We start from the raw sequence: 63,272 nt of genomic DNA, 5'->3' as shown, positions 1-63,272 counted from the left end.
CATATAAAATTGAGTAAATGCATTCTCTGAACTGTCCATGTACATATATACATAAATATATAAATTCATTGTCTTACAGCAACTAATAACTGCACAATGGGAGGACTTCTTTCCATGCATTTCCTTGCATGCATGTGCACTAGGCACAAAATACAGAATAAAAGTGTAAACTGAGTTTTTCTGTCCTGCAACCACTCTCAAATAGACACACCGAGGCTTATATTAATTACAAATGCCCTGACAATAGCTCAGGCTTATTACTAACTAGCTCTTCCATTTTAACTTAACCCATATTCCTTATTTACCCTCTGCCACATGGAGGTCCCTTTATTAACATGGCACATTCATCTCCTGCTCCCTCTGCATCTGTCTGGCAACTCCAGACTCCACCCTTCTTCCTCCCAGCATTCTGGTCTGGTTCTCCTGCCTAACATCTTTCTGCTAATACTGCCTGAAAGAAATTAAATGGTTTCACCCCTATGAAATCCAGACATAAAAAGCAGATCTCTACCTCACTTCCGTATTTTAAATTCTGTGTTTGATTGGCTGAATCTAAAACACATCAAGAAGTATAGCTGCAAGTGAGTCCAGGCAGTGTACATTTTCAGTCTTAAAGCTTCTGCAATGCAAGGAGAATAGTGTATTTCCAATAGGGTTACAACTTATTAATGCACCATGAAATTGACTCATGTCACAAATGACAAAACAATGAAACAAACTATTGATGAATTATCTTTTATAAAAGCTATTTGAACATTTTTCTATTTTATGCATATTTATATATCTTTAAGGAGAGAGGAGAGAATATATAAAAGCATTTCTTGGGCTGGGCCAATAGCTCAATATGTAAAGTGCCCAGTATGCAAATATGAGGACCTGAATTAGGATCCCAAGCATCCACAGAAAAGCTGAATGCAGCAGCATGTTTCTGTAGGCCTAGTGCTCAGGAGTGGAAACAGGTGGGTCCTGGAGCTTTGCTGGCCAGCCAGTCTAGCCACAATGGTGAGCTCCAAATTCAGTGAGAGACTCTGTCTCAAAAAGTTATGTGGAGAATGATAGAGGAATATTCTCAACCTCAACCTCTGGTCTCCACACACAGAAGCACACAAATGTGTGCACATTTGCACACACAAACAGATACATATATGTATTTTTTAAATAGTGCATGTGGTGTGTGTGTGTGTGTGTGTGTGTGTGTGTGTGTGTGTGTGATGTATGTGTGCCGGCATGTGCATACCACAATGTATGTGTGGAGATCAGAAGACAACTTTGTGGAGTCAGCTCTTTCCTTCCACTTTTATGTGGGTTCTGGGGACCAAAGTAAGGCACTATGCTTGCACTGCAAGTGCCTTTACTCACTGAGTCATTCTGTTGACCCCATAAGTTTTTATGGTGGATTGGGATCAAGAAAATCTGAATACTGAGGTATCCAGGAGATGCAGATGATGTGTGCCACTCACCATATCTACTACAATATCCCTTATTTTGCTAAGGGAGCTTTCTGTATTTTTTAAACCTTACCTTTTTACTTTGAGTGTCTATGTGCATCACTGTATACATGTGGCAGTCCTAAGACAGCCTGCACAAATCAGCTCTCTGCTTCCTTTAGATGGGTCCCAAGCACTGAACTGAAGCTCAGGCTGAGCCAATCTTGCCAGTGTTTCCTGTATTCTTAGTCTGTTCATAGCTCTAATTTGGAATGCGTATTGAATATTGTACCTACTGAAGTGGTCATGAGTCTTTCTCCTCTGATGTACTACATCCAAGGATTACCCACAATGCATCATCTTTGCATTCTTTAATACTGTTCTCCTGGGGCTCTTTTAAGCCCCTGACTTGTTTCTTACAATCCATCTCATACAGTACTCATGATTTCTAGTAGGTTCTGTGTTTGTCAAAGTTGCTACTGTATTCCTAACACACTCTGTATGAACAAAAGCCTGTATTCTGTGATCCTTTATTAAATTCACAAGAGGCAGACACTAATACCTCCCCTCCCACAGCCCTATAAAGCTAGGGTCGTGGCTCCTGTTGCCACTGAGGGCCATGTGGATACCTGGGGTCTGGTTAGTCACCTGAGACCATGTTGGTGTCAGAGGGCCATGCTGCACTGGGACCAAATTCATCTGGATAGCCTGTGCTGCCAGCTGGGAGCATGGTAGTAGTCAGGCCTGAGCTGCACTACCTATGTGCAATACAATGATTATTTGTGTATATTTATATACTGACCTACATGTATTATAGGTATTTTAAGTAGATAGTTAATAGTATGATTCCTTATGACTTTTTCAGACACCTTCACTATTATTTTAAAGATGCTTTTAATGGACTATCTATACAAACAAAACATACTACCTATCAAGTAAGATTCTAGCAATTTAATCAATGCACATTATGTACATGTGCACATTCTGTTCCATCAATATTTATTAACAGCTAATAGGGAATAAAATCCATCTTTAGAAAGACAGTGGAAATAATTATAAACTATGCTAGAGGGTTATCTAGGGAGAAGAAAAAATAATAATATATCTAACAAGAGCAGCCAATAGCCAACCCAGCCTTATTACACAACACATAATTTGAACTGGGGTCTCTCCTTCTACCTCCTAAACCAAACACAGCACCAGAATTACAGGACCTCCATTTACTAAACCAGAAGCATCCAGGACCTCAGTGGCAACAGAGTGGAAAAATCTACGTGGGAAGCAAAGCCATGGCATGGCTTTCCCTGGGGGCTGGACAATGGACACATTTTCTAACTTCTCATATCAAATTTTCTATAATGGGTAATATTATTCTTATAAGGAGAGATCAAGCCAGTCAAAAAACATACATATAAATTAATTTACTTCTTTATTTTAAACACTGTATTTGACAAGAATCAAGTGTTTCTGGAAGCTCTTTTCTTCCTTTTCTAAGGAGAGCCAATCTCCATTTCCAAGAGAGGAGAGAAGCAGGACTCCACAGTTTGGGGATGTAGGGCACACTTTGCTGAGATTTTCAGATATGATGCTGCAGGGAGTTCCATAACCTTCCTGACAGCTACACACCTATAAGGTCTTCATTGCATCACAGTCACCATTCTCTACAGCGGTAGAAATGGCTCCCTCATTATCAAGGACATAAAGGAAAACAATGTTTCAACAAAGGAACAGATGGGTACAGACAACACTGAGGAGGCGACAAATGCAGGTCTCCATGACGTCCAGAAGCATCCACAGGGTACCTTTCCTTCATATTTGTGTTTTCTGTTCCCAAGAGATTAGCATAAGCAGACATTCTAGACACAAGCAATTTCCCTTGTTGGGGAAGTGATCAATTGCCCATATGTGGACTCTTAGTTTATATACCTCTTTGAGAGTGTTCAAGTTTTTCAAGAAACAGATATAAGTGTGATTTTGATTTATTTGGAAATCCATGGAAGCACTTAATGAAACTCAACATTTTCTTTAAAAATCACCATGCCTTTTGAGTAAACAAGTAGAGGCTCATGTAGGGCAGTGTTCAAGCCCTGACGTGCTGTCCAAATCCCTCAATGCATACTGAAGACAGCAAACACTGTGAAAGAAAATCCTCTCTCTTACTTAAGTCACATTTAAAAAGTGCTCAGCATATCACTTGTTGACTTTCCCCAGTTTATAGTGCATGATTTTGAAGTTATTGCTGACACTAGAATCTCACAAAGAAAAATGTCCCAAGGGTTTCCAAGTAAGAACTGGAAACACTGCCCAACACAAGTGTCAAAGGGAGCTACCGAGCCACAGCCAGTCCTGTGATGACAGCAAACTGCTCTGTTGATTCTGGCTTTTACTAGTGAATGATCTCAGGATAAAGGCACAAGCTGCATTGCCAGTCAATGGGTGAGAACCAGCTGAGGGAAAGCTGGGGGCTCTGGACACATCACGCTGCACCAGAAGATTCCTGGTGGGGAGCAGCAAGTGACAGAGACAGACGTCAAATTTACTAGGAAGATGAAATCTTGGGGGGAAGGTGTGGCTAATCCCAGTAAAACTGTGAGAAGTTTCACACATCTGCTCTTAGGTCTCGAGGAAGGGAAGCAGCATGAGACACAAGTCAGTCACCTTGACAGTGGACCTGAGCTGTGTGCCAGAGGCATGGTGCTGAGCTCAGCCTCAATTCTGAACCAATTAGCAATGATTCCAAGGCTCTCCCTTTTGGAACCTCTCCCGCAACCTCCTCTGTATCTAGAAAGTGTCAGCGGGCTGAGTCCATCACTGGTGTTTAAGTGAACCCAGGGCACTCATGATAATGATGCTTTGCTTCTGGGCAGGGATGTGGAGCTCTTCACTTGATCATCTGTGTCTCCTCATCTGCATCATAGAACTCCTCCTCCTCACTTTCGCTCCCCAAGGTGCTGGCCTTGTCCAGGGCCTGAAATGGCAAAGGAGAACTTGTAGAGGCAGTGAAATGATGTCATGACACCCAAGTGAGAATTACCATCTATTACCACATGACAATTTTGTTGTTATTGTTGTTTGCGGACAGGGTCTCACATAGATCACGTTAGCCTCCAGTTTGCTATGTAGCTGAGATCAAACCCTGATCTTTCCGCCTCTACCTCTCAAGCGATGGGTTTACAGGGGTGTACCACACACTCCCAGTTTTACATTGTTCTGGGGATCAAATCCCAGAGCACCTCATGCATTTAACACAAAAACTGCCAACTGAACTATACACCAGCCCCAACACAAATGAATCTTCATGACATCTATTTTCCTAATGAATTGCCCAGAGTGTTCTAAGAAAGCTAATGAATCCATTGCCATTTTTATTTTGCTGTAAACCATTGTAGTTCAATTCAATTTTTTTCCATTCTATTTTCAATCTGAACATTATGTTTTGTTTTCAAAAACTCTTTTAGCCCTAGTGGAAAACCTGGATGGTTATAGCAAGTGTCTCTATACCTGTGGAGGATCCAAGGTCTGGAGAGACAAGGCTTCTTCCCCTAACCTCCTATATGAGTACATCTGAAGGTCCGAAAATGTCTCCAGCAAAGGGCTGTTCAGAGTCTCTGGCAACAGCAGGCTCAGGAGGCCTGAGGCCAGGCCGGTGGCTCCAAATACGATGAAGGGCAGAGACCACTGCAAGTCCTTCTGTGGGCATAGGGAGTGGAATGAAACAAACCTATCAGTTTCCTAGCAGGTGACACCAGCAGTCTTGTGACCAAGAACTGCCATGTTTACTGTCTAGTCAGCACCTCCCCACTAAACTACACCATACATCATGTTTTGTTATTTCTGCTCTACAACAATTATCCTGGGAAGTCAAAGAGTGTTTCCTCAGTCATGAAGAGATGGAACTAAGTGAGTCAAAGGGCTTCACGAGAATATGAACTAGATGCCTTGGACCAGCCATGGCTATCTGTGAGCTCAGGCGGCCCACACAGGCAGAGTTCACAGAAACTCTGAGTCCAGCTTCTTCTACCCGAAGGAAAAAGTCTGCTCCACAGTGAGCTCCACATTCTCTTCATAGAAAGGAGACCCTGAACTATTTGCTGCTAATAAACTTGGAAGTTGTCAAATGTGTTATAACATTACACTGACAGGCCCAAGGTTAAAGGAGTAGAAACTGAAAGAAAAATCATGTGGTACACAGAGTTTTAAGCTATTTGAGTTGAATACGGTGCAACCAGCAATTGCTTCAAAGATTCCAAAGTATTCTTAGGACAAGCCAATGCTTTCTTTCAATGCACAGGCTCCCAACAATGGGCTGGCTCTACCTTTTAGGCTATTTATTCTCAAGAGGCTCTAGAAAAGCCCCCAAAGGTGATGTCAAAACCACAGTATAAGTAATATTCTAATGATACTTTATTATACAATAACATATTATGATATAATATTTAAAGACTATTTCAGGACTTTTAATTCTGTGTACGTGGGTAAGTGCATGGATGGGCTGGTACCCATGGCAGTATTGGATCCCCTGAAGTTATAGGAGGTTGGGAGCTGCCTGACATGGGTGCAGAGATCAAACCAGGGTTCTGTACAACAGCAGATGTGCTTTTAACCAGCGAGTCATGTCTCTAGTCGCTTTTGTAAAGGTTTTAGAATTCAGAGTTTTTGTTAGGGTAAATGGGGAAATACCCTCAACTCTTACTTATTGATGTAGCAGCCTCAAGGACATTTAATAAGGAAGGGGCATTCTGACCCTCAGAAGGCATAATACCATGATGCAGCTGTAGTGTTCTTAGTTACCACATGTCTGACTCCTTCCTGAGACAGCTCAAGGTCCCGTGATTGATCTCATGACTGTCTATCACTTAAAACATTTGTTGTCCCAGGGTTAAGACAGTCTGTTATTCTAAAAACAGCCTTTATCACAAAAGCTGGCTTCTATAATAGCTTGTCAGGCTTCACAAACAATGCTTGGGCTATCTGTGGGACCCTTTTCCCCAACTCCACTGCTCATATGTATCCTCTACCTAGCAAAATCAAGAAGAGACCTGCATGGGACCCAGGGCTTTCACATTTTAAGCTGCAAGGATTTTAAAGTGGTCACTCGTTCTCCTGATCCCAAAATGCCAAAGAAGACAGGGGCATGCATGCTGTTAGGTGTGTTTCTCCTCCAGGTTCCTTTCCCAGTAGTGAGCACATATTCAACCTGCTTCTAGAGCACTTCTCCTCTTTAGAGCAGATGACAAGGCCTGCCTCTTACTGGGCTGTGAAGGTTACATGCAGTAACATATTCAAAGTCCTTAGCATAGAACCCAGCCCACCGCAGAAGATCATAAATATTAATTGACTTCTGAATGTCTATGGGGAGGGGCTTGCTGGTATCATCAGACCCTAAAGTGGGTCTGGATGAACAGAAAGCCAGACCACTGGGGAAAAGCCCCAGTCCAAGCACCTGACAGAATCCTGGGCTCTGCATCAGAAAGGCCCATGATTCATATTTGTGCAGCTGCTCTTGGTTAGACCTGTTTGTTACCTCTTTCTACACAAAAGCACCCATGAGTTCCAAAGCAGAGAACCAGGAAGAACAGAAACAGGAGGTACAAACCAACCAGTGAGGGTATGAACGGGGCAATGATCCCGCCAACTCGGGAGAACATGGAACATGCTCCAAGGCCAACATTCCTGGAAGGCATAAGGAAAAACAAAGTTACTAATTAAATAAATTTTTAAGTTTCAGGTGGACAGTTTAAATATCCTGGATTGGAAGAATACAATGAGCTCAAAATGGTAAATAATTCTTAAGTAGATGATACAGTGCTGCCTATTGGACCTTTCTGTGAGGCCAAAGAGCTCTGGAATCACCACCATATATGAAGTCACTAGACACATGAGGCTTCTCAGTCCTTGGAATGTGATTCAAGAGGATAAGGAAGTGAACTTTTATTGTTATGGTGACCCTGGCTGGTCTTGAACTATGGCAATCCTCTTGTCTCTGCCTCCAACTCTTGGAATTCAAGTTATGAGCCACATACTCAGCAGAAACTGATTTTTTAAAGATTTGTATTTATTTAGTGTGTATAAATGTTTGACTGCACATATGTGCATGCCTGGTACCATTGACAGTTAGAAGAAGGTGTTGGATCCCCTGGAACTGGACTTATAAACATTGGTGAGCTGTCATGTGGGTGATGGGGATTGAACCTGGGTCCTTTGCAAGAGCAGCCAGTGTTCTTAACCATAGAGCTGCCTCTGGTTTCTGCAATTTTAATGAATTTAAAAAGTCACATGAGGATAATGACAGCCATATTAGACAGAAGAGGACACAGAATGAGCATCTGAGCATGTCTCCTGGAAACTAGTGACTTTAGTTCTACAGTTAACACAGCCGGAGAACCAGGGCTTTGTGATCCAAAACTTTTGCCCATTTTCACACAAAAAAACAACAACAACAAAAAAAACCCAGCTAACTATCAAAAACCAGGTGTGTAAACAGGAAATAATGTGTGCACTCTTTGTCAGGTAACCCAGAATATCATTAACAATCTAGACAAAGAAGGTAGAGAGGGAGCCGAGAATGGAACTGTTTCCAGATAGGGTGGCCATCCAATTCCTCTCAGCCCTCCTGTTAGCATGAAGTGTCCCTGAGAGGATGGCAAGGCATCTAAGTTACAGAATAGGTTGCAGAAGCAAACAACTGCATGTACAGACAACTGCAGACCCAGCTATTCTGGGCAAGAGACTTCAAGCCAACAGGTGGAAAGTAACCCTAGGGCTCTCGCATGAGGAAACAGAAGGGGATAATTCAAATGATCTCTTAGGAGACCAGCAGAGGGCTGGCATAGAGAAGACCAGCCTAGGGGACAGGGAGCAGAGCTGGGGCTGTAGCCTCATCTTGAATCTGGGACATTAGGATAGAGGATGTTCTTTCTTATGTAACTATGCACTGTCTATCTAAAACAAATGACCCTCTGAGACTGTAAGCAAGCCCCTAAGTAAATGCTTTCACTTATAAGAGCTGCCTTGGTCATGGTGTCTCCCGCAGTGATAGCACAGTAGCTACGACGATGGGTGATTAAACGCTCTTATGACTGACATCTGACCATGCAAAAGTAGGGAAGACCATCTCCACCCAAAGAAGCACAGTCAGTAAAGTCCAGATGTCACGAATGGGACACAGCACCATGAGCCTCATACCTGATGACAGTGGGGTACAGCTCAGAGGTGTAAATGTAAACAATGTTGAAGGCAGCACTGATTGTCAGCTTCCCCAGCAAGGACAAGGAATGGCTGTTGACCACTGCAAATACACCTGTGTCTGAGGAGGACAGAAAACACTTGTGAAGATGACAGTAAGAACAGGCCTTTCAAATGACATGTCACACTGTGAAGGAGCAAGAAGCATTCATATTCATCTCCACAAGCATACCACACTCAGATTTCTCCCAACACACACACACACACACACACACACACACACACACACACACACACACACACACACACAGCTTTCTCAACATCTTGGTTCTCCCCATGAATTGACACACTGCCTGTCATTCAGGAGCACGTGACCTTCACTCATTCACCAGAAGTCCTGAATACTTCTGTGCTGACAGGAAGTAAGCATGCTTGCCACAGATGCCATTGTCTCTATTCTCCCTGATCTCTTCCTCAGGAAGGGAAGACTGAGAGCCTTTATCCATAGTTCTTGTACCTAGCTATTTGTGTTTGCTAGCTTTCCTTCATTGCACTAAATAGCTGGAATAGTCAACTTAAGGGGGTGTTATCTGGGCTCAAGATTCTAGGGGTTTCTCCATGGCTGGTTGGCCTTGTTGCTTTAACCCTGAGGTGAGGCGAAAGCATCATGGTGAAAATGCATGATAGGACAAGCTGTTCACCTCATCATGTCCAGGAAGCAAGAGAGGAAAAGGAGGCTGGGGTCTCAATATTCCCTTCAGGGGTATGTTTCCCAATGACATCACTTCCACCCATCAGTCCTCACCTCCTAACCCTATGCTTAGAGAGCAAACTGTGAGCACATGGGTTTTTGTGGGACATTTAAAATCTAAAATACAGAAGAATTCCATTGAGGTGAGAAATAATCTCATTAAATTCTTGAGAGAAGACATGACAGTGCTCTGGAGAGAACAAAAGATGAAAGAAATTTGGAAAAACCTCAAAGCTTTTTTCTCCTTGATTTCTTGCTTGAGCTATTACTTGGTAATTAGATTTGAGTTTCTTAATCTATTTGCATAAAATGAAAAAATATTCCAGTTTCACTTCCTTATTGAAATATTATTGATTATCCTGTGATTCTGTCCTTTATTAACTGGGATTCTATAGTTGTTGCCTGTAAAATACACTGAATGTTTCCCCTTCAAAAACCCACACACCTCTGCTTTCAAAATGGCAATTTTCCCCTTGTAAGAAGAGAGCAGTTCTCATATTCTTTGTGCCTCCTCCTGTCACTTTCAGCAGCTTGCTGCTGTGCTTCCTCCATAATTCCCAGCATTGCTGCCCACTGCCTCCCTCTCCCCAGAGTCCTACTCCTGAAGGTCAGCAGTACTGTCCTATTCACCAATGCAATTGCCTCTCTCTTCTTGCTTTGCATTTCTCCCAAATAGAAGGCTGTGTCCCTTCCTGGGACTATGTGGTTCATGTAAGCCCCTCTTCCCTTAATATTTCATTCAATGAAATGGCCACTGCTCCTATGCCTGCCATTGCCTCCATTTTCCAATCCATCCACCAGCATGCCTCAGGCACTCTCTTGTTACTCACTTTCCATCTTGTTTGCCAAAAAGATATTTCACAGTATTTCATGCTAAAGTTGCTGTCTTATTTATACCCCTCACGGAATTCCTTGTAGAATAGGGCATATGATTGGTTAACAGGTGTCTATTGAGCTAAAAGGCACTGGGGCATGAATGTTGTGGGAACAGTTGGTGTTCATGCTGCCTCAGCTGCCATCGAGGATGGCATATCACACACCTCATCCAAAACCACGTTCCCCTCCTGCTTTACTGTGGGACCAAGCTTCATCTACTTAAAGGTGGATGGTGTCATCCGACCACGACCAGGCAACTTAACCATGTGGGCTGCATTCGATACTGCCAGGATATTTGGGGAGATCTTGGCTAGTGTAAGCAGTATATATGTAAGCTACAAGGTCTTTCTAGAAAGACAAGCCATGCCTCCCAGCATTTGCTCCAAGGTATGTTTCTAGGATTCTGAGATTACTAGACCTCACTTCTGGTAACAATTTGATGAAATTATTCACTTCTCCACTTAAACCAATAATGGGAATACATGAGACTCATCACTATTTTCTAGAAAACTGAGTCAGAAAAGTGTACTGATGGCATTTACAAAAACAGAAATGTTTAATTGTTTGTGTAAACTGAAATTCCCAGAAAACTAACAAGCAAGACAGCCATGCTGAACACTCTTCACACATTGGGAACAGTAGGCTAGACCTCTGTAATTATGGAGAGTTAGAAAGGTACAGATACACAGTCCAATTACCAGGCTTTCTTTAGCACACTTACCAGTCACTCATTCCCTACGCCTGTGTTTAATCTAATATCTCTTGACTATAAAGAAAAGCCTTTGAAATGTACTCTAGTGGATCAATATCTTCCACCAACTCAAAGGACAAGAATGTCATCAGAGAGCATGTGAACCTGTAACAGAATTGTTGTTGGGCTGGAGAGATGGCTCAGCCATTAAAGGCTAGGTTCACAACCAAAAATGTAAGAATTGTTGTTGTTGTTTTACTATAACCCATCAGTCTGTGGTCCCCACAAATGCAAATGATAAATGTATTTATTAGTTCTTTCATTCTGTGATTAGTAAAAGCCTACTGTTTCCTTGATGGAACATGTTTTCCTGGGCACCCTGAATCTATATAGGTTCCTGGACCGTGGTCATTTATATTTGGCTCAAGAACAAAATATCTCTTATTCCTCTTGAAGTGTGTTGACTTTTAACTGCAAATGGCTTTTGGTAGGGATGGATTTCCCTCACACCCTGCCCCATGCACAGTGGCATTTTTCAAAACCACATGGAGGCACTCTACATCTTTACTAGCAGGACCAAAGATTGCCATCTGGAAATTTAAATTCACACGGAGGACACAGAGACTGTCATCTAACCCCCACGGGGTCCAAAGCTGCAAGAAGATTCCCACATGAGGTGGGAGACACCTCCAGCCATAGCTCATCTGGGGCGGCTGGCTCTGGCCACAGTCCAAGGCAACCCCATCTGCTGCTTGAACCTTCTCTCCACTGCTCCTGCCAACACACCTGCAGTCACCTCTTGGGGGGAGTTCACTTCTCCCCCAAGACCGTTTATGTCAACAGCAGACAGCTCTCTTTGTTAAGATTCCTGCTTGTGCAGCTGCTGGGCTGCTGGCTTTGTTCCTGAAGGCTCTGAGCTGGTCCCCCTGTTTTCCCAACCTACATTACCAATCATTACCAATGCATGGTCCAAGTGTTGTTTTGGGGAAAATAATTGAGTGATTTAAAGGGAAAATGAAATTGAAATTATGGTTTTAAAAAATGGATTTACATAACACTTGTATCTTTCCATGAACTGAACTCCATGAGGTCATAACTTATTTCCAGCAATGCAACTTTGAAGGACTGCAATTTCAGGACTTTCAGAGGTCATGTTGGTGCCATCAGAATAAATGTCTCTTTTGTCCATTTATTATTGAGTTGTAAGATCCCATTCTCTATTTTTGATTCAATCTTTCATCATGTATATATTTTATGAATATTTTCTTCTAGTCTGTGCCTTCCTTTTTTTCTTTAAGGGTGTTTTGTTTTACACTGATGTTCCCTCAATTGCCCAGGCTGGCTCTGAACTCCTGGTTCAAGAGGTAGTCTGTTGGCTCTAAATACAAACAATCAGTTCAGTCATTCTCTTCTTTCACTGAATGACCACAAGCAAATTAGTTTTATTTGACTGTGTTGTAAGAAAGACATGGTTATGGGTAGCCCATAGGGTCCTTGAACTTGCTGTGTAGCCAAGGTTGACCTTGAACTCCTGGTGGTCTCCCCACTTACTCCTGAGTACTGGGATTGTAGACATGCACCAATACACCCCAGTTCTCTACTAGTAGATTTTTGGCTGTTCATGTTTATAAACAGTAAGACAGCTATATGTCCTGTAGTATAAAACAACAGGCAGACACAGCTCCTTTGCTTTTTCTGGTCCTGAACACTGAACCCAGGGTCTCAGGAATGTACTCTGCTACAAAGTCACACAGCAAGTCCATTCTATTTTTATTATTTTTACGTGGGCATGTGTAGAAGCTGGAGGACAACTTTTGGGAGTTGGTTGTCTCCCTCGACAATGTGGGTCATGGGAACAGAACTTGGGGTTGTTACCCAGGTTCTGTAGTTAAGTGTCTTTACCTGCTGAGCCATTTTGCTAGCCTCAATTTGTCTCTAAGAAAAAAAACAAACAAATAATAAAAACCCAAACAAACAAACAAACCAGAATAAAACATAGTTCTGTCACCACAGTCTCACCTTTTCTAGAATTCCACCTGAATGAACTAATACTTTGTAGACTTCCACGTATGACTTCTTTCACTTAGCATAATGAGAGCACCTCATGTTGTATAGGTCACAGGCCATGGTATTGCTGAGTAATATGCTGTGTGGGTGGGTAACAGTTGTTGATCTGGTCATCAGCTGGTGGGCATTTGGGTTCCTTCCTGCTTGGGTCCAGTGTCAGTCTCATCATGAGCACTTGCGGCAGCCTTGCTCTCTCATGCTTCACTTTAAGCAAGTGTCTGTGACACTGTCCGAAACAGTTTGAGCTTTGTTACCGGCAGCACTCACTATGATCAGCTTTTTCATTTTTTGGTTTTCTGATGTGTATATTGGTGTCTCAGCACAGATTTGCCATTTTCCTAATGTCTGATGGGTTTAAACATCCCATTCCATGCTCATTTGCCGCTCTAACAACTTTATGGATAACTATCTGCTTAAATATTTTGTCATTGTTGTTATTTTTATTATTGAGCTTTAAGATTCCTTTCTCTATTTTGGATTCGGTCCTTAATCATGCATTATTTCACAAGTGTTTTCTCTTGGCTTGTGAGTTACTACTTTTCATCTCTTTAATGATCTTTTTGATGCGTTTGCTTTGTTTGAAGAGACCTGTCTCCCTATGTTGCCTTAATTGGCCCTGAACTCCTCAGCCTCTAAATAGCTATGACTACAGGCACACACCATTACACCTGGCAATAGAAACTTTCTGTTGTTATTTGCTCATTTTGTGTGTTTGTGACAAGATTTCACATACTCCAGGATTAACCTTGAGTTTATTATACAGCTAAAGATGACCTTGAACTTCTGTTCCTACTGCCTTACCTCTCAAGTGCTGGATTACAGGTGTGTGCCCACACTTGGGTTTTATATGGTGTTGTGTATTGGAGAGGGTTTTGTGTAGACAGGCAAACATTCTATCAACTGAGCTATATCCCTGGTCCAATAGAGTCTCTGTTTGTTTGTTTTCAAGACAAGGTCTCACCATGTAGCTCTGGCTGCCCTGGGACTCACTCTGTAGACCAGGCTGGCCTAAAACACAGAGATCCACCTGCCTCTGCCTCCTGAGTGCTGGGATTAAAGGCATGTGCCACCATCACTGGTCAGAATCTTTTATGAAGCCAAAGACTGTTTTCATCAAGTCTAGATTATACTTTTTTTTCTTTCTTTTTCTTTTTTTTTTTTTTTTTCAGAGACAGGGTTTCTCTGTGGCTTTGGAGGCTGTCCTGGAACTAGCTCTTGTAGACCAGGCTGGTCTCAAATTCACAGAGATCCACCTGCCTCTGCCTCCCGAGTGCTGGGATTAAAGGCGTGAGCCACCAACTCCCGGGACTTTTTTTTCTTTTAGTGCTTTTATAAGTACTAGTTAATACATTGTTGCCTGACTGGAGAGGCCGCTCAATAGTTATGAGTAGTGGCTGTTATTCCAGAGGACCCAGGTTCTATTCCCAGCATCACATGATAGCTCATAACAGTCTGTAACTCCAGTCCCAAGGAATCCAAAACCTGTTGCTGGTCTCCTTGGGCACTAGGCATGCACATGGTACACATACATTCATGAAGATAAAACATCCATACATATAAAATAAGTAAATCAATTCATTTTTTAAAGGACTGAAAATCTCTCTTTTTTTTTTTAAAGGAAAAGAAATTTTGACTAACCCAGTCACTATACTCTCTTGTCTATTCTTCAAGAAATTGTGTAGTCTCAGCCCTGAGGCCTGGCATCCATTTCAAGCTTATGACTGCATATTTCATGACTTCTGTTGTTCAGAGCTCTAATATTCAATTCTGTCCCCTGATCTATCCTATCAATAACACACTATCTTTATCCCTATAACTGTATAACAGGTTAAAAGCAGATAAATTCCACAACTTTGTTTTTCTTGATATTAATTATTTTTAGCTAGTCTAGAGTCCTTTGAGTATTCATAATGTTTTTATACAAATTTATGCTATGAATAAACTAATTTTCCTGGATATTCGATATTATGGTGAAAGGAGAGAACCAAACCCGGAAAGATATCCTCTGACTAGCACACACATGCCATGTTACACACACATATACACACATATGGTGCTAAAGATAAATCAGGTTGGTGACTTTTGAGCATGGTGATATCCTTATCTGTGAACATTACTACTGCCAATTCAACTATTTAGCCCTCTTTAATTCCTCCTAGCAACCTTTCATGGTTTCTATGTTATATATACTATATAAAAAATTTCATCTCTAAAAATTTTTAGATTTTATTACCAGTACCACTATTTAATTACATGTTAGGTTATTTTCTGATGATACATAGAAATAAAACTCTGTGCCACATTACTCTGACAAGCTCATTTATTAATTGTCTTTTTAAATTTTAAAACTTTTTACTTGTGTGTGTATATGTGTGTGTAACATGGCATGTGTGTGGTAGTCAGAGGATATTTCTCTGGGTTTGGTTCTCTCCTTTCACCATGTGGGTTCCAGGGATTGAATTCAAGTCACCAGGCTTGGCAGCAAAGCACCTTTGCCTATTGAGCCTTCTTGCCTGCCCTCATTTATTAATTCTAGTAGATATTTTGTGTAATGTTCAGAATTTTCTATTGTTTCATTCTTTCTCAGCTTGGGTCCCTTTCCTTTCTTCTCACTGTCTTACTGCACTTACTGGTATATTCTCAATGTGCCATGGAGAATGGGCACCCTGGTCATAGTGAGTATTATTCACTCTTCCAGTGATAAACAAAGCATTGGCTAGAGATTTCCCCTTGATCCTGCTTGCCAAGTTAAAGAAATTCCCTTCTGCTTTCAGCTGCTTATATTTCTTATAGTGGATGGGTGCTGAACTCAAAAACGTGCCTTTTCTGCTTGTACTGAATTATCATGTAACTTTTATTTTTCTTTCTGCATTTTTAATATGGTGAATAACACTGATGGCTGCTTATATTTGAGGGGTAAAGCTTGCTTTTGTTTGAGGTGCTTGTATTTGAGGGGCAATGCTTACTTTTTGTTTGGATTAAGCCTCAGGACAATTGCTGACCTAATCTGAATTGCTGGGAAGTCATGTGAATTGGAATTTCTACTCTTATATTTTATAGAACCCAGGAGCAAAGTCACCAGGGCTTTTAGTTCTCTGTGGGAATGTTTCTGACCACACATTCAATTTCTCTAGCAGACAAAGGGAGGCAAAGGTCATCTGCCTGCTTTCACATACGCTTTCTTAGTTTGTTTCTCTAAAGACTGTACCTAAATTGGATTTACTAGTGTAAGAATATTAGTAACATTTTGTCATTAATGTACCTAAATTGGATTTACTAGTGTAAGAATATTCGTAACATTTTCTCAGTAATGCCTAAAATTTCTTTAGTGATGGTCCCATTCTCATTTCTGATATTTGTGATTCATGTCTTCTTATTTTTTATTAGTTTGGAGGTTTATTAATTTTAATTGGTCCTAAACAACAACAGGCTTTTGATATCCTTGATTTTTTCTATGTTTTTCTGTTTTCATTCCTTGCTTTTTCTCTTATATTTATAATTTCCATTCTTCTGATTGCATTGTTTAACTTTCTTCTTAAAGTTTATGTTCTAGAGACAGAAGTTGAGATTACTAATCTGTTCTCTTGATCATTGATAATTATATAGATGTTGATATCTAAGTCTGGCTTTTTCTACATGTTATGAGTTTTAATGTTACATGGTTAATTTATGGTTTAACTAAAATATCTTCTAACTTCCTTTGTTTTTTATCTGACCTGTGTGTTTTTAAGAGAGTATTGTTTAGTATCCAAATGTTTGAGGATTTTCCAGATATCTTTTTGTTATTAATTTTTAGTTTAATTACATTCTGAAGTAATACTTTTAGGAGTCATCAATCCTTTTAATTCTATTTTTCATGTGTCGTGGCTCATACTGCAGGATCTCACAGTAGACGCTCTGTGGCTCTTTGCATGGAAGTCATGTTCCCTTGCAATAGGGTAAGGTGTGGACAAATCAGCTGGGTCATGCTGGTTGTGTCTCGATTTTCTACTTTTTCAATCAATCACTGCATCAGCTATTGAAGGATTAAGTCTAGTTCTGCACAGTTTTGCTTTGGGTACTCTGAATGTTTTATGAGAGGCACACACACATCTGAGATACTTGCATGGCCATTAACTGGCCACTCTGATCATATGTTTAAATTTTTATCAATTTATGAAGCTTTTAGTCATCACTTCTGCAGATAATATTTTTCCTTGAGACCATAGTTACATGTCAAGCCACCTGATGTTTTCCTACAACTCACTGGTGCTCTGTTAGATTTTATTCAATTTGTTTGTATTTGCATTACATTTCATGGTGAACTGTTTCTTTTGCTATGTCTGCGATTCATGGATTTCTTCTTCCATGGTATTCAGTCTGCTGTTGGTCCCATCACTATTGCTTTTGTATGCTGCATGCTTCCTCTTTGGATTTTCTGCACATGGCTGTGGGTCAGGAAGGCCTGGAATTCCAGCTCCTTGTTAAAAATCTGGACATGTCTGAATTTTAGTTTCCTTTTGTGATAAGTGACACACAATGACCTTCTGCATATGGAGATAGAGCACTTAGTCAACACACTATAAATGGCAACTAATACTGTAAGAGGTAAGATTAATTAGGACCCTTCTCTAAGCAAGACTATAGACCAAGAAAATGCCTGCTGACCAATCTGTAAAAAATTATAAGTGGCCCCTGCTAACCAGTAGGAGAACACACACATGGATAGGAAACGTCTCTCTAACACAGGCTGAGGGGCCTTGTGATCAAGGACTTGGTTCAGATGTGTTCTGGTTTGGGGAGATTTGGGAGCATTTGCACATCCATAGTGAAATGTCTTGAGGACCCAAGCCTAAGCAGGATATTTATTTGTGATTTATAAACACTGTACACACAAAACCAGGAGGCAATTTCATACAATACTTTCAGTGCACTTGTACTGTGACTTATCACATGAGGTCAAGTGCAGAATCTTCCAAGTGGGACATTGTGTTTGTTAGTGCTCAAAATTCTCAGTGTTGAAAGTTTTTGGATTTTGGAGCACTTTAGATTTCAGCTTTTTGGATTAGGGATATTCAGCTTATAATTATAAATCTTGGACTGCAAGATACTAAACATTTGATCTTTAGCTTATTTTCTGTGTCTCCTAGAGAAACCATAGTATCCACAAATGTCCAGAAACTGACAGCCACAGTCATATGCAGATGTTATGAAGAAACCAGTGGGTGATGGGCACCTGAGCTGGCAGAGAGGGGAGAATGCAGATGTGGAGTGCTTACTCGGGGAGACTCAGGGAATGGACAGGAGCACAGTGGAGAAGAGAGTGCTCTTCAAGCTCACACGAGCTGCTGAGAGAAACTCCCAGGTCTTCCTCTTAATACATACTTATCAGAACTTTCATAACCTATAGTGTAAAACTCTGAAAAACAGATTAAAAAGAAACTGAACAAAACATTTTAAAGGATAAATATGAATAGTTTTAAGAATTTTTTGAAGTTCAGAGAGAATTCCAGAAAGAACAGCAAGGATTATGGACACATAAGTTGCCCATCTGTTCTCTCTTTCCAGTGATGAATCAAATGAAAGGAAATAGGCCCCATCGTCGTGGGAGAGGATCCTTCTAGCAGTCATGGTTGTTAAAACAGAAATCACTAACCAAGGGACATTATAGAATTTCTTTTGGAGGAAATCTTGAAAACTTGACAGACTGTCCACTTTTTCTAAGCATAACAGCAGTGTTATATTCTCTAAGCCTGTGGAAAACACCACTTCACCGTGTCCAAGCCATGTCCACCAAGGGGCACAAGCCACAGAGAGAGGTTCAGCAGTCAGGACAGATGGAGATAGAGAAATGGCTAATTTGGATAGGGGATCGCTCATGTGTGTAAGGAAGGGTCATGAGCAGAGTCCTAGAGGTGGGGTACCTGAATGTACAAGGAAATAAGGGAGGAAAAACGTATGCCTTAGCCTGGATTCCAGAGGTGGGATGAGACACCGCAATGTTTACGGTAATAGACCAAAGCTTTGCTGTCTGAGACGATGCAAAACTATGACTGTTTTGGTAGAAAACTACGTTCCTAAGTTGCCTATACAAACAGGGTCTGCTGAGCAGAAAGCTACCACAATTGGAAGCCCTTTATCTTTTGCCCTAGACAAACAACATGAGGGTTCTGGTGCTAGTGAAGGATAAGAAATGGGCAAATATTCTAAATTCTCTAGTTTCCATGAGTTGATAAAGCTGTGGTACAGTCGTGGCCTGAATCACTGTTAAGATAAGGGACAGTTTGTGTTTCACAGCACAGAACTTCGGGTGGCGACTGACAGTGGAACAGGCAAGTAAGTATAGGTAACCTGAAAGGCTCCAGAGAAGGCCCTGGAAAAACTGAACCTCAAGGAGTAGCGACTTTCAGAGGGGCACTTAACATGCAGGCTGCTCTGATGGGAAATGAACAGTTCATGCTTTCTAGAAGTTACCAAACTTTATGCCTATCTTAATGATTTTCACCCAGAGCACAAGAGTCACTTGACAGCAATCAAAATTCTAAAACAAAGTGCAGGGTGTTGCTTGCCATGTGTTCTCACCAATAACCACATCTCCCTGAGCAGGAACTGTCATACTGCCAATGTGCAAGTACCAAAAGAGGAACACGAAACAAAAAAGGCTTGGAAACTTGCAAGCACCTATGTATCTACAGACTCTCTTCCTTTTCATTGTTGAGAGAGTATCTTGCTAAGCATCCCAGGCCTGCCCCTAATTTGCTACATAAGCCCAGGTTATCCTTAAACCTGGGATCCTGCTGCTTCAGTCTCTTGAGTGCTGGAACTGTTAGCACACACTGCCATATCTGGTTCTACAGAATTCCCATATAGGGGTAACAATGTTAAATGGAATGACAAAGAGATACTTAGTTTTAGATAGGGTCTCATGTATCCCAGCCTGACCTCAAACTTGTTATGTAGCCAAGGATGCTCTTGTACTTCCCATCCTCCTGCCTTTATCTCCTTAGTTCTGCAATCACAGATTTGCTACCATGTCTAAATTTTATATGGTCCTGAAGATGGAACCTAGGGCTTCATGCAGTCTAGACAAGCACCCTACCAACTGAGCTCCATTACCACCCAAAGGAACATCTTCTGTAGCTGTGTTGTGTAGAAAAGCTAAAGAATTATAAAACTACCAAAGCTTCCTTCCTACAAATATACTTTATTACTTTCTTTGCACTTTATTTTTTAAATTACATCCATCCATATCTCTCTCTCTCTCTCTCTCTCTCTCTCTCTCTCTCTCTCTCTCTCTCTCTTTCTCTCCCTGTGTTTGTGTGGGGGCATTGTTCTCAATTCCATTATATAGGTACTAGTGGTCATAAGGTTTGGTGGCAAGGGCCTTTACCAGCGGGGTCATCTTAGCAGCCCTTATTCACATTTAAAAACGGCCAAGAGCACAACCATTGTGATGGATAGTGAATGCTGCACTTATGGCATTGTTGTTACTATTATTTACCACAGGATACCAGATGGAGACATTTAGGGGTTCCCAAGCTACATTTGCGAACCAGTGTCCAATCTCCAGTCCTGATACTGGCTAGAGTGTGGAGTTTCATTTGCAGCTTGGTAGGAGTTTCTTTTAGTGCAGAAGAGGCCTTGGCCTCCCCATCATCAAGTAAGCAACTCTAACATCACCAGCACTGCATCCCAGACACCCCAGATGGTAGCTTAATAGCCTGAAAGAATTAATAGCACACCTCCGAGCACATTATTCACCCAGAGAATGGTACAGGCAATGCAAAGAATCTGGCCCATTATAGCTCACACAATTGCTAAATAATATGCAATCACAGAAATGAAGCATGGCATATGGTAATCCCTTTACTATATTGAGACTCATTGTAATAAAAGTGCTGTTCAAAATCCTCATGGAAATTTGAAAGGCATACCTTTTTTTTCTGGAAGAAACATCACAATAAGACAGGCCAGTCCTCCAAGACACAGAAATGCTGCTAGTGTCCGCTTCCGACCAAACCTAAAGAATAGAAGGAAATCACGTTTCTCTTTAGAAAGTCATCTTTCCTTTCCTCTGACTTTCCTATTTAAGCATCCTTGATTGAATTATTTTTTTGAGTGGGTGGAAAATGTAGCTGGTCAGGAGATAGATCAGGATATAAATAAGCATGAAAAGGGAATCCACCAGATGGCAGGATCAGATCATGTACACGGAAGGGAATAGAATCCCAGAGTGTGCCCTGCGGCAAGAATGTCTTAAATTCATGACACCTGTTACCTCACTCAGTCCCAATGATAAATATGTTTCACTCTCCATCTTTTAGAGACAGAATCTAGTAAATAGAATGGAGTCCTATAGCTTGTTTTATTCTCTGGTTACCTGACTCTTATGGGGTTGGAAGTTTTAAATACAGGGTTTGGTAAGCCTTTTAGTTTGTTTGTCTTTGTCTTGATCTTTTAGAAATATAAACAGGAAAAAAATTACTGTTAGTGGTTTCTATTTAAGTAAAATGTACTCCATACTTTAATTTCCAAATAAGAGGTCCAGGGTTAGAAGAAAGATGCTACATTAATATCCATTCTCCAAAGGACAGCAACAGGCCAGGTTCTCCCCTAAGAACTTCAGTATTTACTTGTAATTCTGATAACTAATTTGTCGGGGTAATTTTATAATTGTTTATTTTAGAATAATTACAAATGGAAGCTTAGTGGGGAAACTTACTGAACTCAGAAAGCTAACACATGACTCAGACTAGAATGAAACCCAGGTCTCCCCTTCCGATATCAGCCCTGCCTTGAGGCAGTAGCTGTGGGAAATCAGGAAAGGTCTCTTTTCTTTCTGACAGCTATTTTTGGGTTATTTTTAACATCTAGCATGGAATGGCTTTTGAGTGACATTGACCATGATAAGCAGACCCTCGGCAAAGGCTACTCCTGTGAATAGTTTCCTGGTGATGTTAAAAGTACCCATCAGAGGCATACACAGGAACCTGTAGCTGTAAAGAAGTGGATGCACTCTTACAGGAATGCTGAGTGCAATGACTGGCCTGCTTCTGGGACCATGATGAGAATAAGTGAAGGCCACTGCCAGAAGACACAGACAAGGCAACTGCACTGCTGCCCAGGAGAAAACCTCCAACTGAACAGAGTCCTGTATTTGGGCTGCAGGATTCTCAGCCATGGCAGACTGGCAGTTGTGACAGGAGAGTCAGGATATTACAGCTCATGGCCCAGTGCTTTTCTGGCTTTTTCCTTCTGGTCATTATCCCACTCCTATGCTCAGCAAATGCTTTCCTCTTTATTTTTTTTCTTTCAAAATAAAAATAAACAAGAACCTGGAACAGGTTGACCTGGCACTTAGCAATTGTTTCTTGATCCTTCTCTTCATCTCTCCTTCAGATACTGGCCAAAGACTAAGCACATTTTTTCTGGCACTCAGGACAGCACTGTTTCCCTATCCTCAAAAGGCATTGCATTCTCTATATTCCCTCTGCCTGAACTTCCACTCTGCCTGCCCTGTTATTTTTCTTTCAAACTCTAAGAGAATAATCCTTAAGCTTACTTCCAAGTGTTCCTAAATTCTTTTATTAATGAGTCTAAATAACCCCAAAGGAACCTTGGTTTCCTGATTAATAGTATAGGGATGTGCAATGTTATAGTTTGGGTTGAAATGATAATGTCTAGACAGTAAGAAATGGCACAACTCAACTGGTTCCTAGCTCACCATAACAAGAGGGATAAGCAGACCAGGATGCAGATCTCTAGAATATAACACTTGAAATTTTACTCCCTTTCACAAGCAGCAAAAGCAGGGTACTCTGCCCCTTCTAAGTAGTTCTTAGGCAGTAGGACTTCTTTTTAGTTCTGTCTGGTTTTGTCTTCCTGCTTATAAGACCTCTGAACTCTGAGTTGATGGGATTCTATCTACGTGGAGCTAACAACAACATTGTTCAGGCCTATGAATTTGCATAGACTACTCAGCACCCCTCAGACAGTAGTACCTTTTACGCTGAGTTAAAGCATACATAAGCATTCACATACACAAAACTCAAGAACCACACTAATAAAAAGTGAGCTTAGCTGCATTTAGCCTGAGAGAAATTCTGATGGACAGTGCTGGCCATATACTGTCTATGACCAAAGAGCATAACAACTAGGTATGTGCGTATGGGAAGAATGTGTGTGTGCTCCAATGCATAGCCTCTATGGTATGCCTCATTGTCATCCATACTCACCATCTTTGGTTAATCAGGTAGATGCAGAGAGGGTAGGATGGAATCTCAATGAGGCCAGATAAGGCCAGGTTGGCATAAATACTGCCTCCTAGGTCACCCGCACTCAGGGTGAGGCCGTAGTACACCAAGCTGCACACAAACCTGCATCAGGGATCAAAGGCCTGAGAGGTGAGAGAAAAGTCCATAGGGCAGAAACCAGATTTCCAGTAGAGATTAAACAGTACCAGTTCAACATAAAACCCTCTGCTGCAAGTAATGAGTTTTACTCTCCCACTGAGCTTTCTATCTTAATCTAAACTTTCATCCCATTAAGAAACAAAGGCATAATGGGGCTTTGGGAGTGATTTATGTCTGTGTGTTATATAAAGCAAATGAATGGATAGTCCCTGCTTCAGGAAAGACATTGTTCTTGCCTCCTCAAGCATTTTGCACTGAAGTGAAAACAATGGCCCTATTCTTACTTTATTGGGTTCAACAATCTAAGGAACACTGGCCTGTGGCCTTTTTGATATTTCAGAAGGGCTGTACTAAGCCTCCTGTGGGGAAAGCCAACATGGGGTGGCTAGAGAATGGACTGGATCCTCAGGTGGGTCATTTGCAGGCCACAGATGCTGGGCTCTCCATCTCCCTCGGACCCTAGTCACTTCCTGTCCAAAGTCTTCAGCAGGCACACATACTATAGAGACAAGACTAGGGAAGAAAATGCCAGGGTCACAACAGAGCAGGGCCTTCTGGAAAGATCAACAGGGAAGGAGGCTCTTGAGTGACATTAACTAATTTCTGCACACCATTACCGAAATTTACACTTAGGGAGGACCTTGTAGCTTTGGTATTGGATCAGACACATGCCTGTCTCCTGCAGTGGGGAATGATGCACCAAGGAGCTCAGCTCAACTGAGTGCCAACCTGAAGCTCAAAATCACAGTGAAGTGGTAAGAGAAACATCAGTGTCTGGAAAGCTGCTGTATTAAAATCAAATCACAACATAGAACAGATGGTTCTAAGAACCATGAGGCTGGTCTTTACTAGTATATGAAGACAGCTGACAAACCACAAGTTCCTACCCAAGCAATAGATTACCTGGGCTTTCCAATGTCACTAGTTCATCTTTTGCTACTGACCATGGCCAGTGCTTGCTAAAGAGGTTCCTTGTTTGTTTCTATTTTGTTTTCCCTAGAAAATGCCTGGCACATTGTAGCTGCATTGGGGTCAAATGGCAAAGGGAACACTTTATTTTTCCCTCTGCCAAAAAACATAGCAGCGGGCCAAGTGTCCTAAGCTGTGAATGACAGGCTATAGTGGGCTGTGGATACAGCTCAGAGACAAGTGGTAGAACATTTGGCCAACCATATATAATACCTTAGGCTGACTTCCTTATACCACAAAAAGTAGCTTTACAAGTAGGTGCTTCCTCCAAAGTAGCCGATGGGCCATGTGATGAGAAAACTCAGAAGTGGTTAGAGCTCTGGGTTCCTGTGCACTCGGGATCTGCTTCTAACTAGGAAGAACGTCCAATGAGCAGATCTCACTACACTGCGGCTTTGGTTCAGCCTCCATGTTTGACATTCACTGTGCACTTATCACACGCTGGGACATGAGTCTCATCAACTGTCTCCCTGAAACTTCATTCTTTAAAAGGAGTCACCTAGCATCTTATATAACTCAGGAGCATTCTGAGAGACAGGCTGGAATACACGAAGCAACTGAGTATCAGGCTCAGAGTGCTAACCCTTCATCTACTGACTTGATGTGTGGTTTTGTCCATTCCTTCAACCTCCTGGGAACTTATCGGTACCAGACAGAACATTTCCAAGAGAGCAGGAGACTGCACACAGAAAGCACTGAGGGACAGGGCGGGGGCTTTTGTTTTTAACAAGACAACCTTATGCTGACAAGAGGTCAGTCTCTCTGCAGCCCTGTGGAAGGAGCAGGCTATCAAGGGACCTTTAGCCCTCAAACTGAAGATCCCCAACACCTCTCAGAGTTACCAGATGAACATCAGGATCAGAGTGTGTCCCAGGAGAACTCGGTAACGGAACAGATCCAGGAAGCTTCCAGTTTCCCTGCAGCTCCTGTTGGCCGGATGTGTGAGTGAGAATGTGCACTTGAGCTTGCGGTTCCTCTTGGCAATGAGGTACAGAGCCTCTTCTGCCTCACTCAGTCGACCCTGGGAGTATAACCAACGAGGTGATTCAGGAATGAATCTGAAAGAGACGTCATTAAAGGCTGGATATTCATACAGATGCACATGCAGAGGAAGGAGACAATCACCCCCTCTGTAGGTGGCTTCCCTCAACACAGCTCAGTTCCATCACAAGCATAAAGTACGACTTCCCCAGTGACACACGAGAGGGGACAGAGGGGGCTACCCTGAACACTGTGGCGATGGTAAGTGGTGGCTCATTTTATTAGTTGGAACTGAGAACCTATGTTTCAAATATTGTTTTGATAAAGGTAAATAGTTTCCATCTCTTCTTAAAGAAGTTTCAGTAAGTGAATGGTAAATCTACCATGCTAAAGCAAGCACATGGCACACAGAGCACAGGTCAGGCACAGTTCTGAATCCCCACTAGAGGTTGGTAGACAACATAGCAGTGGGCACAGCCTCACTTTATATTTTTGTCTTTTTCTTTCTCTGAGACAGAGTCTCACTATGTAGAACAGGTTGACCTTAAACTTTCTTCATAGCCCAAGATAGTTCTGAATTGAACATTCCAGAGTGCTGGGATTACAGACATGCACCACCATGCCTAATCAACTGGGTTCTTAAGCTCTGGAAAAGTCACACCATTGAGATAGAAGTCTTTATTATCTAATCAAACAAAATATTTCAAAGGTATTTTTAACATAATGGCATGTTATTTAGGAAGGAGATGTTATTTTAAGATTACACAGAAGCATGAAACAGTATAACACATCTTTGCTTCACAATACTCCAGCCATCCAATGTGCCAACTTCAGTGTCCTGAGAGGAAAGATGCTGGGACAAAAAGCAGCTTTCATAGAACTTACCCACTGGGGACAAGGACACTTATGCACAACACTGAACTGCCAATCAAAGTCATCTATAAAAGTCTAGTGACCTCCTTGTTGTCATTTGATTATTGTTATTGACTAGTAAGTAAACAACCAAGTCAACACTGTTCTGTTAAAAGCTACTGTGTGTAATATAGAGATACTGTGTGCAATATAGAGCTACTGTGTGCAATATAGAGCTACTGTGTGCAATACAGAGCTACTGTGTGCAATACAGAGCTACTGTGTGCAATACAGAGCTACTGTGTGCAATACAGAGCTACTGTGTGCAATACAGAGCTACTGTGTGCAATACAGAGCTACTGTGTGCACTATAGAGCTACTGTGTGCAATATAGAGCTACTGTGTGCAATACAGAGCTACTGTGTGTAATACAGAGCTACTGTGTGTAATATAGAGCTACTGTGTGCAATATAGAGCTACTGTGTGCAATATAGAGCTACTGTGTACAATAATTTGATTGAGTCTTTTTATTTTATTTTATTTTATTGTTTTTTCAAGAAAGGAGCCTCTCCTGTCTTGGATAGCTTTGGAGCCTATCCTGGCACTTGCCTCACTCTGTAGACCAGGCTGGCCTCGAACTCACAGAGATCCAACTGCCTCTGTGTCCTGAGTTCTGTGATTAAAGGTGTGTGCCACCAACACCCGGCAATATAAATAAAAAGAATTCAAAGAAGGGAGCTGACGTGCCTATATACAAAAACATATGAAAATAAAATTTAAATAGGGTGGAGTTAGAAGGAATGAAAAAGAACCAGTAGGAAGCATATCAAAATCCTGACATGATTGTCTGTGGTTGAGCATTTGCAGTTTAGCTCTTCCCAGTGGTCATATACTCCCTGGCCTTTATGTTTTCAGGATTGTAAATTAACAATAAAAACCCAAGACTTCATCAATCATATTGAAGATGATATTTAGGAGTGATAATACTTTTAGACCCCAGGAGTCCTCTCCCCTCTGCTTTCTATTGTTCATGCCCTGAATTCATCTCCCAGTGAGAACACTTCCTCATCTAGCATTAAGCAGTAACTAACTCAGACTGTAGACTCAGAAAAAAGAAAGGCACAATGGCTCACATCATTCATTGAATTTGCCTGCACTGAAGGAGAGATGAGAGCCAGGCTAGGTGCAGAAGTATGAGCTTTGTTAAATATTTGACAAGAAAACTCATTTATTCACCAATATTTACATGACTGCTTATTAACTCCATGCACTATGTGAAGCATGCTTTTATTACTTTAAAATGTACAATGTGCAAGCTATTGAAATGTTGTTATTTCCCCTTATAATAATAAAATTACCTCACCACAGTTCACACAGCTCAATCTTTTAATGAAGTTTGTTTTTTTTTTAATACCAGTTAACTATTCTGCTACATTCATTTCTGCATTTGACAACTCTCTTGTTTTCACTGTGGAAGCAAATTTCAGTTCAGATCCCACCAAGTCTCAACTTAGAAAATGAACAAAGAACTACTAAATCAAGAGCAACTGAAATAAGATACCGCCATGGGTCTGTCTTACTGTAGGTCACAAAAGAAACCCCAGATACCACCAGATGAAATTCTTGTTTACACAAAAGATTTTAAGTCTGATACCTTTGGGAAGAAACAGCTTTCACTGGCCACACTGAAGTTGGTGGCTAACCACCACGATGTGACAGTCTTGGGTGATTGTTTATGGAGCCCATCCTGGCTAGGGAATTATTCTTGTACTGCTCTTAGCACTCCTGTAGACAAGATATCTCATGTGGACTTTGCCTTTAGAGGCCTTGAACCGAGACTCCTATGCAAGAGGATCAGCTGTCACTACATGTTCAGCGCTTCCACTTGGCTCCACAGTACCAGCCCTCAGCCACACACTAGTCCATGGCCAGATCCAGCTTGAAGCTCTTTAAGAATAAGGCACGGGGGTAAAAAACAAAAAAGGGATGGGGGGGAAGGGGGAAGGAAGGAATTTCCTAACACCTGAAGGCTTTTCAAATGCAATTTACTCTAAACATGAGTTACCTTCATTCTGAGCTAATTAACTAGCATCTCTCTCTTTCAAGGAGCTGACAAGAATTGGGCATTTGCAGTTTAGCTCTTCCCAGAATTCATACAGGCGAGCTCTTGAAAGGAGTGATGCTGCTCATTCACTGGCTCACATTCTTCTAAGATACTCCTGTTCATGGAATAAAAATTCCAAGGAGAAAAGTCTACTTACAAAGATAAGAGAAAGACTACTGTTCCTTGAAGGTTGACCAGAACAGCTAGGGTCCTCCAGGAGCGGATGAAGTATCCTAACAGGGCATATTGTGCAATGCCAACAGCAAAGAACAGACCACCGATGGATCCTAAAGCAGGGTTGACCTTAAACTTTCTTCATAGCCCAAGATAGTTCTGAATTGAACATTCCAGAGTGCTGGGATTACAGACATGCACCACCATGCCTAATCAACTGGGTTCTTAAGCTCTGGAAAAGTCACACCATTGAGATAGAAGTCTTTATTATCTAATCAAACAAAATATTTCAAAGGTATTTTTAACATAATGGCATGTTATTTAGGAAGGAGATGTTATTTTAAGATTACACAGAAGCATGAAACAGTATAACACATCTTTGCTTCACAATACGGAGGTTCTCCTTGTGAGACATCAGCTCTGTGCTACTAAGTGTGAGTGGCAGAACACAGGGAAAGACTATGCAAGCACCCAGCTTCAAATTAGTAACATTAAGAGGGGCCAGAAATCTGTGGGTTGGAAGAAGGACAGCTGCAGACATGCAGCAAGTGTGGACAAGATGAAGTTCAAAGCTTCTGTCAGACGCCATCTGCACTGGTTGCTGCACTGACTTCTGCCTGCACCTGTGGCTGAAGCTGGAGATACTTTTCAGTGTGGGTGAAGACTTTCAAGTCATGCAGTTCCAGCAATGCTGGTCTTAATGTTTTTAAAGGTTTTATTCTATATTTATTTTGTGTGTGTGTTGTGATGTGTGTGAGCTTGTGTGTGCCATGGTGCACTTAAGACAGTCAGAAGACTTCCAGGCGTTGGTGGCGCATGCCTTTAATCCCAGCACTCGGGGTGCAGAGGCAGGCAAATCTATGAGTTCAAGGCCAGCCTGGTCTACCAAGCAAGTTCCAGGACAGTCTCCAAAACAATACAGAGAAACCATGTCTCGAAAACAAACAAACAAACAAACAAAGTTAGAAGACAACTTTTGATAGGTGACTCCTTCCTTCCATCATGTGGGTCCCACAGCTCAAACTCTGATAGAGCAAGCAATAGAACAGTTTGAGGGCTAGGGATCTACAACAGTGTAATGGATATGGCAAAGCCCACCCCTGTACAAGGTCTACTGGCATTCTGAGCCACCCTATCTCCTTTCCCACTTCTATGGAAAGGCATTTTTAGATAGGTTTTGCTTGTCTTTATTCTTTTTTCTTTTCAGAAAGGGTGTTAATACACTGAGCCATCTTGTCAGCCCCTGGGTCTTAATCTTAATCTTGGAGGCTACTCATAAAAATATTATCTTAGGCCACTCCAAATTCCTCCCATCACCTTTCTCTACTTAATTTATCATCATAAGATGTATGACACTTTACATTTTCTTGTTTCTCACCTGACTCTCCCAAGTAGAACATAAGCCCTCTGAAGCATGGATTTTTGTCAAAACGCTAATGAAAAAATATCAACCACAGAACTGGAAAGAAACCTATGTTTTTTTAAAATAAGTGTTGAGATGGGGATTAAATGCACCAGCTTGCCTGACATTCTTGCAAATTCTATGCCTCTGACACACTTTCTGTAACAGCTATTATCACTGTGGGCAGATTATTGAGACATCTGAGGAGAATAACGTATTATGTGTGCTGTTTTATGAAACAGGTACCATTATTAACTGCACACTGAAGCAATAAAATAGCTTTCCGGTTAGGGGAAGGTGCCTACAGCACAGTGTGCTGTATATGGCAAAGCTGGCCCTGTACAAGGTTCACTGGCATTCTGAGTCTCTCCCATCTTTCATTTCTATGGAAAGGCAGTTTTTAGATGGGCCTTGCTTGTCTTAGTCTTAATTTTTCTCTGATAACCTTATAAACAAATGTTTTCTTAGATTACTGTTCAGAGCTTATCACTTTATGACAAAACATGATGACTAATATATGTTTGTCCTATCTAAGAAAAGAAAGAACCAAAGGGGTGTGTGTGTGTGTGTGTGTGTGTGTGTGTGTGTGTGTGTGTGTGTTCAGCATTCTGAGAGCATGATTTAGCAAGTAAGGGAATAGAGACAGTATGGAGTCCCCTGGAAATTTAAGACAATCAATAACTGTTTGGATTCATTATGCTGCATCAAATAGCACCTGGCTAGCTTCCAAGGATAAGGCTCCCCTGCCATGTAGTATTCACCTATGATGACACACGAAAAGAGCAAAGTTAGGGAACAGGACAGGCTGGTTTCAGAGGGATCAAGTTTAAGCCTGAGTTTTATCAAATACTACTACAGTAGATCACCACCCCTTTGGGGTCAAATGACCCTTTTACAGGGGTCATATATCAGATATCCTACATTACCAGATACTTACATTACAACTCAAAAGAGTAGCAAAATTATATTCATGAAGCAGCAATGAAAACATTTTATGGTTGGGGGTCACTGAAAGGTGATTGGCTCTACCTCGTTAAGAGACAGACCCTGCCCCCTGACAAGTCAGGGCATGAGTAAGAAAACGTCATCACCACGTCACCCATGAGGACTGCTCTGGGCATGCGTGGAACCTCAGTGTGCATGCACAGTCTTCCCTTTAAAGTTCCAACTAACTCTGCTTTCATTCTCTTCTCCTGCTTCTCTTCTTTCCTACTTTAATAAACTTATAGTCAATATGTCTCATGTCTCAGCATTTCTCTTTTCTTCTTTTTAAACAAAAGAATAACAGTCACCACAACATGAGGAACTATATAAAAAGGTGGAGGTATCAGGAAGACTGAGAACCACTATGCTACAGCGTGTGTTTGAACAAGTCACTGTCTTCATCAACTTCCATCTTCTTACCATTGAAATAGAAACAATACTGATCTCAAAAGGTAGTTTTTGTTATTAATACTTCCCCTGAAAATGCTTGTTACACAAAGGTTATATTTGTGAGCTCTCTGCTTTTCTCCTCACTGTGGTGAAATGTCTGACAGAAAGTGATAAGGATGGAAGGGTTTATTTTGGCTTACACTCTGAGAAGGTTGGAGTCTGTCGTGTGGAGAAGCATGGCAGTGGGACCATGAGGCTGATTGTTCTCATCTGGACAGCACAGTAAGCAGAGAGTTGAAGCTGGCACTCATTTCTTTTTCATTTCCCGGACCCTCAGCCCATGGGATGGTGTCACCTTCAGTGCACCCATCTTTCCTCTCAGTCTCTGGAAACTCTATCACAGATGTGCCCCAAGTGTGTTCACTAAAATATTTCCTAACACACCCAAGTTGACAATTGCAATTAGCTACCACAGCATCCTATGACAATCTGGGTCTTGGTTTGCAAGCTCTCGTCCATTAATCAGGGCAGGGCAGGACAAGGAGGACATCTGGAAGCCTCTGGTTATGAGTATCCACTTCAGGAGATTTTTTTTTTTTGCCTTACTTTCCTTTCTAATTTTAAGAACCTCTCAACCACACTATCCTGGAGAACTGACTGTGTAGCTCAAGGGAACCAATCACAGTTCCCTTAGCTGAAAGAGTAACTTTTGCTTGACCAATCAGAACTTGTAATTCTAAAACCTGCTTTTGGGTGGAGAGTAGAGATGAGAAACACCTGACTTCCAGGTTTCAGAAATCTCTGAGGCCCAGCTGCACTGTCACAAGATGTTGAGGATATGATTTACCTCTCTGTCTATACTCCTAGGAGTTGAGCTCTGTCACAGTTCACAAAAGACAGTACCAAATGGACATAGTGGACAAGAGGAGATGTTCAAAGACATGCCTGGTGACCCTCCGTACTGTGATAACAATAGAAGGCAGGGGTCAGCTGGGCGTTGGTGGCACATGCCTTTAATCCCAGCACTCGGGAGGCAGAGGCAGCTGGATCTCTGTGAGTTCAAGACCAGCCTGGTCTACAGGAGCTAGTTCAGGACAGCCTCCAAAGCTACAGAGAAACCCTGTCTCGAAAAACAAAACAAAACAAAACAAAAAGGCAGGTGTCCAGATGATGATGTCAATTGTAGGTGGAAAGAAAGTAGTATTGAATCTGATGGGCTAATAGAAGTCATAACTAAAGTCCAGCAAGAAGTCACACACACATGCCGGTAACAACAGCAGGCACAGGGCAAAGAGCTGCACATATGATGTGCCTGCCTCCTGTGATATTTAGATGAACCCATTTAAACGTTGAGTGTTTCAAGTTCCTTCATCATTATAATCCTGGACCACCATGTGTGGTTTACTTAACGTCTATGTACTCAGGGTCGTTACGCTTTCATTCACATTTGTTTGCCAACTATTTCTTATACATTTCAAGTCTCCTGTGCCTGCTCAGTTAGAACCTGGCTAAATGTTGGAAGATTAGAAAATACTGTTTAGTTCTGACTTTATTTTGTAAAAGATGCCTGTGACTGACCTAGTTTTCAGACCCAAGTCTGAAGTCTCCATTAGGCCTCTCTGTCCCTCCCTCTGCTGACTCCTCTCCAGGTCATGGTCACCCAAATCAAACTCAGTTTTCCTCTTCCTCTCTGCTACAGCTCCCACACTGAACCACTGGGTCCACACAGTCAACTACACAGCCTCCTGACAGACCCCTCAGGGTTTATTTCTCTTCTCTCTTGTCATATTCCCATAAGAACACCTTCCTTCCTTTGTTCCTCCCTCCCTCCCCTCCCCTTTCTTTTTTTTTTCTCCCCGAGACAGGGTTTCTCTGTGTAGCTTTGGAGCCTATCCTGGCACTCGCTCTGTAGACCAGACTGGCCTTGAACTCACAGAGATCCACCTGCCTCTACCTCCCAAGTGCTGGGATCAAAGGCATGTGCCACCAACACCCAGCCAAGAACAATCTCTTGTATGAGGTCTTTCCTCTATGAAACATATACCAAGACCTTCCTCTGAATTTTGAATAAAAATCCAACATATAAGCAAAGGGGTCAAGACCGAGCTGGTGAAACCCACAGAAACAGCTGACTTGAACAAGGGGGAACTCATGGACCCCAGACTAATGGCTGGGAGGCCAGCATGGGACTGATCCAGACGCCTCTGAACATGGGTGTCAGTGGGCAGCCTTGGCAATCTATGGGACCTCTGGTAGACGACCAATATTTATCCCTGGAGTATGAATGGACTTTGGGAGCCCATTCCACGTGGAGGGATGCTCTCTCTCAGCCTGGACACATGGAGGAGGGTCTAGGCCATGCCCTGGTTGATATGACAGACTTTGGCGATACCCCATAGAGGGCCTCACCCTCCCTGGGTAGCAGAAGGGGCTAGTGGGGGGGGAGGAGGGGAGGGAGAGGGAGCTGGGATTGACAAGTGAAGCAGGCTTGTTTCTAATTTAAATAAAAATAAAATTTAAAATCCAACATATATATATATATATATATATATATATATATATATATAATACCCATCTGTGTGTGTGTGTGTGTGTGTGTGTGTGTGTGTGTGTGTGTGTGTGTGTGTTACAATAATAATAAATAGAGGGCATGAATTTGAAGAAGGGTAGGAAGGGGCACATGAGAGGGTTTGGAGGAAGGCAAGGGAAGGAAGAGTGTAATCATAATCTCAAAAAATTATTTTTGATTTTTCAAGACAGGGTTCCTCTGTGTAGCAGCTCGGGCTGTCCTGGAACTCACTCTATAGACCAGGCTGGCCTTGAATGCAGAGATCTGCCTGCCTCTGCCTCCCTAATGCTGAGACTAAAGTTATGCACCACTACCACCTGGCTCAATTTTTTTATGTTAATGGTAGTTTATTATAGCAGCAACCAGACACAATTCGCTCTATGGAAAAATACAGAATCTAATAAACTGAACCATAGAGGAAAGTATTCCCCAAATCTATGCAGGAGGTGATATATTCAATATATACAATTTTTTAAAATTAGTGAATCAGTTCTAAAGAATAACAATGTCATTCTCTCATGATATTGCCATTTAGATACATTTTTATCAATCATAGGGCCAATTTTATTCCCTTATTGGTACAAAAATTTTGTTTGTGCCAATAATTGTGAAGTCAATGAAAGTTTTTAAAAAAAATCTCAAAAAGTTATCAGTGCAAATCTATAATCTAAAATGTTAAGAGGTTTAAACAAGAACTCTCCTAAGACAATATTTGAAGTCATATAACGTGTGTGTGCACACATGTGTGTGCATGCATGTATGTGTGTATAAGTATGTGTGTGTGTGTGGTGTAGGGATATGTGTTCTAGTGCATGTGCCTGTGTATGTGGAGGCCAGAGGCTGATATGTGTCTTCCTCTATTGCTGTCCACATTATAGTTTGAAATAGGGTCTCTCACTGAACTAGGACCTTGGCATTTCAGTTAGTCTAGCTGGTCAGCAGACCTTAGGGATCTAGTTGCTCCCACTTCCCCAGCAGAGATGACAGACACACTGTCATGCTTTCAATATGAGTGCTGGGGAATCTGAAATCACCAAACATTTTACTCACTGAGCCATCTCCCCAGTCGCCAACCTTTATGCCGCCTAGTTTTACGTCAACTTAACATAAGTTAGGTCATTTTGAAAGAGGGAAGCTCAACTAAGAAAATAGCCCCACCAGATGGGCCTATGGGTCAGCCTGTGGTGCATTTTCTTGACTGATGATTGATGTGAGGAGTCCCAGCTCGTTTGTGGGAAGTAACACCCCTCCAGGCTGGTGGTCTTGGGTGATATAGCAAGCAGCTTGAGCAAGCCATGCAAAGCAAGCCAATAAACAGCACTCTCCCATGATCTATGCAGCAGTTCCTGCCTCCAGGTTCCTGCCTTGAGTTCCTGCCCTGACTTCCCTGGATGATAGACTACAAAGAGTAAGGTGAAATAAACCCTTTCCTCCCTAAGTTTATTTTAGCCATGGTGTTTTATCATAGCAATAGAAACCCTACCTAAGACAACCTTTAAAAATAACTCCTGGGCCAGTGAGATGGCTCAGAGGGTAAAGGTGCTTGCTGTCAAGACTGATGATTTCAGTTCAATACCCAGGTCCCACATGGTGGAAGGAAAGAACTGACTCCTGTAAGTTGTTCTCTGACCCTGTGCATATGAGAATATGTGCTCACATATGTGTGTGTGAACACATATGCAAAATAAATAAATGTAAAAAATTAAATAATTCCTTTTACTACATGTGTGGTGTTGAGAATATGCTAGAATTATTAGAGATAATACAGAATGTGGCCTCAATTTAGAAATTTAGCATCAGTAAGAAATGCTACAACAATGCCCTCTAGTGACTGGAGAGAACAATAAAAATGAGGAAATCCTTGAAATGAGTCAAAAGGCTACAGGAAAGGCCTTAAGTTTCTGCCCTTGCGCTATTCCCAGGGTAAAGGAGAAAGAGACTAATGCTATTCTGTGCAAATGGGATTCTCCCCACAGTCATCTGCAGGCAGGCCATGAGGTGGGTGGCCACCTCACTGTCTGTGAGGCAGGCTCAGGGAAGACTTCTACCAGGCAATGTGAACATGATCTCTGGCATCCTGAAGAACACATTGGAGAAAGCAAGGCTGAGTGGACTGAGCAGGTTGAGCATCCCTAAAATGAAATTCCTAATATGAAAACCCAAAATTCCAAATGTCCCAAACCCTGAAAGGTTGTGAGAGCCAATACAATCTCTCAAATGGAAAAGCCCATACTTTCCTTGGCTGTGATGGTTTGAACCCAAAATAGAGGCACTGAAACTGCTGCATGAGAGCACCTTCAGGCTATGCGCATAAAGCAGCTATGAAATGGAAATGCCGTTTGTGTTTAGAATTGGGCCACATCTCCAAGGTACCTATCTCATTATGCATAAAAATTTGGAATCTGGGACATTTCTGGTCCCCAGTATTAGGGTAAGGAATACTCGGCCTGTAGCTATGACATGCTTCAAGTCCCAGTGTGTTTTCAGACTCGGGTTAAACTGGTTCCCAGCAAGGCTTTCCACTCACATCCACAGCTGCACAAAGTGAAGCAGTACCTGCAAGTGCCCAGTAGGCGGTGCCCACGCATTCGTTTAGCAGGACAAAGGCCACCAGGGACATTCCTCCATTCATCACGCCCACCAAGAAGCGAGTTACTGCAAAGAATTCATATGAGGGGGAAAACCCATTTGCGATAGCAAATAAGATGTCAAGAGCAAAACCTGGGAAGAGAGGAACAATATTCAATGACCCAGAAGCAAAGCAGCATTTGAAGAAAATAATAAATTATATTCATCAGTTTGTGAAATAAACCTTTGTAAACTTAAATGTCCTGAGCTATGGCTTGCATTTTTTTCTAATAATTTGCCCTGAAAACCACAAAAAGAAAAAAAAGACCCAAGGCTTGCTTTCTTTGTTTTACAATTTCTGTCAATCACACACCATTTTCAGTTATTCATAATAATGCTAGAAATTGAAAATCCTCACTCATACTCAGCCTGTCAAGACAGCTACGCCAAGTCCTATAGAGTTCATTTGAAATAAATCAACACAGAGAGACACAGAGAAAGGATGGGAAGGCTGTAGCAATCTTCTACTGCTCTGTCTAGAAGCAGGGCAGTGATTACAATTTGGGGGTTGTAGAAAGCACTGTCAGAAAAAAAAAATGTTTTTAGCAGAAATAGCTGGCCTTAGCAGGGTGAACTCGTTCCCGAAAACCACTCGGCCAGAGTCTCGGCTAGCTGCAGTGTGGCCTCTTGCCAGTGTAATAAACAGAAGCTCTGTCTACCTGTGGACTCAGAGAACTTTAAGAAAATAACCCCCAGGTTCTGCAGTCATTTGAACAAAATTGTAGAGACATCCAGCACACTCCATTTAAAAAAAAGAAAGAAAATAACCCCTTATTATTTCCTTAAGACTCTTAGGGACATAAAGCCTCTTATTCAGTGTAAGAACATGGTGACAAAGTACCTGTGAGGTAGACTTTTTTCCTCCCGAAGCGATCTGAAAGCTGACCAAAGGAGATAACGCCAACAAACACACCACTGAAGAAAAAGGAGCTGGCCGCACTGACTTTGTAAGATCGGTTGGCAATTAAAAACCACTATAAGAAAACAAAACAAAACAAAAAATTCATGAGGGGGACAATTTAGGTCACAGAGAGCAATATATACACTGCACTAACAAAGCCTAGTTTATAACACAGATTGGACACTGGTATCAATGTCCGTTAGCCAGAATCTGCTGGAATATTCATCACAGACAACATCCAAGGAGACAGCTTCAGAAACACTGGGAACCATTGCTGCTATGGTATACTTGCAGGGTATTCTTCATATACTCCCAGCAGAACTGCACACAGCATGCAAGTGCTAATCACATATACAATTGCTGACTATGGCCTTGTCCTGAGTCCTTGGCAGTTTCTGGAGAGGAGAAGCCTTGTTCTATTTCCATTTTTCGGATGCCTACACATCACATGACACCTATGAAGTAATCAATGAATAAATCTTTTGGTTAACATATTAGTATATTTAAAATTCCTTGAGCACATTCCTCAAAAAAATAAAATGGAAGGGAGGTGGAGAGAGGACTCAGGGGGTAAGAGCACTTGGTTACTCTTCCAGAGGATGGGAGTTTGAGTCCCAGCAAGCCCATGGTGGCTCCAGTTCCAGGGGATCCAAAGCTGTCTTTAGCTTCTGAGGGCACTGCATAGACATACATGCAGGAAAAAAAAAACTCAGGCACATAAAATAATACAAAATTAAAACTGAACATCATATGATCCTCCAATTTCTCTTCTGGGTGTATATGCATGAGCAGCAAATTCCAAATTCAGGTTCTCTGTCAACACCCAGGTTAACACATCATATTCCCAATAATCGAAGACAGAGTCACCTGTGTCAATCAACAGATCAATAGAGAAGTAGAATGCCATATGCATGTACAATGGAATATTACTCAATATTACTTTAGAGCTAATGCAGTCTGATTCATGCGACAGCCCTGATGAACTTTAGACATTATAGAAACAAGCCAGGCAAGAAGGAACAAATGCTGCACAACTCTCGTAATATTAGGTACCTGCAAGAGTTAGCTTCACAGAGACAGAAAGAATAGTGGTTACAGGGATGAAGGGATGTGGGACAGGGAGTCAATGTCTCATGAGAACACACTTTCCATGTAGAATGATGAAAACATTCTGGAGACAGACAGCGGTGATGATTGCAGAATATAAATATATGAATTCCCCAGAATTATACACTGTACACCAAGGTGGTAGGTATCCTTCGTGCCATGCAAATTTAGCATGAGAAAAACTTCCTAGAGTGCTATGGACAATTATGAATGTAAACAGAAGGCAATCTCATTCTGTTCAGCATCATCTTCTGACAGCCTATCTAGTGATAGTTATCAGTGAGGAGCAGTAAAGCATGTCACAGAGGTATAACCTCAGAGGACACAAAGACACATCTTTCCTCTTCCCAGCCCCCTTGCAGATCCACCCAAGAGCCCTTCTCTGAGAACTCTCAAGGCGGCACTTTTCTGGGTTGCCTGCCCCTGTTTGGTGTGTGTGTGTGTGTGTGTGTGTGTGTGTGTGTGTGTGTGTGTGTGTGTGTGTGTGTGTGTGTACCCTTTCACCATGCTTTAACTAACTGGGGCCCCAGAAGCACATCCAAACTCTCTCCTTACTTTGTATCTTCTATAAGCCTGGATTGATGATGGTCTTGACAAGTCAGATCATGACAGACAGGGTTATAATATGGGTTAGAATTTCATAGAAGAGAGATGAAGAGACCTCTGGCATTTGAAAAAGAATTTTGTTTTTTGAAAAGCTAATTCGTTTTGGATACACTGTTAGTCCTGTAGAATAATGTTCAATTCGGGAGGAATGACTATGGTGACATATTCTGAAATGGAAAAGTGAGATGTCAGGTGCCCTGTTGTCCTAGAGGAGCCAGCTCAGCATCCATCACAGGGACAGTCCTGCTCCTGTGATAGACGAAACAGGAACAAATGGAATTGTTCTTAACTACAATTAACGTCTTAATTCAAACACTTGTTATATTTATCATGTTCTTAATGCTCATGCTTACATGCTCTTAAAGGCTGCCTTGTGACTTTAGCATTGATTTCTCTGTGCTTTAGGAATTCCAGTCTGTATATATGGTCAAGATACTCAGGTGGACAGCGAGCTAGGTCAGAAGGAAATGACTAGACTGTTGACTGTATTTACCAAATTTCTCATATCCACTAAAAAGGCTACAGTGCCATCCCTCAGCAACTGAATAGCTGTCAACTTGGACAATGATTTTAGGAAGAAATGGCCCAAGGGATGGATAAACAGCAAATTCCAAATCCTGATTCTCAGGCTGCCAGTTCCAAGTGTCAAAGTAATTTCTACTAATTTTTCTTCAAGTCAATGCTGGTTAGGCTAACGCACCCTCCCATTTCTCCTGGACTACATTCAAGAACAGACAGAAATTTGAAAAGCAGATTTTTGCAAAGCTAATTGGAGAAAGCTAGCTAGAATCTGGGGTCTCTCCCTCAGCAGAGCTCCATGAATTGAGAGTGCTAAGGCGCAGGTGACAAGTATTTCACAAAGTCAGCTGACAGAAAGATTTCCACAACCCTATCCTGACTCTCCTTTACAGTTTTTTGTTTTCAACTCCTCTAAAGCATCATTTAAATTCTTATTACTTAGCTACCACGTGATCAAGAGGGTTTTACTTGGTTCAAACTCAACTAAGATACAGTAAGACATGATCCCTGTATCTTTAAAAATACAGATTCCTATATCTTTTAAAAAATGTGTGGAGTGGCTTGGAAGACTAGCTCAGTTGCTAGCTCATTTTCTTACCCTGTGGTTGTTATTTAGTGCCAAGGTAAAAATCCAAACCACGAAATTGCCAGGACATAAGAAATTAAACTGTAACAAAACAAAATATAATGATCACTCTGACAATCTCAAGAAACATTTTCATGAATCTTTAGATTTTAAAAATCAAACTGTGGGAGCCATTCAAGTCCTTATTGGCTAGCGATTACTAAAGCAGTGACTCTATTATTTTTTGTTAATTGCAGAACAAATTCTAAAGCAATTAGAATGGATGTTCTTTTTATAGTAATTCATTTCAAATTGAAAAATCACTTGCAAATCCAAAATGCAAAATCCCACTTCCTCTCCACATATATTAATAGGAAAGGAAGACTATAAAGACAAATATTTTTAGCCTCTCATGTTGATCTGACTAAACAACCGACAACTATTGTTATACATATGTTCTCTCCAATCACTAAATAGAATCTATGAGTATTTATTGTATTCTGTTTCAAAATGGACTGGAAGGCCCTAGTGGTTAAAAACAGATATCATCGTTCACTCCTCTACACAAAATGGGCCTGAGAGGAAATCAGGCGCAATGCAGGGCAGAACCAAGACCAGGTGCCTCCACCATAAAAGATGAAAGGAATATAAATATGGCCAGCACAGGTGCGAACCCAGCGCAGGTGATCAGCAGAGCCTTCCAGCTCTTAAAGAGGATGGAAGGTGGGAGAGCAGAGGTGACGAGAATGAAGACAGACCAACTCTTGGCAGCGTATCAGTGATGTGTTTGGGTGAGGGTTTTGTGCAGACTTCAGTCTTACTTATTAAAAGGCTGAGAATAAATGGGATGCCCCCAGTAAGGGACCTAAGTATGGCTACATGGAGGCAGATCTGTCCTAGCTGCAATACAAAGTATGGGGTGGAGATTGCAAGTTGACAGTGGGCAGGCTAATCAAAGGCTACTAGTGATCCAGGCTGGCCTGGGCAGAATGAGGGCTTCTAGAAGAGAACAGACTCAAAGTTAGGCACGGAGACCTGGTGTTCAGAGAGGCTGAGTCATCTCAGAATGGGAATTACTGATGCCTACTGGAATGGATTACACCAACCAAACACAGAGAAAAGCTTGGAGATGAATACTGAAGGAACTCATAAGATATATCTTCAATGAGTCTTGAATTCATCAAACCTTCAGCTTTATGGAGATGTCAAGTTGAATCAATGATTTCTCTGACATGGCAGAAATGGGATCATCAGGGGAAAAAAAACAAAAAACAAAACAAAACAAAAAAAAAAAACCAATGTACTTCCCTAAAATGGACTCCATGCTAAGGCATAATTCTAAAAGCAAAGTTAGCAGCCAAGTAATGAAAAATACAGACATCAAAGAGCTGTCAAACAGGCAGGCAGCACACTTTACAGCTAGATAATTAACCAACCAACTTTTACACATTATTCTCCTCCTGTCCCCACAGCCACCCTCGCACAGAAATGACAATATACTAGGGAAAGACTTTCTATTTTTAGCCCTCTGCATTTGTTCCATTCAGGAAACATGGAGGGAAAATCAGCTATCGGAAGGAAGGAAAGTAGGAATAAGTAGATCTTGTAACTTAGAGCAATGGTTCTCAACCTTCCTAATGCTGTGACCCTTTAATACAGTTCCTCATTTTGTGGTGACCCCTAACCAGAAAGTTATTTCTATTGCTACTTCATAACTGTAATTTTGTTACTGTTACCAATTGCAATATAAATATCTGTGTTTCTGATGGACTTAAGGCAACCCCTGTGAAAGGGTCAGTTGACCTCAAAGGGGTCACGACCTACAGGTTGAGAACCACTGACTTAGAGGAACAGAATAAAGTATTACTGGAAGGAAGACAGAGAGCAAAGGGAGTGGGTTCTCTGTGACTTCTGTGCTTAGAAAACAGAGGCTGATGGGAAGGGAAAGATGACATTGTTTTAAGTCACCTTCCATAGAGATTTTATCGTAATTTTTTATATTTGGCTAGTATTATGCCCCAAGTGTGCCTCATACCATGGGGTGTGTGTCTTAAATACAAATGCCCAATAAGATTTCTGGTTTTAAATTGGGTTCGTATCACTGATTTGCAGTCTGTGTGCCACACTCAGGTTCTCTCATGACACCAGCCCCAGATGTCATTCTTTTCCTTCCACACTGCATATTGCTGGGCTGCCCATCCTCCCTGACAGCCCCAGAGTATGGACACTGCAGCACACACTCCTCAGATAAGCATAACAACTAGAGATCTGGGAGAGCACCAGGACCTCTCTGCTGGCTTCGAGAATTGTAGTATGTGCAGCCTGACTCACAGCCACTCGGGAATGCCACAGATCTGCCCGCTTGTTCCCTTGTGGCCTAAATGGCCTACTCTCTTCTACTGATGCTTCTCCTCCTAGTTTATGGTGACATTTCATGGAACAGTAGTTGAGAAACGTGTTCTCTTTTCAAAAGCAGCTGTATTCGGTAAGTAAAAGCTATGCACAGTCGGCTTTTACAAGCACTGGGCCATTTCCCTCCTCCAGGGAGGCCCAGCTCTCACTTGCTCTCCTTGTTTTGGCCTAGGGCAGGTGATGACTCTATCACCCACACATGAGTGATACATGACCTGCCTTGCGGGAGCCCAAGTGAGGGCATGGCCATCCAGAGGGAAGCAAACATTTCTATTTTTGCCAGGAAGCCTGACTCCTGTTGAGAACTGACCTTTCTTTGTACGTGGGTAGGCCCCTGCTTCCCTCTCCCCAGCCAGCCCCCTCCCGCTGAACTTCTGTTCATTCTCTGTAATACATGCCCACACCTCAGCTTGGTCTGACACTCCTCAGTGGAGTTGACCCCTCTTCTCCCTGCCATATCATCCCACATTTTCTTCTGCATGATGCATAGTGAGCCTTGTGTTTCCTTGTCTCTCCCAAATGATGCCCTGAGCTTCCTAAGGGCACATTTGTAACCCACGTGCTAATCTTACAGTGCCTGTCAACACTAATTAAACACTCACTGAATTATGTATGTAATGAGTGAATGCTATAGTCTTACAGGCATCTTCACAGACAGTAGATTTTTGTTTGTATCTGGCTGACCTTGAACCCGCAGTACTTCCCCTGCCTCTGTCCTCTGGGTGCTGGGATTCTAACATGTGCTACCCTGCTTGACACCAACAGCATCGTGGTGTGATTACTTCGAGCCTAACACTAGAGTTTAGGAGTACCCAGAGACTACATAACTGACCATCTTTACTTCAGAGCTACTGAGTGGCATTCTCATCAAACAAAGTAAGAGGGACATTTGGTATTCGTGGGGCTATCCTTTTGATAGCCAACCTGACATCTAGAATACTTGAAGTTTAGCTCAGGAAAGCATGTTCATTTGTACACACGTATTTCTAAGAACAATGCCCATGACCATGCAACGAGCGATGCTATGAGTGGTACACAGTAAATCAATGTCTCTGTGAGTGAGACAGGTAGTGACTCCAGCAAGCCAGAGAGCCACGTCATCCCTCCCCTGATGCCGGGTCTTCTCTAAGAGGTGGATTTTACTGGGGCCCAGTGTATTTCACAAGTACCACTTCAGCATTCCAAGAAATGGGGGTAGAACCATGGCTGTTCAGTCCACCAGGTCAAAATGCAAAGGAAGACCAAGGTAGCTCCCTGGTTGCTACGGCAGGCCACCTAAACATGGGCAAACAAGACTAGCCTATGCCCACTGATCCAACTCCCTTTGGGAAAATCAAGTTCTAACAACCACTTCTGAAGCCCACACTCCTAGCTTGTGGGTATTTGAAGACTGCAGTGCTGGAACAAACAGCAGCCTTCCAATACCCCCAAAGAATGACCTTGAGGGCTCTACAGGACCTTGAGTGGTTACTGATAACAACTCCACACAAACACCATCACCAACCCTTTTGCCCTTGTCTTCTCCATAAAAATTATAAATTGTTTTGTGCTCACTCTGGGAGCAAATCAGGTAATGAGAGCTCCCGTGAGTGGAGAGTACTTGGACAGGGCATTTCCAGAGCAGTTTCATGGTGATTAACTAACTTGCTTCATTTCCATGTAGTTGTCACTCTGAATTACCACTTAATGGGTGAAGTGTGCAGGCGATAACAATCACTAGCACAGGCGTAAGGAAGCAAGACATTAAAAAAAAATTAGCCTCTGCAGCAATTAATTGCAGGGAATTTTTCAAATAGTTTTAATACTCTGGCTTTTGACCCCGGGGTCTAGCTTGAGGAAAAATATATTAATCTCAAGATAATAGTCAGTCAACTTCAGCTCTTCAATATCCACAATGATATTAAAGATTCCAACCTTGCGCTTTTTGGTTGCAAACATTAATTAAGCATGATAATTGTGTGTCTCCATGATATTTGGTGTTTTCTGTAGGAGTCAGAGCTCAGGGAATAATTTGAATACAGCAGTTAGCAATTTGCTACATAAATCCACCCCAATGGCTATTAGCTCATTTGAGAATAGTCAAGACTCCTAGATTAGAGGATTTTTTTAAAAATTAAATACCATGTTAATCACATAACCCTTTATTCAGCCTTCCAAAACCCTCCATAAAACAGTTCTTCAAGATCAAGTACAATAAGATGTTGTTAGAATCTATAAACTGTGGGTTTTAACACAATATCCTAGACTGTAGAGTTCTGTAAACACCATCTTGGTATATCTCTACACAGGCAAATGGAAGTTCTTATTTTATTTTATTTGCATTTATTTAGTGGGGTGGGGAAAATGAATGCCATAGTGCATTTGTCAAAGTCAGGGGACAATTTGCAGAACTTTTTTTTTTTTTTTCATTCTACCATGTGGGTTCAGGCATCAAACTCAGGCCATCAGGCTTAGCAACAAGTACCTTTACCCTCTGAGTCATTATCATGCTGGCCAAAGAACTTGCTTTTAAACTTTAATTTTTTAGAATAAATAATTTCAACAAGAGCCATGTCTTGAACTATGCATATACCACAGACTGTTTTCAATACTGCCAACATGAAGACTGTGAGAACAATGGAAAGCTGGAGGGGGAACTGATATCAAATCAGTACTAAGAAGTGGAGTGGGGGTCGACTTGGAGCTGCATTTCAACTGCAAGTAAGATGAACCCAGCTTGGTGCATAGACCTGTGAGTGGCCAGCACACCACCAGCCTGTGCTCCCAGCCATGCTCCCATCCTTGCTCACCAGCCGTTAATCTGCTCTGTTGCTAGTTCTCGGCTGAATGATGGTTTGGGGAACAGGGATGCTGGAAGCCACCTGTCCCAACCACTTCAAACAACCCCAACAGACCTCTAAGGTGCCAGGCAGGAGCAGTCTGCGAGCTCACACCAATGTCACCTGGCTAGGAGGGTGGCCTGCTTACCTCGGAAGCAATAGACGTGAAGCTGCTGCTGAAATGCACATGCTTGTGGATCTCACTGCCATTGGCGGTCAGAAGCCAGGCCCCAAAGGCCTGGTCTTTGCCATCTGACTGATTGCTGTGGCTCTGGTTGGGCAGGAGCTCAGCCATGTCCCAGTGATATGACGGTGTAGCTCCAATTAGTGCAATGAGGATGGCTTCTGTGGCCACATAAAGCTGAAAGGAAACACATTGAATCAAATGCTGCAGTCATGAGTACATGTGTAGAAAACTTTGGAAGCCTGAAAACCTTGAAAGATATAGTGATTAGGCTACAGATAAAGCTCAGTTGGTTGAGTGCTTGCCTACCACTGCATAAAACACACCTGGTACGTCACTTCTGTAATTCCAGTACATAGGGGGTGGAGGCAGAAGGATACTAAGCCCAAGTTCATTCTCAGTTACACAGTGAGGTTAAGAAAGCTTGAAATACATGATACCCTAGCTCAGGCAGACAAAGAAGCAAAGGAAGAAGACAGAGGAAGAGGGGGAAAGGGCTGGAGAGATGGCTCAGCCATTAAGAGCCCTGGTTCCTCTTCCTGAGGACCCAGATTTCATTCCCAGCACCCACATGGCAGCTGAGAACTATCCACAACCCCAGTTCCAGGGAATCCTGGAATTTCTGGCTTCCACAGACAGTGGACATGCATGTAATATACATATATAAATGGAGGCAAAACATGCACAAACATCAAGTAAAAATAAGTAACTGAAGATGAGGAGGAAGAGGAAGAAAGAGTAGGAGGAAGAAGAGGGGTCTTGCTTCTGTGTTTCATTTTGTTTAGCTAGAAATGAGCCACACCAGAAGCCAGGAAGAAAAACATGAAGAAGCAGCGTCCCATGCTGTGACAGGGCCATCAACAGTCCACTTGTGGAGCACTTTGTGCTTCTTTAGACAGTTTCCCTCCACATCTGGGGTGTGTCTGATGCTGTGGCTCTGTGCGATATTCTGGCAGCAAAGCCCACGTCTCTAGCTCTGGTTTAAAAGACTGATATTCCAGTTATTTCCTTCTCAGCACAGTGTTTTCTGCTCAAATAATCAGTTACCAGGAACCAAAAAGCTCTTGGGTTTGGACTCACGTAGGCATTGTTCTAAAATGTGCATGCAACTTGAAAGACTTAAAAAGAGTCAGAATCACAGATATAGTCCAACTACAACTTGTAGCTTTATTTAATACTAGTTTAATCTAACCATAACTGTCCACTAGCAAAGAAAAAATACAACACCAATTCATTCAAGATATATGTATGAATACATATGCCATCTGCCAATTACTATAGACCTGTTAACTTCTTGCAGTTGGGATTATGGGGTGTTGAACTCTCTCAGGCTTTACTGATATGGATATCTGTTTATGTTAACTCTCACTCTTGCATGATTATTTCAGATTTGAAATTCACCAAGAAAATACATAATTAGTCTGCAGGTTAAGATGATCTTATTTTAAGAAATTATGATCCCCACTAACTTTGAACTTGGTCTTAAAGTACCACTAAACAGAGTAAGTGTCTAAAAATTGCAAAGCATGTGATTCCTATCAGTATATGGCCATGAGCCCACTTGCTCTAAGAGCTGACCAAGGCACATAAAGGCAGGCAGTCTGTCAGAGGATTCCTGTTCAGTTCACCAAGAACTCCAGCTGGGGGCTCTTTCTACACCATTCTGCAGAGGCATGTTCAGCCCAGTAGATGAACAGAAGAACCAACCATGGAGTCATTTATCAGTGGTAGACAATAGAATTGGTCAAGGGAAGAAAAGGAGTCATGACATTTTGGGCATTTAACAGAAGCGAATGCAAAACCTGGGCTGTGACTTCTCCCCTCTTGGTAAGGGTTAGGGGACACAAAGCAGTCCCAAACTGTTCTGAGTGGGTGGACTGTGGACCTTCTGGGAGAAGGGCAAAGCTACCGTGGGGCCATATGCGGTGAGATTATTTATTATAAGGTGCAAAGGAAAACATGGTCCTGGGCTTCCATGCTTCCTGGACCTTATTTGCATACTATTAAGGACATTTAGAAGAGGAGGCAATCATCTTATAAAAATAAAACCCTTAATAATCACAAGAACAAATAGATTACATATCTAGCAGTAGCTATAATTACAAAGCCACTTTCATCCATTTAGTAACTGCCCCTCTGATTACATCTGCTGAAATTTAATTGATGGGTATAAAGAAATGAAAAACATGGGCCAAGGGAATGCAGGGGATGACTCACAGCACAGCCTTTCAGCAGGCAAAACAAACTAGCCACGTTCCCTCTCTGACTGTGCCCCTTCTACTTCTGTGCATTCCACTCCTTTCCCCCGCCCCCCGGAGGCCCCATCTCCAGTCAGCAATGTTAACATGCTTCTCATTCTCGGAAAGCCAGCCTCATTTACCGCCTTCCTCACCAACGCAGCTTCCTCTTCAATGGCCCAGAAGTTATGCTCATGCATATGTGTTGTGTCTGATTCATCTTTTGGCTTCCAAAGTAAATAACCCAGGGTGCCCACACTCAACAGGGGGATGAATAAATGACCAGGAAGGACACCAGCATGTGCTTCTATAATGCTAGCCATGTGCCAATCCTAGTCTAGGTTTCTGCTGAATATATATTAGCACATAATATTTTTATCTGGAATGCTCTAGGATAAGCAATATTCTAGATAAAAGAGGACATGTTCTAGAGGCTCCTCTCATCTGAGGTGTGCCTCATTATGAAGGCCACTGGTCTGGGTATAAACTACAATTTGGGGAAAGCAGTTCAAAATGAAGGGGTGCTATTATACTGCTTTATTCATGGGGAACAATGGAAACCAGTTAATCAGCATTGCATGTCTTCAGCAGTGAGAGTCCACTTCATTTCCTACCTATCTGGAAGCAGAATAAGCATTTTCTGTCCCCATATCATCTCTTCCCTCCTCCCACCTCTCATAATGTCTTCTTGGCCCCCTTTATGAACAAGCATGAGTGTGCATGCACACATACACATTCAAGGTCCTTAATACATGGGTTCATCATTTTATGTTAACAGAAAGGCTAAAAATATGCAACTCTTCTATGCAGTGCCAGCCGTGGTCATGCTTAGTTTTGCTACTCACCAGAGAGTCACAGCAGGCAGGTAACATCCATGCTATGTGATAAACATTACACAGGGGCATCATAAGATTAGGTCAGAGAGATGAGGTTCAAAACCCATAGTTATATTAATGTCAGTCTTCCGTACCAAGGTACATCCTGGGGTTACATGATCATAGGAAGTCAAAGATGACATAACCAGCCCTGCGATGTACCACCCACACAGAACATGGGGATGTTTTGCCTTGGCTTGCCGTTTTTTGACTGTGACACTTTCACACAGTTCACACATCCTACTCTGTCCCCCAGAGAACAAAAGCAGTCTCTCGTTCTCTACTATCACTCTGCCACTACCATGTGTACACTCAGCCACATTTTTGTCTAATGAAATCACACCTATCAGAGGCTGGGCTTTAAAGCCACAGTGAGAAACCACCATCTATCTATTCTCCTTCCGTGTGGGACTAACAGCATCTCAGATAAAGCATTATCTCCTCTGGCTCCAACTCCAGGGATAAAGAAGTGCCACAGATGGCTGGATTCCCCCCATACTACCCTTCGCCCCAGAGTAATTACAATTACAAAAATGACTCAAGAGTATTAAAATTTTAAGTTTCTGAAAATGAAGGTTTCTAAAGTAATTTAGTAGTAACACCATTATGGGCTTTCATGACATTTCTCAGGAAACCATCACAATCCTGCACTGTGGAGTCAGGGTTATGCCTGATGTTTTCTTTGTGAGTCGGAGCAAGACACACAAGGCAATTAAAAACCATTCAAGGTTTTCTCTAACCACAAAACTGAGATGAGAGTGGGTTCACCTAACTTTAGGGGTAGATTTTTTTCAGGGGAACATAAATGACAAAAATCAAAGCTGATTTCATTGCCATCACTACTACTAGCTTTTTATGCACTTAGGATTCAGTTGTTTAACTGGTCAACCAGAAACACTGTGTGAATAAGCCGATAATCATGAAAGCAAGACCACATGCTCCAGTGTCTGGAGCAGAGACCATTAGTAGAAGCTGACTGAATGACTTGCTTAGGAGGACATATTTGAAGGTTTAAGAGTGGAATTCACACATTCTAAATCACTGGTGCCTCTCCTCTCTAACTCTAATCCATCTACACTGTATCGCCAGCTCAGTTTCCTGAAACTCCTCAGCAAATTCTTCTGGTAAAATCATGATAATGGGCACAGGATTATTTTCCTATAACCCAGCTGCTAACTAGTCCATACAAGCTATCTGCACTGGCCTACTCTCTTCCAGGTGTGACTTGCTGCCTGCTGTGAGAGCACATGGGTCTTAACCTGAGTCTGAGGCTCAGCTACAGTCACACTCTCTAGACTTCCTGTCTTCTTGCAGTACAACTGGATCTTAATGGCATGTCTTTGCTTATGCACTCCTATCTAACTAGCCTCTCTGGAGGGTCCAATGGGACACTTCTCTACTGAACAGCACAGTTGTACTGTACTATGCAAGCAGTGTGCTCCAGGACTTCCCAAGCTTTAATCAGCAGAGGCTTCCTGGATCAGGGTGAAGAGACTGTTTCTTATCAGCTCCAAAAACAGATTCCGTGCCACTTGTTTGTTTGTTTTAATGGACTGTATGTGTTTATGTGTCTTTGTTAATGTATGCCACATTATGCGTGCATGCTTGCATGTGTGTGTGTGTGTGTGTGTGTGTGTGTGTGTGTGTGTACATGTGTATGTGTGTGTGTAGGTGTCAGTGGAGACCAGAAGAGGGTGTGGGATCCCCTGAAGCTGGTTACAGGTAGTTGCAAGCCGCCTGATAACCAAACTCAGATCCAGCACTTGCAGGGACATCACATGACAGAGTTTGGAAGAACCTGAATTAGCTCTAGGATGTTTTCATGGAACCCTAAAAACTGTGCTATCTGCTCTCCCTCATCTGACTGGGCTATTGCTTTTGCCAAGAATCCCTTTCCCTGAGCTTTAACAAACTCCCCAGCAGCCTCCCTGTCCCTACCTATTCCAGTGTGACCTACACAACTTCTCCAGCCCCACCCACTATGCACTGTAACATAGGTATGAGATATTCTCCACTTCTGCAATGGTATTTTTTCTTCTAAAATGACCTTCAAGTTTCTCTCTAATCCTAAGCTTCCTCCTCCTGAAGGCTGCAGTAAACCCCAGCAGTCTCCTCCCTCACTGCCCAATGGCTGCATGCATTACTTCCGGGGAAATGGTGCTTTGCATGACTGTGTATATAGATAGAGTTAATTCTAACATCTTAAAGAACTGAAAAGAAAGTAACATTCATGCACATCTGTATGCCTCTAAACCTCTGCATACCACTATTACAACAGCATATCATATGCATGCTCAAACTAATTCTTTACAGAATGGTATGTCAGAACCCAGTGATTCTGCGTCAGGTGTGGTAGGAGGCAGAGGCAGGAGGATTTCTGTGAGTTTGAGGTCGGCTAGAGCTACATAGTGACACCTTGTCTCAAAAATAAGTATTCAAATAAACAAATAGGCTAAAACAACAAAAACAAGCCAATAAAAATGTTTCTGGCATCTTTTTTTTTTAAGTCCTACTACTTACTAGGATTCTTGGGGAAATTCTTATATAGTTTTCTATTTCTCTCTTTCAAGCCAAATGAAGTTCATAAGAACACAGAGAGGGTGTTCAAGGCAAAGTATATGCCATATTGTGTAAGTGCTGCAGGGTGAGTTAAAGCTTAGGCAGTCAGAGGAGGGAGAGCAGAGGGTACACTTCTTAAGTTTGCATGAAAACATCCTAGAGCTAACTCCGTTTCTTCCAAACTATCATGTGGTGTCCCTGCAAGTGCCCTAGGTAAGCTTTCTATGTGCTTTATTGATGTGTTTCTTCTAAAGCAATTCAATTTCTAAAATTTTATTATGCTTATATTTATTATGGGGGGAAGGTGTGAGTATAGGGGTCCGAGGACAAGCTGTGGGATAATTTAGTTACTTCCTTCTACCACATGGGTCCAGATAATCGAACTCAGGTCTTCAGGCTTGGCACCAGGCACCTTACCTGGATGATCTAGCTTATCAACAGAAAAGTACAATTTGTTATCAATACAATATCATTTGACAGATGGAACTAGCAAAGATGCATACAATATTACAACATCAAGTGTTGTCTAGGATGTTCTTGTCTAAGATGACCTCAGAAAGATGATATTACAGGCAAGATCTAGGGAGGAGGTGTGAATGGGAAGGGCAGATATTTTTGGTTTTGTGCTCAAAATGTTGGAGTGGGTGCTTTTGTGCTGCACATTTCCTGCCATGTATTTGCTGGTTCAAATCATCAGTATAGCAACTCGGCCTGCAACCACTCCTTCATCTGGATCTGCCTGTACCTGCTCTGGTTTCTTTTCTTTCTTTCTTGTTTTTTCATTTTGGTTTTTGAGACAGGGTTTCTCTGTGGCTTTGGAGGCTGTCCTGGAACTTGCTCTTGTAGACCAGGCTGATCTCGAACTCACAGAGATCTGCCTGTTTCTGCCTGTGCACCACTAATGCTCGGCCCTGCTCTGATTTCTTGTCCAGACAAATGTTTAAGTCTGTGATCAGAGGCACCTTTTTCATTGTGGATGCAGGCAGTGAGAATGGCACAGACTCCAGTCAGTTCTGATAGGCTTTTGACCATATCCCCCATTCCCAACAGCTTGCCCTGCCAAGTCTGAGCCCCAATATCACACATACCAGTTAATGTAACAATGCATGGCCAGATCTCAACAGTGCAGGTTTTCATTAGTTAAATACATAATCTCACATCCTAGCTGTTATTTGACCTGCCTTACAAGATAAACTATAAAATAATCTTAAACAAATATGGGAAAATATTAGTACTATCCAACCTGAAAGTACATGCATGTTTGTGAATTATTCTCTACATTATTTGAAGTGCTTTAAAATTATTTTAAAATTTTTAAGTAGAATGCATAACAAATAAAAAAGTGTTATTAGATAACGATTTCTCCCTGGTGAAGTCCAGAACAAAGAAGGGCCCAGCACCACAGGGTATGGTTCTGAACTCAAAATGAGAAACTGACAAGCATGTATCAAGGATCTTATGTTGCAGATGTTAAAAATAAAATATGAAGCTGTTGATTTGTGACCATTGTAACAGGTCCCCAACCTTAGTACAACCGATGTCAGGTTGAAGGCACCAGTCTGACCTTAGAACCCAGCACATAGGCTCCAACACCTGCCAAAATAGGAACAAAGACCAAATCCATCAAAGACCTAATCCATAGTTCCAGGATCCTGTAAAGTCCCTAAATATACTAACCTTGCCTTCTGGCTTATGTAGTTTGACTTCTTGCTAACTGTTCTTGGTAACCAAAGTATGTCAACTAGGATTGATGTTTGTGCATAAAAGACAAAGGACAGTGAGGCTTCATGATTTGGGCAATTCCCTGTGCAGCATGGCTACTGACTGGCAATACAGACTTTCTCTTGGGCTTTAAGAGTGTCCAAGTATGTTCTATGGCAGAATTACCTCTCAACACTATCACAGCATCTAAAATTGCCAAGACACAAAACTTGGTGATAATATACATTTGGGCAAAACAAGGCTATGTGCATATTTACTTAAAAATTCTGGAAGGATATACACCAAAATATGAGTCTGGTAGACATTCTGAAGAACTGTTTTGTTTTCCTTTCTTTTCTTTTTTCCCCCTCCGATTTTCTTTTTTCCCCTATAATCATCAAAGACTATCTGTGGCATGCCCATAATTCTCAAAAATGCAGACATTGATTTGTTTAAGCTTGGACAAGGAAGCCAGAGAGAAGATCTGTGTACCTGTGTTACCTATTCGTCATAAAGTATCTTCCAACTGAGGTGAGGACACAATCTAAGGATCTAAAAATCTCCATGTCTGAGAACTATGCCAATTATTAGTACTAGGTGTGGGGCAACTTAAAACCTTCAAACTGGAACCCATAGGGAGAGCTATAAATACTTCTTTAATCCATTCAGTCTATGCTGGACTCACATTTATGTTGGTCAAATAAATAATTGAATGTTAAAGACTAGGGAAAAAAACCCTCTAAATTTGCAAAACAAACTTTCACCTCCAAAGGCATGGTGAGGTCTGAGGGGTCATTTGCATAAGCTCACTTGACCATTTTGCAGCAGTGTAGGGTGCCAGGGCCAGAGTTCTTTCTACTCTAGTCACATCATCTCCTTTCACATTTGTAATGACTTCTTTTGTGCTTCCTTGGAAGGTGACACCTGCTCTGTCAGGGCACTGTCAAAGAGCGATGGGTGACCTTGCCAGGCATGCTGTAATTGGGATCTAAATGCTGTGGAAGTATCAGACTAGATGCTTTCCAAACCATGCTCCACTTCCTGAAATACCCTAGATCCTAAGAAGCTCTTTCTACCGCCTGGACCTCTTGTATCCCACAGCTTCACCAGGAGGAAAGTACCTGAAGGACTTCAGCTTTATCTCTGTTACACATGTGGGCAGTCCAAGGAAACCATTGTTCCTGAGAATATAACTGAGGCAAGTGTGGCTCAGGGCCTCACCCACTTAAACTGGTATAAGCAAAAGGCTACAAGTGCCCAGTTCATCATAACCCTCAAGGAGGCCTGTGATGGCTGTTCTTGCTTGTCAACTTGACTACATCTGGAAACACTAAAACCCAAGTGGCTGGGAACACCAGTGAGGGATTTTTTTTTTCTTAATTAAATCATTTGAAGTGGGAAGAGCCTCTTTTAACCCAGATCTTTTGAAGCAGGAAGATCCACCTTTAATCTTGGCCACACCTTCTGTTGACAGCCTGTATAAAGGAGTAGGAAGAAGGACGCACTTGCTTTTTGCCTCCCTGCTCTTGCTTTCACTGGCAAGCTCATTCCTTCACTGGCATTAGAGCCTATTTCTTTGAGATTCTGATGACCAACTACTAGATTCTTGGATCTTACATTTGTAAAGAGCCATTGTTGGACTAGCTGGACCACAGCCTGTAAGCCATTCTAATAATATATATATATATATATATTTATATATATATATATATCTTATATATATGTCATATATATGTCATATATATAATAGGTCATATATATATAATAGGTCATATATATAATAGGTCATATATATAATAGGTCATATATATACATATACATATACATATACATATATACATATATACATATATACATATATATATATATATATATATGTTCTGTTCCTCTAGAGAACTCAGACTAATACAAGGCTCAATCAAGCTCTAAGCCCAGAAGCAGCATAAAACTTATTCCAACTCACAGAGAACCCTGGCAGCAAGCCATTATGTTTTGGAGTCACCATTAGAAAGCTATTACTAGATACAAATAAGTTCTCTTCACGGCTGACCCATCTAGATAAGAACAGATTCTCCTCATGGCTGAACCCCTGTGTTGCTGCAGGCTGGGCTTAGACTATGATACAGTAATGTGTATGGTGTGACCCTCATCACTTGTTTATACCAGGGACTTCAGAGGAACCAGCTATCATCTCAGCTGGAGGAAGGAACATGGGGACAGAGATAGCCCACACCTACAAGACACACTGTCACCCACTGCCAATAGCACTCTAACACCTGACAAATCCTGACTATATGTCAATCAAGGGTTAGTGAGGAATCAAGATCATGGGCTTGGAACTCTTCCTCAACAAACTACAATGAAATAGGTGGATCATTAATAAAACTTTGAGAGGACTGAGGGTGGGCTGTACATCAGCAGTAAAGCTCTTGTATAAAAAGCTCAAGGCTCTGGGGTTGGAGCTCCAGCTGCCAGTGAAGGAGTAAAAAGTACAGGAAAGTTAACAGGTCCTGACCCAGAACACTGTCTTTTCAGTACCACAGGCAAGAAAACTTCATTCTAAGTTGGTGGAGACCTGGCTAAGCAAATAAGAAGACTCTAGCACAGGAAGTGGAGAGTGGACAGAGAGGTGGCCGAAAAGGTTTGCCAGGAGAGGGAGTGTATACTTGGAATTCCTGGTTAGACAGTCAAAGAAACCGTTATACAAAGATCAGACACCACAGTTACAATTCTAGTTTTCCGTATTAACTAATTTTTATTCTGCTAAAAGAAGATTTTCCATATACCATCACTAGAACCACTTTTTTTCTGGCTGGTGGTGAAATCAAGTGAATTTTTGAAGTTTTAATGGGAAAAGAGAATCAGTTAAGTCAACTTTTACATCACTACCCCACTTCCTGCAGCAGCAGCACTGCAACATTGAAGCAACTTGTAGGCTCTGTTATATTCGTGTCCAGCCAGTACTTCCCTTGGAATAACACCATCACACCTTAACTACTGGCTTAGCTGTCAGCCTGCCTCATCACACCCCATTTCATCCCAGGAATGCAAACCTCCTGGGCAGGGAGCTAGCTTCACATTCCAGCCCTGGTGCTAGGGAATCAAACCCAGAGCCTTGCACGCATTAGGACTTTACCACTGACTGCATCCCTGGGACTAACTAAGTAGCTCGGGCTGGCCTTGAATATGCTTGAAAGGAGAGGCATCCCTCTCCTGCCTCAGTTTCCTTAGGGCTGTGATTACAAGCGTGAACCTCTAAGGGCCCCTAGAATCAAGAGTTTTAGGTTGAGGTGTGCAAATGAGGTCTGCCAATTCTATACAATAAACCACACTATGTAGGTAGTATTATTTCCCTTTACCATCAGACCAAAGCTGGCCTCAGTAATGAATAACCCCGTAGAACTTTAAAGCCCAGAGAAATAAATCCCATGCATAAGAAGCCACCTTAATAGGAAGTCCCCTCGAGCTCAGAGAGGGCCTCCGAGATCTGCGCCGTCGTTGTCTTAGACTGTAAGGTGAAAGACCCACTCCCTTTCATTTTTGCAGCAGATCCCAGGTAATGATTTTTCATCTCTTAACAAGCTCTGGCGCTAAAGTGTCGGTGCCAGGCTCCGGGTGACAGCCTGGGAAAGCTCAGTGGCTGGCCCGCCACCGCGCGGCGCCCGACCCCTCCTGCTGCCCTGCTCTCACGCCAAACCTGGGGCCCGAGCTGAGAGCGAGCGCCGTGGGCCGTGGGGAGCCGGGGACTCACCTGCAGCAGCACGGCCAGCAGGAAGCATAAGTACATCTGGTAGAGGCCCATCTCGCCCACCGCCTGGAACGCCTCCTCCACCTCCATGGCGGACTCACGGCTGAGGACCGGGCCGCCACCGCGCCGGAGGACCGGTGGGCTGGGAGGGGGCCGAGCACCGGGCGACGGGGACCGAGGACCCGGCCCGGCGGGGAGGGAGGACCGCGCCGACCGGGGCCGAGGCGGGGAGTGAGGACAAGGCCGATCGGGATGGAGGACCCGGCGGGGCGGAACTGAGGCCCAGGCCCAGGCGGGACCCTGCGGCCCACCCCGTCCCGGGGCGCAGCGGAGATGCGCGGCTGGTCGCTCAGGCGCGGCCTCCCCGCTTCCTGTCAGAAGTGACAGGAATTTTTTGGCAAGCGGTTGGCTGGCGCGCAGAAGGGAAAGAGGAAGTGGGTGCGGCGCGGGCGGCCACCGGGATTCACGGGAGGGGCCGGGAGCTCCACGCCACGTCCCGCGGGGTTCACCCCTTTGCCCCAAGCAGAGGAACCCAGGGGCGCTCGGAGTTCTACCACCTTCGGAGGAGAGGGCAGGGAGGCATCTCTCCCCTCCTCCGTTCATCTGTTTTAGGTACAAGGTCAGATATAGGACGTTAGAGAAGTGCCCCCAAGGCCCACCGACAAGAGACAGGGCAGGGGTCACGGTTGCCAAGGTCTGTCAATAGAGTTTGGCTGGAGAGGTGTGGGGACAGATCACCAGTGTTAGTCCCCTCGTGCCCCTACTCTTAATCCTGTTTTGTTTTTTAACAGTTGCATACTATTCTAAGTAGCTAAACAAGCCTTTCTCAACCCGGTGAGTCCTGGCCCTTCAAGGGTCCAAAGGCTCTTTCAACAGGGGTCACATATCAGATGTTTGCATTACAGTTTCATAACAGTAGCAAAATTACAGTTGTGAAGTAGCAACGAAATAATCATATGGTTGGGGGTCAACCACAAAAGGAGGAACTATAGTTTTTGTTGTTTTGTTTTTGTTGTTGTTTGTTTGTTTGTTTTTCGAGACAGGGTTTCTCTGTATTATTTTGGAGGCTGTCCTGGAACTAGTAGACCAGGCTGGTCTCAAACTCACGGAGATCGGCATGCCTCTGCCTCCTGAGTGCTGGGATTAAAGGCATGTGCCACCATAGCCCGGCTTATGAGGAACTATATTAAAAGGGTCGCAGCATTAGGAAGGGTGAGAACCACTGATCTAAACCACCATCACTCAGCCTGCCTTTGTGTTCTGTTGGTGTGATAAAATATCACGACAGAAGCAATTTAGCGGAGAAAGAGTTTACCTGGCTCACAGCTCCAGTTCCAGTCCATTATTGCTGGGATGTCAAGGCACCAGGAACTTTAGCAGCTAGTAACATGATAACCATGGTAAAGAATGGAGGGTGATGAATGAATGAATGAATGAATGAATGAATGAATGAATGAATATATGCATGCCAATGAATATGGCCATACCCATATTCAGGATGGGCCTTCCTAACTCAACCAGCCTAATTTAGACTGCTGCTTGCTGAGACTCCCTTCCCAGTTGAGGCTAGCTTTTGATAATTAAAACTGGATCTGGTTGTTGGTGGCACACGCCTTTAATCCCAGCACTCGGGAGGCAGAGGCAGGTGGATCTCTGTGAGTTCGAGACCAGCCTGGTCTACAAGAGCTAGTTCCAGGACAGCCTCCAAAGCCATTGAGAAACCCTGTCTCGAACCCCCCCCCCAAAATAAAGCTAACTACTCCCCCAAATACAATGCAGAGTATAACTGGCGGCTAGGAGGTCCCCTGGTCTTGCCAGTATCCTGGATGTCCTTCTACATTTTCCCATTAATTATGATATCTATTGTTTATTGGTAACTACCCTTTACTGCTCACCTACCTAATTATTTTTTTATTATTTTTATTTTTTTGGGGGGGTTTCAAGACAGGGTTTCTCTGTGTAGCTTTGGAGCCTATCCTGGCACTCTCTCTGGCGTGTGCCACCAACGCCCGGCTGATTTTTTTTTAAAGGGATACTCAAGATAGTTGAATATGGGAGGTTTGGAGGTAGTGAGTCAGGTAGTCACATGTCTTTGTTAGAGCATGACCAAAAAGCAAGTTGGGGAGTAAAGGGTTTATTTGGCTTACACTTCAGCGTTGCTGTTTACCCCTGGAGGAAGTCAGGACAGAAACTCAAACAGGAGGATCCCAAGGTGAGAGCCAATAAAGAGGCCATAGAAGGAAGCTGTTTACTGGGTTGCTTCCCATGGTTCTTGTAGAAACCAGGATCAATAGCTCAGGGATGGCACCACCCACCATGGGCTGGGCCCTCCCCAATAGATCACTAAATGAGAAAATGCCTTAATGGAATCTCATGGAGGCATTCTCAAATGAGGCTCCTTCCTCTGTTGACTCTAGCTTGTGTCAAGTTGACACACAGAACTGCCAGGACACCACATGAGTTGGAAGTGCTTGGTAATACTTCCTTTAACCATATGGATCTAGCTTTCTTGGGGGGCAGTGTTCTCTATGATAAGATGAAAGGGGAGAGAAAGGAAAGATTTCATGGTTTTATTTCTTCTTAAAGCACTTTTACTGTATTTTTTTCTAAAAAATTGTTTAAGTATTTATGATTATTTAGGGAATAAACTTGTTCATTTTCCTCTCAAATCATGATCTGGCTGTATTTATACTCCACTTCTCATTTTTATTACAACTTATTTATTGAGGGTGTGTTACATTGCTATTGTTTAATTAATTCATTATTTGTTTAGTACTTTTCCTACAAAGGAAATATTTAAGCATTAAAATGTAGTTGGTGAACTGAATTCTTCCTGTATTTTGTTTAGCGTTGTTACTCTGTAATTCTTTTACTAGCTAGATAGCACCAGCATTTAGCTTGTTGCTTTTAAACCTCTCCCTACCCATCTTTGTTTTATTTGAGATAAGGTCTCCCTACAGCTCAGGTTGGCTTCAAATTTGTTATGTAGCAGGACTATCCTTAAACTCCTGATCTTCCTGCCTCTGCCTTCCAGATTGCTGAGACAACAGGACTGCAGTACTCTCCCTTGCTACAGTAATTTTCCCTTGTAATTACATCAAAGGGCATACAATCCTGTACGTACCGTACCATTTTGCCCTTATTTCCTAAGCAGTGTTTTGTTTTAAAATATTCCATGACATTGCAATTTGTTTTTTAGCTGGTAAGTTATATTTATAGCATTCTTTATATCTTTCCAGTTAAATGTTGTATTATTTTAACACTTTTTATTTATTATTTATTTGAATGTTACATGGACAAAGACAATATTAAATCCTGGAACTGTCTTGACTTTTCCTGTGACACACAGCATGTAGTCATTATAAAAAAACAAAAACAAAAAGAAAACTGAATCATATGTGCTGGAAATAACATATGGTTTCCATTTTTGGGGTTCAAGATGTTAAGTTAGTACATCACACTTGTTATCTTCCTAAGATCACTGGCAGTCATACTAAACATTTTCCAAGGACTTATATCAGTTTTTATTAAATTTATCAACATCTTCCAGAATTACCATTTTTATTTTTAGGTTCTCTTTTAAAATCTTTATTAGTTCACAAAAGGACAATTCAAGTCACTCTTTTGTCATTATTAATACTTCCCTCATAGTCTCTTATTCTTACATCCTATTTTCTTCTTTTGGTTTAGTGTTTTTTTTCTTTCAGATGTTTATAGTAGGACTTCCTTTTTCCACTCATCTTGCTAGTCTCTATCTTTCCATTCAACTGGGTAGTCTGTTTGTTATTGGTTTGTTTCTGCTTGGTTTGTTTTGTATTGTTTTGAGGGTTGTTTTTGTTTTTGTTTTTGAGATGGGATCTTTTTTAATTAGCTCTTGCTGGGCTGAAACTTGATAAGTAGACCATGCTAGCCTTGAACTCACAGGGGTCCACTTGCCTCTGATTCCTGAGTGCTGGGATTAAAGACATGTACTATTATAGCAGGCCTTTAGTAGGAGATTAAATCTCTCTGTATTTATGGTGAATTAGTCAAAATTATTTCTACCATCCTGTTCTGTGTTCTTTTGGATTAATACATTTATTTTAAAAGACAAGGTCTCACTATGTAGCCCTGGCTGGCCTGGAGCTCAGGCCAAGATGAACTTCAGCTCAAAATGCACCTGCCTCTGCCTCTGGAGTGCTGGGATTATATCTACTTTTGTAATCGATCTCCCTTTTGCCTCTCTGAGAGCTATGGATCACATCATTATTAGTGTTTTGGACTACATTTTTAACATCTACATAACTGTGTACTTTTCCACAATATTTATATCTATATATTCTATATAGATAGAATCTCTATATCCTCTTTGCAAAGTGGCTAAAAACCTATACAAGGTTTCAGGAACACCACATTGGAGAAAACTCAGGTTCTGGAAATGTATGTTAAAAGATTGTCAGCTTGAAAACTTTTTTAATTACCTAGGAGACAACCTTCTGGATATATCTGTGAGGGTATTTCTAGGGAGGCTTAACAGAGGTAAAAACCCATGTTTAGCTAATGTGGGCTGCAATCTCAGGATGAAGGAGAAAGAGAAAACAGTAAGGTACCAGTCTCCATCTGTCTGCTTCCTGAATCTCTAACCTAGTCACTCAAGGTTCATGTGAAGGGTTTTGATTCGAAAACTAGGAACTCTTTTTTATTGCGAACAATATTTAATACAGAAATAATAAGGCAAAAGACACCATGTTTTTTCATTGTAGTGATGATGCATTATTTAGCAGACCTAGCCCACACTCTTTTTTAATAACAAACTGGGAAGCTATGGGCCAGCTTACAGAGTTTGTGTGTGTGGAGAGAGGAGAATGATTACACTTAACAGGAAATATGATCTGTGATTGTGTTGCCCTGTGGGATATTAATTCACTCGGTGCCTAATCTAGCAGTACCACTCTGACATCCATGCTTTGTATGCAACCATTCATTCAAGGGCTACGGGGCCATCTTTGCCTCCCTCCAGTTCTCTCAACAGTGCTCAAGTGACATAAAACCTTGACAAGGCTTCATGCCATTTTGAATAGAGATATATATCTAAATCTTTTTTCTTTCCCTCTTTCTTTATATCTTTCTTTCTTTTCCTTCCTTCCTTTCTTTTTTTTTGGGGGGGGGAGGATTTTCAAGACACGGTTTCCCTATGTAGCTTGTCTATCCTGAAACTCGATCTGTAGACAAGACTGGCCTCAAATTCAGAGATCTAGAAGGTGTATGCCACCACACCCAGCAATGTGCATTTAACTTTACACCTTTTTCTTTGACGTCATAAAGTGTTTAATAAATTAATTAACATTATGTGTGACATATAGTTAAAGTTAATATATTGTTATGTAGAAGTTCTTAATCCTATACCTCAAAGCCTAAATATTTTAAGTTAACTGTAGCCTATTCTGTATACACTCCCTATTTTTAATCAGATATGTGTTGAGACACACATGTCAGAAGCAAGGGGCTTCTGAAAACACACAATGTAACCCAAGGAGTGTGTGAAGCAAGACTTTCTGGACTGATAAAAGGCCAACAGTCAGAAGTGGGCACCGTCCTACAGATGAAGGCAATGCCAATAGAGATCTGATTTAGATAACCTAAATTTGGCAGCAGTGAGCTGGAAAATATGTGTAAGACCAGTGGAAAAATGAAAGCAAGATCCATTGAGAGAACTTAACCTTGACGAATGACAGAATGGAGAAACAAAGTTAAACCTAAAGTACAGTCAGCCAAAACTGAAAGAGATTACATTTGCAAATGCAGTCAGGATGAAACCAGACATCACCTCCACACTCCACACTGAAAGCCAGAGTCAAAGTGCTGTCAACTGAGGCAGGCACCCAAACTGTGGAGTAGGTTCCTGGCAGAAGGTCAGTGTCAGGAATGGTGGGGCCAATGGACATTGCTCTTTTAAATGACTGTTGTTCCTTTAAGATCCTGCCCTCCCCCCCCTTAACCCAGTCAGGCCCCTGCTGGGTTTCCATGCCCTAATTTACAGTTAGCAGCAGAGCTTCTGAGCATGCTCAGGAAGAGCCAGGCTAATTAAAGCTCTCCTGAGGTTCAAGGTATTGCATCTGTGGCTCTCAGCAATGAGTTCCATTTTGAGCACACATTTCCCCCATCTGACCTTCGGTCCCCCACCTCATTTTGTTTTCCCCTAAGTCCTTTTCTTTCATAATTTTGCAATACCTGTATCTTTTGTTTATAAATCAAGAACAATACTTATTATTTTTTAATAATTAAAAAATTAGAACAATGTTTGGAATATAGTGTCTATCAAATACCCTTTAGTCTGTGAGAGGAAAAAAATCCACTTTGAAGCAAATGTCATCCATCATTTTCTTCTTCAGTTGTGAACCTGTGCCCCTAAACACTGTCCTGCCTTTTGTTTCATTGGTAATTTGGTGTCCCAGATGACTACTAAAATTTGGTGCGTGAGATGAGTATTCTAAAATAAGTATTCTAAGCCAGCTACATATACCCAGGGGTACAAGTGTCTGTCTTTCTTTCATCTGAAGAACATTTTCCTCTGCAAAAAAAACCTTTATTCACACTGAAATAACACTGTATTGTGAGT

At 42.1% G+C, this 63,272-nt stretch overlaps 1 protein-coding gene across 4 annotated transcripts; it reads right to left on the bottom strand.

Annotated features, from left to right (window-relative positions):
• Nucleotides 1–2,837: 2,837 nt before the first annotated feature.
• Nucleotides 2,838–57,077, bottom strand: Slc22a15 (solute carrier family 22 member 15). 4 transcript variants are annotated; one of them, XM_027393808.2, is made up of 12 exons: nucleotides 56,678–57,077; nucleotides 45,519–45,731; nucleotides 37,283–37,415; nucleotides 36,370–36,534; nucleotides 28,452–28,581; nucleotides 25,200–25,415; nucleotides 23,212–23,352; nucleotides 20,911–20,996; nucleotides 8,613–8,733; nucleotides 7,024–7,100; nucleotides 4,929–5,117; nucleotides 2,838–4,395 (listed from the first exon to the last, which is right to left on the bottom strand). In XM_027393808.2, the coding sequence occupies exons 1-11, from the start codon at nucleotides 56,762–56,764 to the stop codon at nucleotides 4,978–4,980; spliced, it is 1,509 nt and encodes a 502-aa protein (XP_027249609.1). In that variant the 5' UTR covers nucleotides 56,765–57,077; the 3' UTR covers nucleotides 2,838–4,395; nucleotides 4,929–4,977. The 4 variants fall into 4 exon arrangements, with proteins under 4 accessions (XP_027249609.1, XP_035307019.1, XP_027249608.1 ...); XM_035451128.1 differs by having other exon boundaries at nucleotides 4,929–5,114; nucleotides 7,028–7,100; nucleotides 56,678–57,076; XM_027393807.2 differs by having other exon boundaries at nucleotides 7,028–7,100; nucleotides 56,678–57,074.
• Nucleotides 57,078–63,272: the final 6,195 nt, after the last annotated feature.

Source organism: Cricetulus griseus (genome assembly GCF_003668045.3).
Source record: "Cricetulus griseus strain 17A/GY chromosome 1 unlocalized genomic scaffold, alternate assembly CriGri-PICRH-1.0 chr1_0, whole genome shotgun sequence".
Classification (NCBI taxonomy): Eukaryota; Metazoa; Chordata; class Mammalia; order Rodentia; family Cricetidae; genus Cricetulus; species Cricetulus griseus.
The sequence above is the reverse complement of the archived record's forward strand: the minus strand, read 5'-3'. Positions and strand labels throughout refer to the sequence as shown.

Bases quoted from the DNA above. Each gene is read 5' to 3' on its own strand.
- Slc22a15 (XM_027393807.2), bottom strand. From the start codon at position 56,764: ATGGAGGTGGAGGAGGCGTTCCAGGCGGTGGGCGAGATGGGCCTCTAC. The intron at 37,416-45,518 runs GTAAGCAGGCCA...GTTTTCTTATAG, and splicing joins TCACGTCTATTGCTTCCGAG to TGGTTTTTAATTGCCAACCG. The intron at 28,582-36,369 runs GTACTGCTTCAC...ACCCTGCTTTAG, and splicing joins CGCCTACTGGGCACTTGCAG to GATCCATCGGTGGTCTGTTC.